At 51.2% G+C, this 52,065-nt stretch overlaps 1 protein-coding gene across 1 annotated transcript; it reads right to left on the bottom strand.

Moving 5' to 3' along the window:
* Positions 1–8,482: 8,482 nt before the first annotated feature.
* GPD1L (glycerol-3-phosphate dehydrogenase 1 like) lies at positions 8,483–37,382 on the bottom strand. The gene is made up of 8 exons (XM_004588255.4): positions 37,110–37,382; positions 23,109–23,286; positions 22,711–22,851; positions 21,306–21,444; positions 17,718–17,830; positions 13,461–13,694; positions 13,154–13,260; positions 8,483–9,483 (listed from the first exon to the last, which is right to left on the bottom strand). The coding sequence occupies exons 1-8, from the start codon at positions 37,154–37,156 to the stop codon at positions 9,387–9,389; spliced, it is 1,056 nt and encodes a 351-aa protein (XP_004588312.2). The 5' UTR covers positions 37,157–37,382; the 3' UTR covers positions 8,483–9,386.
* Positions 37,383–52,065: the final 14,683 nt, after the last annotated feature.

Here is a 52,065-nt window from a genome sequence, read left to right as displayed (position 1 = left end):
GGAACCTCGGAGTCTTTGATTCCGGAGGTTGCTGGAAACACCATGGCCACAAAGCCCCTCAGGGGACCACAAAGCCCCTCAGGGGACCACAAAGCCCCTCAGGGGACCACATGTGCACCTCGGTGAGCTGGACAGCAGCAGGATGCATGGGCAGGCACATCCCACTTCCTCTTCCTGTTTCCTTTAACTCCAAGAGGTGGCCTCCATCATGGTTGCCAGGGCTCGTGCCCTCCGTGACCTCTCTGGGACAGATGTAGGGCAGGATTGCAAGGAACAGAGGGTCTCAGACTATGCCACGCCCTCACTCCCGCCTGGCGTCCAATGTTATGTCCACTGCCCCATGGTGACTGCAGTTGCTCTGGTCCTACCCCAAGGACAGAGCAGGACACTAGGAAGTCACTGCAGGGCAGGAAATCTTTGGAGAGAGAAGAGGGGGCGGGGCAGGGGGCAGGCAGACATCTGAGTAGCAGCCTGCTCCTGGCCCAGCTTTCTCAACAAAGACAAGGCCCAGGGTTGGCGTCTATTGAAAAAGAGACAAATCCTGACACTGTTGGTTCTTGCTAAGTTCAATCTGTGGACTTCAGGGAGGTCAGTGCTACAAAGCCCGTGCGTGAGCTGCACGCTCAAAGGGAACCGCACTCCGGCTCAGCCGAACATGGGCAATCTGCCCTGCCCAGGGCTTCCCCTGCCTTTCCTGAGGAACACAGCCTTTCAAATGTGCAGACAATTCCTAACTTAGAAAGGCTTACAGCAGAAATTGCTCCTAAAAAAAAATGGGCCCAGCATAATGGCTATATTGAATCTTCCCTTCAAGTGCCAGGATCCCGTGTGAGTACCGGTTTGTGCCCCGGCTGTTCCACTACCCATCAAGCTTCCAGCCTGTGGCCTGGAAAAGCAGAGGAGGATGGCCCAAAGCCTCAGGACTCTGCACCCATGTGGCAGATCTGGAAGAGGCTCCTGGCTTCAAATCAATTCAGCTTTGGGCCATTGTAGCCATTTGGAGAGTGAATCAGCAGATGGAAGATCTTTCTCTCTGTCTCACCTTCTCTCTGCAGATCAGCCTTTCTAATGAAAATAAATAAACCTTTAAAAACAGACAGACACACACACACAAACACACACACACACAAAGCAAGCAAAACATTGCAGTAAGGGTTCCTGGCCATGCAGTGGAATCTTTTGGGGACTCCCTCTCGGCCAGCCAGTGTATCCAGGAACTCTGCAGTGTGAGGCTCACCAGCTCTGGGGTCTGCAGAAGGCTCAGGCTCAGGTAGGCAGATGTGTGGATGGGAAGAATCTCAACAAAAATGTACAGTTTTTGGATGTCTGGGTCAAAAGCAAGAGTCCCCAGCTGGTGCTGTGGCATAGCAAGTCAAGCTGTTGCCTACAGTGTTAGCATCCCATATGGGTGCTGGTTCTAGCTGAGGCTGTTCCACTTCCGATCCAGCTCCCTTGGGTGAAAGATGGCCCAAGTTCTTGGGCCCCTGTACCCACATGGGAGACCCAGAACAAGCTCCTGGCTTCAACCTGGCCCAGCTTCAGCCATTTGGGAAGTGAATCAGTTGAATCTCTCTCTCTCTCTCTCTTTTTTGCAGAAAAATAAATTTGTGTTTTAATTCCATTTTCCATGAACTTTCTTAGATCCCTTCCTCAACCCACACAGCTGAATCCTATGAGATATGAACTGCTTCTCACTAATGGTGTTGAAAGGTCATTAGGAGGAGAGTGCAGGCACCTGTCTGGGCCAGCAGGTGTAGCCTACAGTGCTGGGTGGAGCTGCAGAGCAGGCAGGGCAGGCGGTGGCTCTGGCAGGTGGCTCTGCAACACGCTGCTGGCCTCAGGAAACAACCTTTCTTCCAGGGCCTTGGGCTGCAGCATACCCCCTTCCGGACATACAGGGGAATCCTGGGAATGCCTTCCAAGCCAGGGTGGTGCCAGGGCCTTGAGAACTCTTTCTCCAGCGAAGTAACTTTGCTTTGTTGCCCTCCTCCCTGGAAGCCCCCTACTCCCAGTCCCCACATCATCCCAGAATTATTGGATTTCTATAATTCTATATTGGATTTCTATTTTAGGGAGCTGAGCAAACCAGGTAGGGCTTTAAATCGCAACAGCTTGGTTGTTTTGGTGAAGTACATATAAAATGATGACAAAATTATCTCTGAATACACCCTAAGAGTCCTCCCCATCCGAATGACAGGTGTCACCATCCTGCAGTGCCATGGATATGCTGGGCACAGAATATTTGTGTTATTGCAAGGGAAACATTACTGTTGCTAAAACAAACATACTGTTTGCAATTTTTGATTCATTTTCTTTGCAATTTGTCTTAAGATTTTTTAAAATCTAGACTTTTTTTTTTAAGTTGACTTATTTATTTGCAAGGCAGAGTGAGATACACACTCACACTCCCCCCCCACACACACACATCTATTCTGTGGCTTGCTCCTGAAATGGCTGTGTGGTGCCCAGATTTTGTGATCCCCAGAAAATCCTCAGGAGTCTGAAGTCAATGCAAATGCATAAGGGTGGTTTATTCAGGCTAGCTAGGCTCCCAGGCGCCAGCCCAGCAGGACAGTAACAGCCAAATCAGCACCAGCAGCTAAAAGGGCAGAAGAAAAAAAAAGGTGATAAGGTTGAACAGCACAGGGTCTTTCTACACTTCAGACCAATTCCATACAATTATATAGTCATGATTGGTCAGTTTATGTGATAACTTTTAAAAAGAGCAAGTTGGCAGGCTTCTGTTGGGTTTGAAGCAAGCAACTTTCAAATAGTACAAACTGGTGGGCCATAGGGCAGTGAGGAGACTTATCTAACACCAAGGGCCTCTTTGAGGAGTGCTCTGCCTGTGTGACCTGCCAGGTGTCACGTAGACTGTCAGACCTGGAGTTCACACAGCCCCCAGCCAAGCATGCAAGGCAGAAATCACAACAGCAGAAAACACGGAGGTTCTTCAGGTACAACAGCGGGGTCAAGAACCAGGAACTCCACCCAGGTGCCCCCATGGGTACAGAGGCCTAGATAGATAGATCATCCCATACTGCTTTCCCAGGGCCATTAGCAAGGAGCTGGATGGGAAGCAGGGCAGCCAGGACTTGAAGCAGTGCCCTTAAGACATACACATGAGGACCTGGAGCAGTAACCTAGCTAAAGTCCTTGCGTTGCACCATCTGGGATCCCATATGGGCGCCAGTTCTAATCCCGGCAGCCTCGCTTCCCATCCAGCTCCCTGCTTGTGGCCTAGGAAAGCAGTCGAGGACGGCCAAAGCCTTGGGACCCTGCACCTGCAATGGGAGACCCAGAAGCTCCTGGCTCCTGGCTTCAGATTGGCTCAGCTCTGGCTGTTATGGCCACTTGGGGAGTGAACCAGCGGATGGAAGATCGTTCTGTCTCTGCTTCTCTCTGTAAACCTGGCTTTCCAATAAATATAAGTAAATCTAAAAAATAGTAGGCTTACTTTGATGCAAAAAAGATTGAAAATCACGTAGTTGGTTTTTTTTAAATCTATTTATCTTTTTGTTGTTGTTGTTTATTGGAAAAACAGATTTACAGTGAGTACAGAGATATCTTTCATCCACTGATTCACTCCCCAAGCGGCCACAACGGCCCGAGCTATGCTGATCCGAAGCCAGGAGCCAGGAGCTTCTTCTGGGTCTCCCACGCAGGTGCAGGGTGCCAAGGCTTTGGGCCTTCTTCTGCTGCTTTCCCAGGCCACAAGCAGGGAGCTGGATGGGAAGTGGAGCAGCCAGGACACAAGCTAGCACCCATACGAAATCCTGGCAGATGCGAGGACTTTAACCACTAGGTTATTGTGCTGTACCCTCACTTATTCTTAAGATTTTTTTTTATTTGAAAGGCAGAGTTACAGAGAGAGGAAAGACAAAGCAATCTTCTATCCACTGTTTTATTCCCCAGATGGTTTCAAGGAGTAGAGCTGGGCTGGTCTGAAAGCTAGGAGCCTGGAGTTTCTTCTATTTCTCTGTTTTGGGTTTAAGGGCCCAAGAACTTGGGTGAAAATCCACTGCTTTTCTAGACACATTAGCAGGGAGCTGGATCAGGAGTGGAACATCTGGGACTTGAATCAAGATGACAGCCCTGCAGTGAGAGGTTTAACTTGCTATGCCATAGCACCAGCCGCACTATTTGTTATTTTTTTGACAGGAGTCCATTACCCAGGGTTGGGAAAGCTTTTTTCTGCGAAGGGCCATGTGAATATTTAAAGCAACAATCAAGGGCCACACAACATGATCAACTGTAGCCTGGTGAGGATTTACTGAACTTCCAGTCCTGCCTGCAGTTGCTTGGTCAGGGCCAAACCTAATGGTTTCCCAGAGGGTCTGCACCCTAGGCAGGAAGGGACATCGTAGACAGTGACCCCTAGCGGACATGAGGGTCCTGCCTTGTTGGCGCTTGAACTCAGAGATGCCACTCGCTGCCATTCAGCTGGTTTCTAGGGGTTTTGCCTACATACTAAATCCACAGGGTTCGTGTTTCTTATCCCAACACTCCTTGCAAATAGCCCTCTTGTTGAGCCATTCTCTGACCACATATAACCTTGACCACAACCAACTGTTACAACTATCAATAAGGTGGGGTCCAGTGCAGTAGCCTAATGCAAAGTTCCTTCTTGCATGTGCTGGGATCCCATACGGGCACTGGTTTGTGCTCGGCTTCCCATCCAGCTCCCTGCCTGTGGCCTGGGAAAGCAGTGGTGGACGGCCCAAAGCATTGGGTTCCTGTACCTGCGTGGGAGACCTGGAAGAAGTTCCTGGCTCCTGGCTTCGGATCGGCACAGCTTGGGCCATTGTGGCTGCTTGGGGAGTGAATCAGTGGATGGAAGATCATTCCCTCTTTAAATCTGCCTTTCCAATAAAAAGAAATAAACCTTTTAAATTTTTAAAAATTTATTTACTTGAGAGAGAGAGAGATCCCATGCACTGGTTTATTCCCATGATGATTGCAATTATCAGGGCAGGACCAGGTGGAACTCAGTAGCCAGGAACTCCATTTTGGACTCCAGCATGGGCAGCAGGGGCCAAGTATTTGGACTGTCTTCCATTGTTTTCCAGCGTGCATCAGCAGGGAGCTGGATGGGAAGTGCAGTAGCCGGAACAGGAATTGGCACCACATACGATACTTTAGGTTTTACCCACTACATTACACCTCCAGTCCCACACTACAGCTTTAAATAAGATTTTACTTATGAACTGGAGCTGGTAGGCGAGACCTCTACATTCTTGGTAGAGACAGAGCTGCCCCTCTCTGGGATTGGTCCCAGATCAAGGAAGGAATCGCTAGCCAAAGTTATGGTGGTAATTAGGCAAAAAGAACTGGCAGTTTCTATTACCACAGGAAACACATAGGTATCTGAGCCAGCGATCCCACTTACAGGATTGAGTCTGGAGATCTAGTTATAGGAGTGGGTGGAGATACAAAGGCTAAAATGGGGACTGCAGGAATTAGAGAAGACACGTGCACCCTTACCTGCAATAAAGATAATGTGATGCAGACATTTAGAAAGGAATGATTTGTTCATTCATTTAACACAGGAAGGCAGAGAGAGAAAGGGAATGGGACAGAGATGTTCCATACGCTGGTTCACTCAAGCAGCCAGGGCTCGGCCGGGCAGATGCCAGGGGCTTGCTGGAGCTCCACTCTACAGTCTCCCACATGGATGGCATGAAGGCAAGGACATGTGCCATCCTTGTTGCCTTCCCAGGAACATTAATTGGGAGCTGGGTTGGAAGTAGAGCAGCTGGGACTGGAGTACACATGGAGGAGTAGCCCGCTATGCCATTGTGCCTGCCCCTACATTCTTGATTTGTAGTTAGTTGGTTAAATCCATGGCTATGGACACAGAACATCCATGGTGCATGAGAATGGAAACATGAAATTTACAGGACATTAAAGACTAGGAACAGTGGCTCTGTGAGAAAGATGCTTCACTTCCAGGCCATGTGACTATGCTCCCTAGTCAAACGTCTTTGTAAGAAAGGAGAGGTGGGCATTTGGCCTCACAGTGAACATGTGTCTGGGTTGGATTCCTGACTCAAGCTGCCTGTTAACGCAGTGTCTGGGAGGTACAGGGATGGCTCAGGGATGTGCAGCTCTTAGTCCTGCTTCCTCATAAGGATGCTGAACTGACCACATGCCATGAATATTCCAAGGCAAGGCAGACGCTAATGCTTAAGATATAAAAAGGTCACCATTCCCTTAGTTTATAGGTAGTCATAACAAGTCCTAAAGACCATGTGATAAAATCTTCATGAAAACACCTTACGGAAAATAATGTAGAACTGAACGCATACCATGAAGTCGGGCCAATTTCAGCCTTCGGTTAGCACAAAAATGGTCTCTCCTTTTCTCTCCTGCCTCGCCTAGCAGATGTGTGTTGAATCTTACCCCTCTCTCTACTTACCTCTCTCACTTCGTTCCTTGGCTGTTTGTTAAATTCACATGATTAGTTTCATTTCTGGATTTCTTCTTCAAAAATCATGTATTTGAAAGGAAGAGTGATAGCCCTAGCTTTCCTTTCCTTTCAAAAGCTACCTTTCATGTTGGTGTTGCCACACGGCCCAACACAGTTCAGGAAAACTGTTCACTGAGCTAAGAGAAGGCACACTGGGACTCAGCGGGCAGGTGTCGAGGCTTCCAAGTTTATTAAGTCAAGCTGTTAAAATGATGCACTCACCCACAGTCTGTCAACACATACAGTACATATGTAATTGAAAGGCTCCCAAACGCTACCAGTAGGATGGCCACAGTGCCTTTGCACACGCACCCCCCCAACACACACACCCTCCTCCGGAAGACACCATGAGGCCCCAGCAGAGCTGGTGGGTGGATGAATGCATCACAGGCAGGGTAGCTGGAGCCCTGCTCTCCGGGGCGGCGAGGCCAGGCCAGGCCTTGGTTCCGTAGCAGCAGAGTGGGGCGGATTCAGCAAGGCAGTGGTGGAATGCTTACATTCACAGGTTGGCTGAAGTAGTCCACACGAAGGTCCTGCCCGAGGCCTGTCCCTCCCGGTTACACATGATTAGTAGGGCATGGCAATGGAAGGAAACAGACCATGGGGCATTACAAAAATAGATAACTCGCGGTAATCGTAGCCACAGTTAACGGAGCATAAACTCATATAAAGTTTCACCTTTTCCTATACTGTGCAGGCGCATTTTAAATGTGTCCAGGAGGTACAGTCAAGCAGAGTTCAGGGTAACAAAAACCAACGAACCAAATAAAACCTACTGGAGGAGGAGGATGCTGGGGGCAGGGGAAACGTACGAAACCCATGAAGCCCTAGTCCCTCCCCTCATGCCGTGTTCTCCATCTGACACTACACCTGGCTTGCAACCCTTTAGCACTGGAAAAGAGTTCACTGACAATGTACAAACTTTAAAAAGAAGATTCCTGGTGAGAGAAGCGAGATTCCAGAGTTAGCCATGGTACCAAAACTGCTGGTTCTTGGAGCATTTGGTGTGTGCTTCTATCAACGCCTGTGGACCAGCGCTGTAGAATGCCCCAAATGCTTTATTTACAGTATTTAAAAGTTCCCACAGAAATCTCTAATTGTTTTAGGTACAGAAGGAGCGGAGGGCTGGAATTGAACTTGAAGCCAATTCCAAACCAGGTTGTAGGGGAGGAGCAGGCTGAAATCTTTACCAAGTCAGGAAGTGAGAAGCCACACGTGAGCGAGTGACCATCAACCATTCCCTCCTGCAAGTCTCACACACCAAGGAAGGCAATGCTATTCTGAAACCAGATCTGGCTTAAAAAGACACGGACAGTGCTATTCAACATCTGGAAAAAAACAAGCACTGATTCCACAGGATGTGCGTTTCAGCGAGGTGGACACCTGCCTGGTGTGGGCCAGGGTGCCACCCAATTGACAGACAAGGCTGAGCTGAGCCTTTAGGGCAGAACTGGCCCAGGCCCACAGGACCCCCAGGCAGTCGGTCACAAGGACTCCTCTCAGGCAGTGACCCACCCTAACCAGGGTCCTCTGAGCTGTGAATGGGAGCCCCTGGAAACCTGTCACCCACACAGCTCCGCCCTGGATGCATATACGACTTGCTGGGTTAAGCAAGTTTCATTGGTTTCTCCAATGAACTCACATGCCCTGCACCTCGGACAGGGTGCAGACACGCCGCTTCTCCCACACCCTCCTGTCCTTTTCTAGCACGCACCTGGGACAACCATGGGATGCCCTGCGCACTCCCTAAGGGAAAGGAGTTTTGGGCAATTCCTGGTGATTACCTGAAGTGGTGAGTGGCAGGCGCAGATGGAGATGCGTGTGCATGATGGGGGGCTCAGACATTGCACTGCTTTGCGGTGCTAGGTGGAACCTGGGAACCTGAATTCCTGAGTGCCCACTGGAGGCAGGTGATGCTGGACCTGCAGGTCACGCGTGGGAGGGGGCCTGTCTACCAGTACAAGGACTCACGCAGCCCTCAGACGCAGGACACTCTCCCTTGTGGGTGGCGCTCTGGAACATTTGCATGTGGTTCTACTTAGCTGGAGGCTGGTCAGCCCGTGGCTCCCCAGAGGGCCCCTGCCCATCACTTTCCTGGCCACCAGACACCTTCACAGGAGGGGTACCAGCAGTCCCTGCTTGGGAGACCTGCCAGGACTAAGAGAAATGTTGGCAAACACGACAGAAGTGAAGCCAAGCCATCACACACGTGTCCCATGTGAACTGCAGGAACTGGGGCCCAGCAGGCAAATCGCAGCTGATATTCCCGTCTTTCCACCACTGCCAAGCCTGGACAAAGCGCAGTGCCAGCATGCCAGGGAGACAGATGCCAACAACGCACGGGACCCCATTGGCAGGAGTGAGTAGGGACGTGGGGGCTCTGATTAAAAACAGCTCAATGTTTAAAAAAAGATTAATCAATCCCCAATCAAAGGAGTTAATTCTGCTGGCTTGCAGAGTGATCACAAGTTAAATACGTTGATTTCCTGAACACACTTCACCACTCTATCAGCTTGATGCTGATTAAACGCATCATGAAAATACATACAAACGGTATCTAAAAAACAAAATAAAACTCAGCTGAGATAGTCCCCATCTCCTAGGCTGCCACGGTGGGGGAAAATTCCCAAGTCATTTTTTAAAAGGACATTTCATTTGCTTCAGAGGAGCAGCCTCAGATTGGGAAATGCGCCCACCTACCCACCCACCTCAATGCAGGTGTCGAGTGGTCCCCAGCCTGTCTCAGCCGGCAAAATGCATGTGTCACAATTAAAAAATGAACCTGTAAGAATTCATACGCATCCACGGTGGGTTGACAGTCAGATAAGCGTCCTGATACCAAGTCCTGGGTGTCCTGGGGGTCTCACTGCGCCGATGAGAAAGGCAGCGCTTGCCCGGCCCTGCTGCGCCACCCGTTTTAGATATGTTCTGGATGGCTCTGAAGACAGGACAGCATCTCCTGGACCGGTCTGCCTTCGTAGCAGATCTGATAGACTGCGGTGAACAATGGAAACCTGGTCAGGGGAAATGAGAACAGAAAAAGATGGGGTGAGGCCAACATTCCTTTACCATCGGCTACACTGAATCTCCACACTGACGCTGTAGTGCCCCACCAGGACCGGATCTGGAGAGCGCCACTGACCCCCGAGGCCCAGGGTCACCCCTCCAGGGTGAACGGGGTGCATTTCCCAAGGAGCCGTGGCTCAGAAAGGGTCTGAGTTCCTGTTGCCATCTAAATATCGCAAAGCAGAACAGCATTCTCTCTTTATCACAAAGACCCGTCCCAGGACAGTGACACGGCCTTCTATGCTACTACGCGACGAGCCATTCAGGCCTCAGCACACGTCTAGGAGGCTCACCGTGGTGAGCAAGGCTCTGACCTCGCGTGCCTGCTTAATGCAAATGTGCCTTTTACTTCTGAGATGTGAACAGGGATGTACATGAGGACCAGGCCTGGAAGAGGGTCCAAAGCAGGGGGTTGGGCAGAATGTGCCGCTGCAGTGCACGGGCGCGCGGGGAGCAGCTGGCTCAGCAAATTTGCTTGTTTTGGGTGACAGCAATGGCTTAGGAAAAATTCCTTTAAGGCATCTAAGCACAAACGCACAGCCCAAAGCGAGCCTGACAGAATCAATAGTGTCTTCTAGTCCATTCTGCAGATGAGCTGGCGACAATCCTGCAATGACAGTTTGATTCAGCAAGAGCAAATAATGCTGACAGATCACATCTCTGTGAGAGTCTATCATTGGGTGGTTTTCTTTTTTCTGTTTTCTTTTTCCCTCTCTTTTTTCTTTTCATTGAAGATTTAAGGAGTGGAATGCTGTGTGATTTTTTTATTCTGAAATGGGAACAAAGCATCGCAGCGGGTGACAGCTGCGCTCCCAAAGCCTTCCCCAGCCCTCCACCCCTCGCCTCCTTGAGAGGCACTGGGGGAGGAACCTGCTGGCCCCGCCTGTCCTTGCTCCTTCCTGTCCAGCTGTGTATGTGACAGTGAGAGCTGCTGCAGCCATCCTGAGGTTGAGAGGAAAGCCAGTGAACCAGCACCAACTATGTCCACTCCTCATCAAACTGTCCCTGCAGCTGGAGGCACTGCCAGCTTTTACAATCAGCATTTCCAACCTATACCTCTAAGAACGGAGGCGCAAGGGGGTAATTCTACCGACAAGCCGCTCGGGTGGCCATCACAGCCACCCCACAAGCTGGGAAATGATATCACCACCATTCTAGAGATGAGAAGACCAAGGCACGGCTTCTGACCCAAGCACCAGGCCATGCCTCCCATCCGGATGTTTTTCTGTTATCCAAAAGTGCATGAAGCCCCAGAGACCAGTCTGGGGAGCTTTCACTAAGAAGAATGAAAGAAGAAAAGATGGCATTTCAGAGGATACGCAACTGACATAAGCCAGTGCATCCACCGTCCTGGTAATGGATGGCGAGAGCTGACGACGAGCGGTGGGCGCACGTAGGCTGGGATCGAGGCCCAGCCATCAGCCTCCCGGAGCTGGCAGCTCTGTGAAGACCTGCAGTGCACACCCTGTGCCCTCTGCTGAAGCCCTCGCCCCCGGCACCTCAGGACGGGGCTGTGGCTGAAGGCAGGGCCTTTAGTGGGGTACAGCTGAAGGCATCCAGGAGGGCCCTAAGAGGGCACAGTTGTGGATGGAAGCAAGAGGAAGATGCAGACAGGAGGTGGCCATAGCCATGCCCAGCAGAAGGGGCAGGGCACCCAAACATGCATGCCTGCCAGAGACTTCTCCACCCCCAAGCCTGAGACTTCGCCAAGGAGTGGTATTGCTGGAGGGAAAGTCAGTGAAAGTGTCTCCTAACAGCTGAAGCCCCACCCAGCTTCAGTCTCCATGGGCCCAAGAGTGGCTTTGCGGTCCTACAGGGATGTGGAACCCTCTTCAGAGAGCTGAATCTAACCTCGCGTGGCTCAGGCGCCCCCTGCAGGCTAAGAACGGTTTTTAACACTTGCTGTATGGTTTTTTGTTTTGTTTTGTTTGTAGCACGGGTCTAAACAGGAAGCACAAGGCAGGGAAGTTTGTTTTGAGAATGGGAGATATAGGAGGTGGCACTGAGGACGGGCCTTGGCCTCCTTCAAGGCTTGTGAGGTTGCAATGCACATAAAGGCAGATGTCTTGTCAGGTGCAAGTCTTCAGAGGTGTCGGGACAAAGAGAAGTGCCCAGCTCAAGCAGGCACAGCACGACATACTGTCAGAAATTTAGCTGGTGCCAAACCTGAGGCCTTGCTTGTACAGGGGCGCGGCGGGGCGATCATCTAGTCTACCATGTTCATTGTCTGCACAAAGACAGTGGGGCAGAGAAGAGCTAAAAAATGGGTACCTGCTGCCCTCTTACTAACTGCTCTTTCTAGAGCAACACAGAAGGGACTGTGGGAGCAGGGAAATGGAATACCCCAGGGACGAGGATTTCCAGGGAGAAGACAGGCTGGCTTTGGCCTTGGCCAAATGAGCACTTAGTACAGGATCCCAGCATGCAGTCCACGCCTCCTGGATGAGGGTTGAACACAGCCTCCCCATCCAGCCAGCCCTGCCTCCCGTGGCTTCTTGGGAAGGGCCCAGGATGGAGGCACGCGGGGGCTGCTAGAACATCACCAGGCCCCCATGTATTTGTTTCTCATATTAAACAAAGAAAATGCTCCAGTGGTTACTTTGGTCATTATGGTAACTCAGCCGCTCACACCTGCATCAGTGTTGGCTGCTAGGGAGGAAAGGAGAGCCACACGTCTGGGGCTCTTCTCGCTCAGGGGGGAAGATGAGCGTCCCATGCAGCCTCATTTTCAACTGTCCACAGCGACTGCTCCGGCTAACTCACCAGCACTGGGCTAGGAGGGGGCAGCAGCGCCAGGAGTAGGGTAAGGTCAAGGTCAAGATGTGGGTAGGACCTGGAGAGAAGCAGCCAGACAGAACGAGGAAGAGGAAGACACATCCAGAGACACCCTCCACAGTCGGTGGCATCAACAGGAGCCGCCTGGCTCTCTCCTGACCTCGGCAGCCCAGGAGCACTGAGCAGAGCGGAGCACAAGTATCACCAAGCACTGGGCAAGACTGCCAGGCTGTGGGGTGGTATCCCGATCATGTGGAAGGTGCAGGCCCTTGGCAAGATACAGGGCTGGGAGCTGGGCAGCTTTTGTTGTGCCCTATAGGGGCACTCCCATAGTCAGGGGCAAATCCAGCTGACTGCAGCAGCCCACCTGCTAACATGTGGCCGAGCTGGAGAGGTGCAGGGGTAGGTGAGGCGGCCAACCCTGCAGGTGGCAGGGGACTACACGTTGGACTTAAAAACAGGTCCAGGCTAGTGGCCCCCCAGCCCCCGTTTGGCTGAGCCGCCAGGCCAGGCCAGGCCTTCTAAGAATACAACTATCATCTTTTTGTAAAACCAAAAGGCAGCACTGATTTTGAAAAATGTCAAACTTGTGGCATGGAGGCCTCACCCAACACCTTCCACCCGCTCTCCTCATTGAAGCAAATGGGGGTTTGAGGCTCTGCCCAGTGTGGCAGGCCTCCCAGGCTGGGTGGGCCTGGGTATAGACGCTCATATCCTGAGGCCGGCTGATGCCCACCCCTTTTGAAGGACTGAGCCAATCCAGTATAGACACAGGTGCATTCGTCAAACCCCAGCGCCCAGGCCTGGCAGCCCCGAGACATGGGATCATGTAAGCAGGCCTACCTGTCGGTGAGTCCCTTCTGTTGGAGAATGCGGTACACTTCGGCAGACGTCTGAGGCCCCTGGAGTTTCTGCCCATTCAGCATCTCCTTCTCCAATTCCTCCAGGGTCTTAAACACAAAGGAGGAAAAACAGCCAAACCTCACTCATGGTTCAGGTCAGAGGAGCACTTGTCTCAAGAGGCTAGTGGGAAAATGGGGCAGTAATGCCTCTGCTGACAGCTGGGTGGCAGCAGCCAGCGCTAAAGGGATGCTGGTGGGATCTATGGAACGGGGAGGGAGGATAAGCCAGTGAACATGCCGGAGACTACCTTCCCAGTCCTGGCGAAGGCCTCGGCCACCCTGCGGTTCCTCCCTCCATAGCAGGTGGTGATGAGGTCGGCCACCCCGCAGCTCTCCAGGAAGGTGGCGGTGGCCACAGGGCCCCTGCAGAAGAGCTTGGCGAAGGCGATCATCTCCATGAGGCCCAGGCGGATGACGGCGGCTTTGGTATTGTCGCCACAGCGCAGGCCGTCGCAGAAGCCGGCTCCCACGGCCACAATGTTCTGTGGGGGAGAGGACAGAGATGGGAGGTGGCCTTCAGCACCTGCTGCAGTTGGGGGTGCGGGAAGAAAAGGGGGTTGAAGGCGAGGGGCACAGGCTCCAGCCCCGGATACTCCGCTCAACAGTCAACGTGTTGGTGCAGACACCTGTGCTGGTCCGGTTTCCACTCCCAGTTCCGGCACTCTACTCCAGCATCCTGCTAATGCAGACCCTGGGGAGCAGCAAGGATGACCTGGGCTGAGTTCCTGGCTCCTAGCGTGAGCCCTGGGCATCAGGAGAGTGAACTAGAGAGGCAGAAGTCTCTCTGTTTCTACTTCCCAAGTAAATATTCAAAGAATGTTCTGAGGGTCGGCGCCCTGGCCTAGCCAGTTAAGCCTCTGCCTACTCTACTTCTGGCGTCCAGCTCCACGCTAATACACCTGGGAAAGCAGATGATGGCTCAAGTGTTTGGGGATTCGCCCAAGAAGAAGACGACGACATGCCAGAAGTGCCTGGCTCCTGGCTTTAGATCAACTCAGCTCTAGCTAGTGTGGCCATTTGGGGAGTGAACCACCACATGGATGATCTCTCTCTCTCTACTCCTGACTTCAAATAAACAAAATATTCTTGTACCTATAGGTGAATGATGCTCACAGACTGACATGTGATTCGTTCCCATTGAAAGGATCCTGCCTTTGGGGTCAGCGGGGGGTAGTGGTTTTTGGCATGGGCCAATAGCAATCTTTGGTTAAACACTGTGTGGACCGATTACCTTTTGGATTTTTTTAATTGGATGCTGCATTCAACTATAATATGCATATAGATGGTATGCAGATGCGAAGCGCACGGCTTGATGAACATTTGTCACCTGAGCGCACCCATGGGGCCAGGACCTTGACTGACAGAGCATGGCCAGGGCTCCAGAGAGCCCCCAGGACCCTTCTCTGGCCACCACCCCACCTGTCACCTCTTTGCACAGACTCAGTTCCAGACTTAGGTTAAGCCTTTATGCTTTGCACAGACTTCCAAAGGACACAACCTGGTGTGCCCAGCTCCTTCGTCTCCATTCGATACATGCTGTGAGATGGAGCCATATTTCCACAGGTGGCAGATGTCTTTTGACAAAAACCAAAATCACTACTTGTGCCCAGCGGGCAGCACGCAGCCAGCCACTGGTCCCTGTGCTGCGTGTCTGACACTTGTGTCCCTTTGGCGCCAGGGCCACATGCAAACCAGGAGAGCCCAGGAAACACAGCCACCAAGGAACACGGGATATGAGCAGGTAGAAGGTGATTTCCTGCCTGTGGCCACCATCTGCTGACTTCAGTCAGCGACTGTACCTGCGTGGGGCTCTCCTGGTCTGGCCGGTGCCACAGCCAGACTGTGGCCCTGCCACCACTGGGCCTGCTTCCGTGTGTTCAGGGCCCTCGGAGATCACGGCTAATGGGGTAGGGGAGCCACGTGACCCTCCGCCGGGAACCACACTCCCCAAGTCAGCAGGCTTACACCCACCGACCAACCTGGTGATCCACCCCACCCACCAAAGGGCTCCCGTGAGCTCAGGCTCTCCAAGGTTCTCTAAACGACCACAGTCACTGGAGTGGAGCTGAGTCAATCCGAAGCCAGGAGCCGGGAGCTTCTTCCGGGTCTCCTACATGGTACAGGGTCTCAGGTACTTGGGTCATCCTCCGTTGCCTTCCCAGACACATGAGCAGGAAGCTAGACTGGAAGAAGAACATCTGAGACTTGAATTGGTGCCTCTATGGGATGCCAGCATCACAGGCAGAGGCATAGCCTGCTACGCCACAGCGCCAGACCCGACTCCAACTTTCTAGATGCTTGCTGTCCATCATGATCACACATAGACATACAGAATCTTAACTTCAGCGTGTGGTCTCAAACTGTGCCTCACATGAAAGCGATACAGCTCGTGAGAAGGATTCACAATGCCGAGTAAACGCAGGCCACCTATCTTGTCGCAAAGGAGCTCAACTTCTTTCGGCTGCAAAGGATGACTCAGAAGTGATTTGAAGCAGCTGTTCTCACTGACAGCTCTTTCTTTTAGACTTATTTTTGTTTTTATTGTAAAGTCAGATATACAGAGAGGAAGAAAGGCAGAGGAAAGACCTTCCATCTGATTCACCCCCGAGCAGCCACAATGGCTGGAGCTGTGCTGATCCAGCAGCCAGAAACTTCTTCCAGGTCTCCCAGGTGGGTGCAGGGTTCCAAGGCTTTGGACCATCCTCGACTGCTTTCCAGCGGGGCTGCTGGGGTTAGAACTGGCGCCCATATGGGATCCGAGTGTGTGTAAGGTGAGGACTTTAGCCGCTAGACTACTGTGCCGGGCCATACCCCCTTTTTTGAGATGGCACCTAAAGCTACTTGGAGTCCCAAAGGAGAGGAGCTGCAGGCAGCTGTCTCCCACAGCGTGGGTAGCAAAAGGGGCCCAGACCAGGCTCTCAGGGCATCAGGGGCAAGGTTGGAGCTCGGTTGTGGAGGCCTTGCCCTTCTTCCTCCTGCTACACTCAGTGTTTGGGCTCCTGCCACCTTCATGGGAGGCTCACTTGGAGTTTCTGGCTCCTGGCTTCAGCCTGGTCCAGCCCTGGCCACTGGGGTCATGTGAGGAGTGAACCAGTAGATGGCCTATTCTTCTGTCTTTCAAATCAGTAGACACCTTTAAATGAATTTACAGGAGGCCCCCTAGTGGATGAGACAAACCACACAGGCAAACCTGGGCTGCCAAGCATCCCTCCTGGAGAGCCTCACTTTGAATCCCCAGCTCTGCTCCAGTTTCTAGCTTCCTGCTGATGGGGACCCTAGGGGGCAGCAAGTAGGGGCTCAGATAACCAGGTCTCTATCACACACCTGACTCTTGACTTCAACCTGGCCCCCTCCTGCCTCCTTCCTCTTATAAGCACTTAGGGTTTCAATGAGCAGAGTTCTCTGTCTCTTGGCCTTTCAAATGAGCCTGGCACAAGGGTTTAGTGGCTAAATCCTCACCTTGCAACCGCTCAGGTCCTATACGGGCGCCAGTTCTAATCCTGACTGCTCCACTTCTCATCCAGCTCCCTGTTTGTGCCCTGGGAAAGCAGTAGAGGATAGACCAAAGCCTTGGGACCCTGCACCCGTGTGGGAGACCTGGAAGAGGTTCCTGGCCCCTGGCTTCGGATCAATCACTTGGGGAGTGAACCAGCAGGTGGAAGATCTTTCTGTTTCTCCTTTCTCTTTGTAAATCTGCCTTTCCAATAAAAATAAATAAAATCTTTAAAACCAAAAAACTAACCCAATGATGGTAGGCTAACACAGAAAAGGCTGCCTTGTGCCCACCTTAAGAGGTCCACTCTATGATCATTATTCTACCTGCGACTGACTTCGGTATAACGGCTGCCTGCTCCATTCAAGAGCCACAGAGAAAAGCCCAAGCCCTCTGCAACCTCATGGTAAAAGGAGCATCTCTGAGGGTCCCAAGCCCCCAGCCAACAGCCTTAATCCGATCTTGTTCTTCCCAAGGGCAAAGATAAACCTATTTCTAGAACAATCTCTCAGCAGGCCCACAACTTCTTCCTTGAAAAAGAACAAGCAAGCAACTGCCAAGCCAGTAGCATAAGCATGAAAATGGGAACAAGTTCAGGGCTCCCTGCTCGAGACGACAGGCAGTAGAAACCCATGAATGTGCGGGGTCATGGGCCCCGAGGTAAACCTCTAGGAAAACCCAAAGACGAGAGCTGTCCCGGAGACCAAGCCAAAGCAAGGGCCCCAGCCATCCAGGGAAAAGCTGCAACCAGACAGGAAGTGACCAACAAAGCTTGCGATTCACTATTCTTCCCTGAACACAACAGTCCCTTCTGCAGGGTTAGGTTCATCAATGTTGGCGCCGGCCCAGCAGGATTAACCCCCAACGCTGGTGCTGGCCTGGCCCGATCAACTGCCCCCAACACGGGCACTGGCACAGCCGAATCAACCCCCAACGCTGGCAGCCTCCCAGTGCTGGCGCTGGCCTGGCAGGAATGACCACCGTCCGGGCGAGCAGGGATCACAGGGCTGACCTTCAGAGCTCCGCAGAGTTCCACAGTGTCTGCGTCGTCCACCACGGTGATTCGAAAATTTGGGGTCTGTAGGAGTTCTTTGAAGAGAAGACCGTTCTCCATGACTTTGCTGCCTACACAAAGGTCAGAGACAAGGGTTTTAATTATCACCTCTTGTGGAAGTGTTCACACCTAATACAATGGGGAACTCAACCTGGGTCTGTCAGTAGGAGAGGCAGTGAATGCGCAGTAGCAGACACAGGGGAAAACGACCTTGCACTTGGACCAGGGAACAGGACGCGCATCTCATCCACGGAGAGTCTAGTTGTTTTTTTTTATCCGCTCAGAACTGGAAAAGTAAGGAATTTGTAGTTTAACCCTGTTTTCTCCCAATTTTAGAAGAGGGGGCTTGTTGGGGGCTGGAATCTGGCCAAGTGGCTCTCTCTCTCTCTCTCTCTCCCCCCCTCTCTGTGGCTCTACCTTTCAAATAAACAAATCCTAAAACAACAACAACAAAGGAAGGAAGAGGGTGGTTTGCTCAGACAGACGCATGCTCCGTGAGACAATGGTCGTGCCGTGAGACAGGAGCTGTGCGTCTGAGTAGGGAGTGGGCAAGCTTCAGGTTGTTTTTCCGTGGAATGTTTCAAATATCAAGAGCAGAACGAGGTCAGATGCCCAAGTGTCCAGCTCCCAGTGTGAGAAACGATTGGCTTGGGCCTGGCGCAATAGCCTAGTGGTTAAATCCTTGCCTTGCATGCAGTGGAATTCCATATAGGCTCCAGTTCATTTCCCAGCTGCTCCTACTTCCCATCCATCTCCCTGCTTGTGGCCACCACATAGCAGGAACTCGGGCAACCTCTGTAGAACCAGCAATGTCCAACAGCAACATGGGAGACTCCTCAAAACTCATTCTGATAGAGACAGGAAAATTCCCCCTCTTCCTAGCTTTTAAAGACAACTGACATATTTGGGGCCAGTACAGTGGCTCAACCGACTAATCTTCCACCCGCAAGTGTAAGAATCCCATATGGGTGCTAGTTCATGTCCCGGCTGTTCCACCTTCTATTTAGCTCCCTGCTGGTGGCCTGGGAAAGCAGCAGAGAATGGCCCAAAGCCTTGGGATTCTGCACCCGTGTGGGAGATCTGGAAGAAAACCTGGCTCCTGGGTTCAGATTGGCTCAGCTCCTGCTGTTGCAGCCATTTGGGAGGTGAATCAGTGGGTGGAAGATCTCTGTCTCTCTTCTCTGTACATCAGTCTTCCCAAGATGACTAACCCACTCAACAAGGTTGCTCCTCCACTTCTCTGATTGTGTTTGTCAGATGTTTTCAAGGAGACACCGGTGAAGCCCCAGGGTGAAGGACACACTCTCACCACAAGGGGGAGCTGTAGATGGACACTGCTGCATTTGGAAAAACCAGGGATTCTTTGCCATTGCTTCTGCATTCTCCATATACGACTTCACTGGGCCATCGTTCATGGCTTTCCCAGGCCACAAGCAGGGAGAGGGATGACACACAAAGCAGACAGACAGGAACCGGTGCCCCAAGTAGATGTCGGTAATGGGTGTGGAAGTTCTGCCTGCAATGCCATAACACTGACCCCTTCCCTGAACTTCTGCTGCCCCCCCGAAACACTGCTTCTCAAAAGAAGCATGAAGTGTTCCGACATATTGCTGATGCAATACTGTGCAGACATAGCACACAGTACGTAGAACATGGAAGGTTGTTGCATAGTAATTACAGAAACAGCATATGAATTTTGGCACATTTAATAGCTTTCATAAATAGGAAGACTAAGGGGCCAGCATTGTGACAGGGTGGGCACTGCCACCGCCCGTGACGCCAGCATCCCACTGGGTACTGGTTCCTTGTGCTGGCTGCACCGTTTCTCATCAAGCTCCTTGATAATGGCCTGGAAAGGCGGCAGCAGGGCGTAGCTGAAATGTGTGTCCCTGCCTCCTGCGTGGGGGACCCGGATGAGTGCCTGGCTCTGACCTGACCCAGCCATCTGGGGAATGATTCAATTGATGCAGGATCTGACTCCGGTCCACTACCCACTTTTCTCTGTAACTCTGATTTTTAAAAATGAAATAAATGCATCTTAAAAAGTAGGATAAACAGGAAAATAATAAAAATAGAAAGGTTTTCTTTTGATGATCCACGTTTTCAGGCCCGGCGCAGTAGCCTAGTGGCTGAGGGCCTGGCCTTGCCATGCCGGGATCCCATATGGGCGCCAGTTCCAATCCAGGTGGCCCCACTTCTTATCCTGATCCCCGTTTGTGGCCTGGGAAGGCAGTCAAAGACGGCCCAAGGCTTTGGGACCCTGCACCCTCACGGGAGGCCCGGAAAAGACTCGGGCTCCTGGCTTCAGATTTGCTCAGTTCCGGCTGTTGCAGCTGCTTGGGGAGTGAGTCAGTGGATAGAAGATCTACTCTGTCTCTCCTCCCCTCTGTATATCTGCCTTTCCAATTAAAGTAATAATAATAATGCTCTACATTTTCCCCTGACAATGAGATAAGATCCCTGTGTGTTTTATTTGAAAGGCAAAGTTACAGAAAAAGATCTTCCATCCACTGATTCACCCCTGAAATGCCAGGCCTGGGCCAGGCAAAAGCCAGGAGCCTGGATTTTCTCTTTAATCTCCCATGTGGGTGGAGGGGCTCAAGCCCTCGGGCCGCCTTCTGTTGCTTTCCCAGGCACATTAAGCAAGGAGATAAGACAAAAACCAGTGCCTATATGGAATGCCAGCATTGCAGGCAGCGGCTTAACCCACAACACAACGCTGGCCCAAATCTCTGTCGTTTTAAAATAAAAATAAGAACGGGGAAAGAAGTGTAAAAGGCTAAAAATCTGCAGCAACAATTTCCCACATGTCAGAGGGTGGCCCTCTCCCAGAGCTATGATTTCTGAAGCCACAAAGGAGAAACGATTGACGTTTGTTTTACAATGATAGACGCAAGTTTCACAGTGCTAGCTAAACCCAGCTTTCCCAGAACATCCACAAATGCCATAAGCTTACTGTTACATCAACGCATCCTGTAATACGGCACGTGGGCGTTCAGAATTCTCTAGGTCCTTCTTGGCAAAAATGAAACTTTCACATCCCCAGGGGCAGAATGGTTCCACTGTATAGGAGTGGAGAGAGCTAACTATTCCAGCCTATGGGAGACTCACACAGGGGCGTGGGTTCTCCACCGATGCCTGGCCTTGGGGCTGGGGAGGAGGCTGGAACTTACTCTCTAAGCTTTCGTCACTCACCTAAAGATGGGCATTGTTCTCAGCAGCTCGAGTCCTTGCTGCCATCCTGAGGGTACAGCTACAGTCATTTGTGAGGGAGAGCCCTCACCCCGGGGTACAACCACCTGCTTCCAGCTGCAAACATCCCTGCATGTTTGGGTTGATTACGGGCCATTCATTTCTGGTCCACAGTGGTCAGACAGGCTCCATGGCCTTCCGCTCATGCTGGGGGCCGCTGACATGCTCCAATGCCATGGGATGACCACGGGAACCCCCACCCCACGAAGGTCCATCCTGGGGATAGTCCAGAGAGGCAGGGATGAGCCTGCCATGGAGAACGGCAGAAGTGGGCACACACACACGCACGCTCACCGATGGTGGTCTCGCAGAACTTCTCGGCGGCCACCTCGCTGGCGATGTTGGCGCCCATCAGCACGCTGATATCAATGCCCATCTTCTCGCGGATGATGTCAGAAATGAGCTTCAGCCCCTCGGGGCCCTCGTCGATGCCCTGCAGGGATGGGAGACGTGACAGGGGACACTGCACATCCCAGAAGCCTGTCATAGCTGCTCTACAAGGGATCTGGACCCAGACAGACGATGGCACGGGTGACGCTTTGCTCCGACACTGCACACAGAACCTGTGTCTATACTCCCTAAAGAACAATAAAACGGGCTCGTGCTGTGGCTCAACAGGCTAATCCTCCACCTGTCGACGCCAGCATCCCTTACAGGTGCTGGTTAATATTCCACCTGCTCTGCTTCTGATCCAGCTCCCTGTTAGTGGCCTGAGAACACAGCAAGATGGCTCAAAGCCTTGGGACCCTGCACTCACCTGGGAGAGCAGAAAGAAGCTCTGGCCATTGTGGCCATTTGGGGAGATAACTGGTATATGGAAGATCTCTCCGTCTCTCCTTCTCTTGGTAAATCTGTCTTTCAAATAAATAAGTAGGGCCCAGTGGCGTGGCCTAGCAGCTAAAGTCCTCACCTTGAACACTCCGGGATCCCATATAGGCACCGGTTCTAGTCCCGGCGGCTCCACTTCCCATCCAGCTCCCTGCTTGTGGCCTGGGAAAGCAGTCGAGGACAGCCTAAAGCCTTGGGACCCTGCACCCATGTGGGAGACCTGGAGGAGGTTCCTGGCTCCTGGCTTTGGATCGGCATAGCACCGGCTGTTGCGGCTCACTTGGGGAGTGAATCATTGGACGGAAGATCTTCCTCTCTGTCTCTCCTCCTCTCTATATATCTGACTTTGTAATAAAAATAAATAAATCTTAAAAAAAAACTAATAAATAAGTAAATAGATAATAACAATAAAACAAATAGAATAAAATGAACCTATATCTGGCGCTCAGACCAGGAAATGGAACACAGGGTTGGGCATCGTAGCACAGCACACTAAGCTTCCAATTGGGATGCCTGTATCCCAGCTGAGTGGGATGGAAGATCTTCCTCTCCTCTTCTCTGTATATCTGACTTTCCAATAAATATAAGTAAATCTTTTAAGGAAAGAAAGAAGAAAGAAAGAGAGAGAAAGCAAATTCTCGCTTTAGGGAACCCCCGGCTATAGTCAGCCCTGGGGCCTGCCAGACAGCAGGGTGGCCCTAGCCCTAGTCGCTGCCAAGTTCACCTGCTGTCACTCCCACATGGCGCTCCACTAGGCTTGTGCTGTGCAAGGTTTCATTACCTGAACGCAGCCGTGACTTGCTCCTCACCGGGAGCAGATGGCCGCGGCCCCCAGGATTCCAGTCCAGCGTGGAGCCGGTGCCCAACTCACCTTGATGAGCGTGATCCCCAGCGCCTGCTTGGGCACCTGGCCGGTGATCTCGTCACAGATCCTGTGGATGAACTGATGCGGGATGACGAACACCAGCAGGTCTGCGTCCTGCACAGCCTCGCTGAGGTTGGAGACGGCGACCTGCAACGCACAGCGCACCGTGACTCCAGAATGTAACAAAAATTCATTTCTGCTGCTTAACCCACCAAACCTTGGGCCCTTTGCCATGGTAACTGACAGAAGTCCCATGGTTAGAGTCAGGGGGAAAAAAGCCACCCCACAAGGCAACAAGGGGCGGGGCCGGGACATGGGAAAGAACTGCCGAGCCTCGGTGCTGCTCAGCTGAAAATCACCCGTGGAAGGAACCCGGCGTGCTTTCAGAACCCCCAGGGTCTTACCACGTTTTCTGGCAGCTTGTGTCCGGGGAGATATTTGACATTTTCATGGTCGTGATTTATGATGTCTGTCAGTTTCCTCCCATTCACCGTTTCTTCAAAGACCCACATCTTGACCGTGGAGGCAAACTTCTGGAGCTTCTGGACATTGTTGCCAATGATTTTTGCAACCGCGGAACCCCTACAAAAACAATCGGGGGACAAGCAAGACATTCAGCCGGCTGGAAGGAAGAGCAACCAAGCCCTCCAGGAAGATGTACGAGGCATGCTGTGATTCAATTCCAAGCAGGAAGCTGCACTCAGAGGGGAGGTCAGTCACCCTCTGGCCATCTGGACATGACGCCTGCTTTCGGCAGGAGAGCCCAGGACATGGCACAAGGTCTATATGCCCCCTACCTTGACAACATCAGTTTGAACATCTCCCCCTCCGAAAACCCCACAGCTAAAATGCTCCCCAATTCAGACTTTTCTGAGCACCAGCCTGACTCCACAGGTGGGAAAATTTCACATTAGGAAATTCGGTTTCAGGCACAAAACTATAAAGAGCAGACTGGCGATGTGGCATGGTGGGTTAAGCTACCGCCTGTGATGCCAGCATACCATATCTGAACGCCAGTTGCAGACCAACTGCTCCACATCTGATCCAGCTGCCCACAAATGTGCTTGAGAAAGTAGTGGAAAGTGACCCAAGTACTTGGGCCCCTGCCACCTGCATGGGAAACCTGGATGGAGTTCCAGCTCCTGGCTTTGGTTTGGACCAGCCCTAACTACTGTGGCCATTTGATGAGTGAACCAGCAGATGGAAGGTCTCTCACTGACTCTCCTGGCATTCTGTCTTTTAAATAAACCTCTTAAAAATTATAAAAACTATGGGCCCGGTGCGGTGGCCTGGTGGCTGAAGTCCTCGCCTTGAATGCACAGGGATCCCATATGGGTGCCGGTTCTAGTCCCGGCAGCTCCACTTCCCATCCAGTTCTCTGCTTGTGGCCTGGGAAAGCAGTCGAGGCCATCCCAAAGCCTTGGGATCCTGGACCCGTGCGGGAGACCCAGAGGAGCTCCTGGCTCCTGGCTTTGGATAGGCTTACCTCCGACCATTGCGGTCACTTGGGGAGTGAACCATCTGATGGAAGATCTTCCTCTGCCTTTCCGATAGAACATAAATAAATCTTTTTTTAAAAAGATTTATTTATTTGATTACAAAGTCAGATATACAGAGAGGAGGAGAGACAGAGAGGAAAATCTTCTGTCCAATGATTCACTCCCCAAGTGAGCCACAACAGCCGGTGCTATGCCGATCCGATTCCGGGAACCAGGAACCTCTTCCAGGTCTCCCACGCGGGTGCAGGGTCCCAAAGCTTTGGGCCGTCCTCAACTGCTTTCCCAGGCTACAAGCGGGAGCTGGATGGGAAGTGGAGCCTCCGGGATTAGAACCGGCGCCCAAATGGGATCCTGGGGCATTCAAGGCGAGGGCTTTCGCCGCTAGGCCACACTGCCGGGCCCCTTAAATAAATAAATCTTTAAAAAAAAATCACTGAATCTTCACAGCAGGCCACAAGGTCCCTGATCCTACGGGTAAACAGAGGCTGGAACCCACACAGGTCACCCGAGGTCATGCTGCCCTTCCTGCGCCAAAGGTCAAACCCACATCTGAGGGCTAGACCATGGACTGAAAGCACATACCACAAAGGTCGGCCGTGGCACTGCGTGGGGCGCTCAGTCACTTGGTCTGCCCCTGCCGAGGAAGCTGCTGGCGGGACTCAAAATTCAATAAATTCATGGCCGGAGGATGTTTCAGTTGATCATTTAGCATGGCCAAGGAATGATGCTAAAAATACCCAATGGCCCTTGGCAAACCAGGAGGCTGCCCAGCCCTGGCACGGGCCCCAGAGATAACGAGGAGTAAGAGAATGGAAAGGTCACTGGGTTCCCAGAGCCTGGGAAACATGAGTCCACGCTGTTCCAGGAGATCCCCAAACCAATGGCACTGCACCACGGTGGCCAGGCTGGCCCGAGCTGCAGATGTCCGGGCGCTCATTGTAGGGCCAGCCGTAGGATGGCACGAGCTGGGGAGAGGATGAGGGAAGGTCATTGGCACCAAGGTCACCAGTGTGGAGTCTGTCCTGCTGCCACAGACTTGTAGAGAGGGGCAGAGCGAAGAAGCAGAGAAATGAAAGAAGATGATGGAGTTGTATGGGAGAAGGGTGACCCTGGGATTAGAACTGGCGCCCATATGGGACCCTGGGTGTGCAAGGTGAGGACTTTCACTGCTAGGCTACCGTGCCAGGCAAGATTTTCACTAGGCTGGTGATGTGGCACACCAGCCAAACACGATGCCAGAAAGGAACGTGCAGCCCCTCCGTCTTTTTGCCCAGCAGGACCCTGAGGTCTGGGAAGGAGTAGCCAGGGCTCGGCCAGGTTCCCCACCTTCCCTACCCGACCACCCCTCCAGAAGTGGCCAGTCCAGTGATGGGGTGGGCGTTTGCCTGGCAGTTCAAGGTGGCTCCCACATCCCAGGGCTCCAGCTCTGGCCCCATGCCCTTCTCCCCCCACCACCCAAGGCCGTTTAGGAAGTAAACCTTCAGAAGGGAGAGCTCTTTCTTTGGCTTCTCCTCCCACAGACGTTCATAGGGGATTTTTGTTGCTGTTGTTTTAAACTAAAAAAAAAAAAAATGTTGGCTTCAGTAACATCTGACACTCACAAAAGCAACCCAGGAAAGAAGAAGAAAAATATTATGAACCACCCAGGGAGAACCCACATTTTCAAAGAGCTTTTAAAGTGCAATCAAATGCCAGCACATCTGATGCAAATATTAAAAAAGGGAGTCTTTTAAAGATAGATTGAACTTGGAGAACGTCGATTTGACCTCCTGGCCTGGGAGCTCTCTAAGCCTCCAATCAAAGAGAGAAGGCACAGAGTTGGGAAAAGATCAATGTGAACAACTTCACTCAAAGACAGGCTTGGAAGGGTGGGGACCTCCAAAAAGGCTTCCCAGTGGTCCAAGTTCAAGCTGCAGAGGAAGCAAGATCGGCCCTCTCTTGGGGGTCATGATAATCAACGCAGAAGTGCATACGTGACAGCCATGCCCACTCGGACAGCCGCCATCCAAAACAGGTGGTAAGACCTACTGGTGAGGATGTGGAGAAACCAGAACGCTGTGCGCCGCCACCATGACGGTGTGACACTGTGCGGCCACTGTGAAAAGGGGCTCTCACCTCGCCACCTGCACGTCGGTGTTCACAGCAGCAGTTAGTAACCGCGGCTACCCCCAGGTACCCCTGCACCCACAAAAGGAAATACCTCCATGTGCTACAAGGTGGATGCACTTGGATCTACAAGTTCGACCCAGACAAACACTGCACAACTGCCCTGCCATAAAGTATCAGGAGACCTCAAGTTCATGAACAGATCAAATCAAAGGGTGGCTACCAGGGGAATGCAGGTACAACTTAATCAGGACTAAAATTCTGTTTTTCAAGATGAAGAATTCTGGAGGTTGGTTATACAACACGAATTCTTGATTCTGAACTGCATACTAAAATAACAGGATTGACAGGAAGCACACCAGTACTACACAGGACCAGCCACGAGTCAGGTCCTACTCAAAGCAAGGAGCCAGGACTGATGTAATGGGTAGAGCCGTCATTGGCAACACTAGCACCCCAAAGGGGTGTTGGGCAGGAGGAGGAGGGCAGGCAGCCCGCAGGGTCAGGTTGTAGCATCCACTGAGCAGTGAGAACTGGAGCTGGGGGCAGGCTGGGGAGGTGACCTGGTCAGGAGCGGGCCCCCTGAATGGCCTGAGCACCTGAGACTGACAAGATCCTCAGTCTCAGAGAACATTCCATGGCCGTGTGGTGTGATCACAGAGCACGTGTTGTGGGATGGGGCTACCGCTGCTGACTCCAGAGAATGCACGGCAGAAGAACATAGCCATCGTATGTGAAGGACAAGACAACCGGATCCTCTAATCCCACGCAAAACCTCGACTTCCTTTTCCAAGGGAGGAAAGAAGAGCAAGTGGCACAATACTTCACGCCAAGTTCCCTTTTTGTCTTTTAAGATTTATTTTTATTAGATAGGCAGCTTTAGGGAGAGGATGTCGCTGTCCTGCCAATAATAACATGCATGGACTAATGACTGATGATCAATATGCGAAATTTATTAGGGGCAACAGACTTTATACACTGAAGGTCATATAGGATTAGGGTAGAGGTATTTAGCTCATCAACAAACCCATCCACTGTTTCTATGCAGAAAGAGAAATCTTCTGGTTCACAAGCTGGGCCATTCAGAAGCCTGGAGCCAGGCATATGTCACCTCTTACAGAGTGACCATTCAACACCCCAAGGACACTCCTGCCTCCATGAGGTCCCTGCGGTGGCCTCAAGAGCTCATCTCCAGGGTTGGCACAAATGCAGTCTGAGGACGAGTGGCAGTACACCTCGGCCTCACCCTCCTTACACATCTCCTTCACCCCTCCTCCTCCAATCCCGACTCTCTCCATCCGTGCCAGAGGCCTATGTGGGTCTGCAATCTCCATCCCCTCACCTCTGGAGTAAACATTTAAAAGTTAATGATTCTGTTATGAAAAACATAAAGGCAAAAAACGAAAAAAGCATGGCTCATACTTGTAGTGTCTTGGCACAGCAATTAAGATACGGCTTGGGGCCTTGAGGGAGTGGTTCTTGCTTGTACTGTGCGTCAAAGAACAAGTGGGTGTGAGTGGGCTTGTTGTAGGTGACTTACTCCCATGCCCCTTGCATGGCTGCTGCAGTGGCTACTCATGAACCATAGGAAATGGGCCGTAATGATGACATCCATGGCCTGGCACCATGGCTCAGTTGGTTAATCCTCTCTTTACAAAGCACTGGCATCCCATAAAAGCACTAGCTCATGTCCTGCTTGCTCCATTTCCCATCCAGCTCCCTGCTTGTATCAAAGCCAAGGAGGATGGACCAAAGCCTTAGGACCCTGAACATGCATGGGAGACCCAGAAAAGGCTCCTGGCTCCTAGCTTAGGATCAGCTCAGCTCTGGCCATTGCTGCCACTTGGGGAGTTAACCAGTGGATAGAAGATATCTCTCTCTCTCTCTGTCTGTCTTTCCTAATCCCTGCAAATCTGCCTTTCTAGTAAAAATAGATAAATCTTAAAGAAAAAAATGATGGGCCCAGCGCAATAGCCTAGAAGCTTAAGCCCTCACCTTACATGCACTGGGATCCCAAATGGACGCTGGCTCTCATCCCATCCAGCTCTCTACTTGGCCTGGGAAAGCAGTCAAGGATGGCCCATAGCCTTGAGACTCTGCACCCACATGGGAGACCCAGATGAGGCTTTAGGCTCTGGGCTCCTGGCTTCGGATCAGCTCAGCTCCGGCCGCTGTGGCTACTTGGGGAGTGAATCAAAGATTTTCCTCTCTGTATATCTGACTTTCCAATAAAAATTAAAAAAAAAAATGATGATGACATCCGGTTGGAGAGCCACACTGGCAGACTGGCTCACCGTAATGCACTGGAAGCACACAGGACAGCCTGCTGTGTGGGGTCTTTGGCCATCACTCCTAGGAGAGGAGGCACCCGGGGGCCAAATCCAAGACAAAGCCACATGGCACATGCAGTGTAGGTGAAGCAAAAACCACGCACACCAGCGAGACATGGACACAAGGCAAATAGGCTCTTCAGGAGCAGCTGCGTGGGAGAAGGTGGGGTCAAGGGCCCACTGGCAGATGAGCTGCACCTGCTCAGACAACAGCCTCCTCCTCAATACCAACAGTGCCACCAGCTCTGCCTTGGAGGGGTTCCTGCCCTGCTGCCACAACAGCCCAAAGAAGGAAGGGGCTCCCGGGACAGGCCGGCAATAAAAGGCCATCTCAAGCTGCCTTCTGTTCAAAGCTGGAAACCTTGGAACCATTTAGGACTCTCTTTTCCTCTTTTTTTTCCCTTAATTTTTATTTTTACATAGAAGCTTTTAAATTTACTCCCACCATGAGTTTATAAACCCAAATCCCCCAACTTGGCTGTTTTTCCTGTGGGGGATGTCCACGCCACATGGCCTTGCCTCAGGCCTCCTTCACCTGCCTTTGCAGACTTGGTAACTCTGTGAATTGCTTTACATCAAAATAACCAAATGGGTGTAGCATGCTAAGACCCTTCCTGCAGCGCCATCATCCCATGTGGGTTGCTAGTTTGAATTCCAGTTGCTCCACACTTCTGATCCGGCTCCCTTGCTAATATGCTTGAGAACGCGGCAGAAAAAGGTTCAGATACATGGCTACCTACACTCATGTGGGAGACCTCGAAGACCCAGAGGAAGGGGTCTTTGCGTGTAGCTGTCACGGCTTTGTCTTGTCCCTACTCTGTTCCCCGCCAGTGCCGACCTCCAGTGTAAACTCTGTGGTCTCAGTCTGTGTTTGATTCCAGTCCATGGGTGAAAAAAAGTATACGGTACAGACTGCCTAGCAAGGTTTCTCCCTTTACCAGAAGACTATAAATAAAAATGTATTTTATCCAAAAAAGAAAGAAACTGCTTGGGACACCGGGAGTTCCATATTGGAATGCTGCTGTAGGCAGCTTCCTGCAGGGCATACCCTGGAAGACAGCAATGCATGCCCAGCTCGGGCACTGGTATCCCCTGCAACCCATGCGCGAGACCTGCATTGAGTTACCAGCTCCCAGCTTCTAGATGGACTAACCCGAGCTGGTGTGGCCATGCGGGGGAGTGAAACAGGAGATGGGAGCTCTACCCGGCTCCAACTCAATGGGTTCAGGTCAACTTACTGTGTCAGTAAGGGCACACATCAACTGTCCCCCAAATTCTCAGCTGCAGGGAGCAATCCAGGGATGCCCAAGAATGTCTATGCCATGGTCTCACCCCCAGCCTTTGCAGACTACCTTTCTTAAACAAGGATGGGAGCGAATCAACCTGTTTCAAACACAACTTCAATCCAGCCCAAGTCTTTAGATGAATGTAGCCTACAGGCCCCTGTGCTTCTGGGCTCTTGTAGGACATTGTGACCCTAGAAGGTCAATGAGCACAGGATTACAATTGATACCTTTGCATAATTGATTGGATTTCATTTGCATGAGAACTGAAGGTGTACCATTGTATAATTAAATGGATATCGGGGCTCGGCGGCGTGGCCTAGTGGCTGAGGTCCTCGCCTTGATCCCATATGGCCGCTGGTTCTGATCCTGGCAGCTCCACTTCCTCTCTATCTCTCCTCCTCTCAGTTTATCTGACTTTGTAATAAAAATAAAAATAAAATCTTAAAAAAAAAAATTAAATGGATATCATTTGCATGAGAACAGTTGAGTGGATAGCATGTGAATGGGAACACTTGGCGAAATATACAAAACAAAAGTTGCTGTTGTTGAAGTTGTGTAGTGACATCTCATTGGAGGAGATGATATTCTACCAGCTCTACTTTCAGACCAAGGATGGTATCCCAATGAAACTGTTGAATATATCTGGACAAGGAGATGCTGGAATCTTCGCATGGTCCATGCCCACAATGAAGGAATCATGAGACTGGCTCTGATCTGTACTACTGTGACAATATGGAGGAATTCAATATGGGGGGAGGGTTTGGGGAGGGGCTGGGCTGGGAGAATGCCAGAGCTTATGAAACTATGTCATAAAATGATATAAAAAAAAGTACAGAAAGTTTATGGGTTTTGTTGTAAGCTCATTACCTCCTCCCTTATCCTATATGACCTATTTGTATAAAGTCTGATGCCCCTAATAAACTTCGGCTTTTCGACCATCTGTCAGAGTCTTTGCATGTTATTATCGGCCCCGTGCACCAAGTCCATCACTACAGGACAGCGACAGGCTCCCTGAAGCCACTTGGGGAGTGAACAAGCAGATGGAAGATCTTCCTGTCTCTCCTACTCTGAAAATCTTGCTTTCCAAGAAAAATTTAAAAACAAACGGGGCCCAGCGGCGTGGCCTAGCGGCTAAAGTCCTCGCCTTGAACGCCCCGGGATCCCATGTGGGCACCGGTTCTAATCCCGGCAGCTCCACTTCCCATCCAGCTCCCTGCTTGTGGCCTGGAAAGCAGTTGAGCTCGGCCCAAAGCCTTGGGACCCTGCACCCGCGTGGGAGACCCGGAAGAGGTTCCTGGTTCCCGGCATCGGATCGGCATAGCACCAGCCATTGTGGCTCACTTGGGGAGTGAATCATTGGATGGAAGATCTTCCTCTCTGTCTCTCCTCCTCTCTGTATATCTGACTTTGTAATAAAATAAATAAATCTTTCAAACAAAATCTCCTATGGGTGTTGGGTCTCCACTCTGCTTTTGATTTCAGCTTCCTGCTAACGCAGCCTTGGAGGCAACAGGTCCCTGCCACACCCTTGGCAGGCCCAGATTGAGTGCCTGGGTCCTGGCTCAGAGCTGGCCCTGCCCTGGCTGTGGCAGGGATATAGGAGTGAACCAGCAAGTGGAAGATTTCAGTTTGTCTTTCAGATAATAATAATAAAAAAGGCAGCAATGGACAAGAACCACATAGTGCCAATTCTAACAACCACTGGCACCTGCTATCTGTTGACACAATGACTGATAAAACCATTCAAACCCTGCCCCGGCAGCAGTGCTGCAAACTCACTCCAGTGTCATGCAAAACCGGAACTTTTAAACCTGAGCTGCCCCTGGAGGAGCTGGCTCTTTCCTGCTCATACGCCTGTGTCCTCTGTGGCTGGGATGCCACCCTCCTTCTTCCTAATACTTGCTCATTACAAAGAGAGACATAAAATAAGCAAGTACAGATAACTGGCTTCCCATATGCTATTGAGCGCTCTGGCGTTACAGACACATTCATCAATGGGTGAGTTGTGCATAATGGTGCAGAGACAGCAAACATTAGAGAGCCCATCTGGAGGGGACTGATCAGACAGGGGAACATGCATACCTGGGAATATGACACAACCACAAAAAAAGAACCAAGTTTTCCACGGATATGGAAAGATCTGTTTACAGTTAAACAGAAAAAGGACGAAAACATGGGACTGGCACAATGGATTAACTGGCTAATCCTCCACCTGCAAGCACTGTATACCATATGGACACCGGTTCATGTCAAGTGGTTGTTCCACTTCCAATCCGGCTCCTTGCTTACAACCTGGGAAAGCAGAAGAAGAAGGCTCAGATCCTGAGGTCTCTGCACCCGTGTGGGAGACCTGGAGGAAGCTCCTGGCTCTTGCTTTTGGATCAGCCCAGTTTGGGCTGTTGTCAGTGATGGAAGCCCGTCTCTCTAGCTCTTCTTCTTTCTGTAAATCTGCCTTTTCAGTAAAAATACGCAAATCTTAAAAAAAGACAAAAGCAGCAAGTTGAATACAACAGCCAGATGGTATGCATATTTTGTTTAAATCCCAGCCAAGTTCCCTTAGGAGGCAAGAGAAAAGCAGAGGCATTCCAGCCACTCCATCACTTAATAGCTACATAACTTGGAGCATGTTACGCAATTTTCTGTATGCTTCAGCTTCCTGTCCTATAACATAGGGTGGAGACAATCCCTGGTACTGCAAGGATGAACTGAGATAAGACTTCAACCTTTTAGGACGCCTGGCCTGAAGTGAAGACTCGGAAGTGTGAGTCCTCATTATTTAATCCAACACTTGCACAGTGGGAACCGGAAGTGCCAGCTAGGGCCTCAGATCTGGGTTTCTGTGTCATCTGATCAGCTAACGATAAGCACATCTTCCCTAAATCCCAGTTACATTACACAGGGATAATAATATACCACATAGGGTTATTAAGAAGTTTAAACAGATACACAGACAATGATACCTAACTGGTAGCCATTCTCATCTCTCTAAGGAAGAAGAGACGGAAGAGAAACGAAATAGGTGAGGTTTAAGATACAAAATGCTGTGCTGGACATTGTAGCACTGTGGGTTAAGCTACCATTCAGGCCAGCAGTTCCCATATCAGAACACAGGTTCAAATCCTGGCTGCGCCACTTCCAATCCAGGTGCCTGCTAGTGCACCTGAGAGCAACAGGTGGTGGCTCGAACACGTGGGGTCCCCGCTACTGACATGCGAGACCCAGTGCAGCTCCTGGCTCCAGCTGCCATTTGGGGACTCAACCGGCAGATGCAAAACCATTCTAGCTTTCAAAGAAATAATAAATCTTGCAAGAAACAAAAAACAAGAAATGTAAGGTTAAGATTGGAAAGCTGAGCACCTAGAACAGCACTTGTGGTTTTTATACTAAGGGGTGTGTGTGTGTGAAACTGCTGATTAAGTATCCTTTTTCCTTTCTAATTGCACAAATGTTTTCACTGCTGCACATCAGGGAACAGTGAACCCTCCCCCAGCCCAGCTCCGGAAGGACAGAGGTGTGGTTGGTGCCACCTGTGCATAGGGACAGACCTGCACCTGGCCACGGAGTAGCCAGAGCGGGGTTTGCATGTGAACGGTCGACAAGCCTCCACCTTGGGTTTTGTGCCAAGCCAGGCCTTAGCACTCCCTGGGCTGCAGCCTCAGAGAACACATCCGGCTCAGGGGTGACAGGAAGCCGAGTGCCAGAGGCTGGCGCCTCCCTAGAAAGTCCTGTGGTTAGGCAGCAGTTTACCCCAAGCCACTTCTACGTCCTCTCCCATCCTTCCCTGGATTGGCCAAACTCCAGGCTGGTCTGTTCTGTGCCTTAATAAGGCTGATGAAACTAATCGTGATAACAGCGACTGACACTGGTCACCACACACACTCCCCCCACCCCCGGGTCATCTCATGTAATCTTTAATGTAATCCCACACAGCAGGGACTAATGTGGTCAGCGAGCATTCACATCGCTGGAGGAGCCGCCTGCCTACGGCCTCAGAGCTGCACGGGCAGTCGGACTTCCAAGCCGCCCTCCTGCAACTCGGTTATCTGCCTCTACAGGTGGTGGTGGGGGGGGTGTGTGTGTTTCTGGACGAAAGTTCTACAGATTGGGCCCAGTGTCTTAGCTCCTGAACTAGATTTTCCCCTGTGTGAGGATTAAGCTGGTCAAGAAATTTGGTTTCACCTTTGCATGCACCTGAAAAGCTTCTGTTGTTTTTTTTTTCCAAATCATAAGCGACAGACAAGTCACACAGGTTAGGAAATGCGCCCACCCCTCCCAGTCCCGCAGCCCAGCAACAGGCAGCTCGGCAGCGCTGGTGTTTGCAAAGGACACCTCCCCTGACCTCTCTCTGGCCTCTAAAGAACATTTGCCAAGGGACAGGACAACAAGGGCACGTTACACGACCTGCTTTCCTTTCCTGCAAGGTCTCTGGCAAGCCAGCCAGTTTCACGACAACTGATGACAGGTGAGCTAGGTAACACGGGGAACACGCCGCGGGTGGGACGGCATTCATTGAGGGCTGCAGCCACCTTTTACCTCTGCGCTTAAAAATGACAACACCTTTATTTTCATAAGCACCTGGAGCTGCCTCCAAGTCCCAAGTGTAAATACTGCTCAAAGCCAACTTTACATTCTTGAGGGGAGGCCCCGATCAGGAAGGGCCAGTCTGAGTCCTTTCACAGCCAGCCAAAAGGCTCCAAGATTCTAAGGAAGGGAAGTCTGTCCTAGCCAGATTGTAATTCACCAAGTGTACCTTCCAGGGTAACTCAGGCTTTAAGGGGCAGGAATTAAAATGTAACAGCCCGGGACAGAAGCTCCACTATGTATTTCTTTTGATCTTCCAAGCCCTTCTACATCTCCTACCTGCAGGTGTGTTGCTTAGGGCAGGACTGTAGCCAGTTATGGCGGGAGCCCAGGCAAGACCTCAGGACCTACCTGGGGTATCCCTGAAATGCCTACTGAACCAGAACTGCTCCCCTACAAGCACCTCCCTGTTGTTCGTGGTTTCCTAAGCTTCCCAAGATCTCTGGGGGAGGCTGTGATTTGCTCTCTAGGACTGGAGTGTCTTTGCCCGCACAGCAGTGACAGAAAAATCAGCAATCGTTCCCATCTGATGCCATAATTAGCAGAGCCAGGCAGCCAGCCCAAACCACCCGCACATTTCTCAATTGCTCTGCCTCAGCCTCACAGGCCAAGTTCTACTCCATTTCCCTGGGGCTGATGGAGTACAGCGGCATGAAGAAGCTGTGGGCGGGCAGCCAAATCCCCGTGGAAAGGAAGGCTGGGGCTTCGCTCCACTACTCCTGCTCCAGGCCCAGACATGGCATGGCAAGACCACTGCACCTTGCACACCCGCAGAGGGTGTCATCTGCTGAATTCTATGCATCAGGAAGCTAAAGTTAGAAGAACAAGTGCTTTTCCAGTGGCATGGCCAAGAGGGCAGCTGACATCTCACTCAAATGACCTTGGGGTCCACGCTGGCAAAGCCACACTGTAAGAGCAAATCAAGATCTCCAGCAGATGGGACCAAGTCCATCAACTGGGTGTGCAAAACATTCTTTTGTGGGTTGGAAGGGGTGGGGGTGGGGGGAGGGAAGCAGCTTTCAGAAAAGTGCATAACCCCCTAGTGTCTGAACTAGTTGTTTAGAGGAATTCAGTCAACGTTTGCTTGTGTCTGATGAAATTCCTCCAGCGAGAACAGACATGATGAACCCCGGCTTTCCTCCAGGTGTTACTTAGGGGACAAATGCAGGCGGAAGGTGTTGCATCCTTTGGCACTAAAACATTACTGAATGTATAATCTAATCAAATATGACTTTAGGGCCTGGCGGCATGGCCTACGCCTTGAACCCGCCAAGATCCCATATGGGCACTGGTTCTAATCCCGGCTGCTCCACTTCCCATCCAGCTCCCTGCTTGTGGCCTGAGAAAGCAGTCGAGGACGGCCCGATGCATTGGGACCCTGCACCCGCGTGGGAGACCTGGAGGAAGTTCCTGGTTCCCGGCTTTGGATCGGCAAGCGCTGGCTATTGCGGCTCACTTGGGGAGTGAATCATTGGATGGAAGATCTTCCTCTCTGTCTCTCCTCCTCTCTGTATATCTGACTTTGTAATTAAAAAAAAAAATCTACTTAACCCATGCCAGGCACCAGGGTAGGAGGCAGGAAGGAGGCGAGACAATCAAGACAAATCATTAGAGTGCAGTGAGAGCTCAGGGAGCAGCACTCAGGGTGAAGACACTGACCTAAGACAGAACCAGATAAGGTCTGTTCCAACAAGTACTTCCTGGGCACGAAGCACCCATAGTACCTGCAACAGGACTCCTGGAAGATGTAAGAGTGATGTGTGTCAGATCACCGCCAAGCACAGGTGAACAGGGGCGATTAAAGGGCATCCGCATGCCCTTCTGTGCCAGACCTTCGGGGGTGTGAAAGCTTGAATGATACTACATTCTACTTTCCTCTGCCACCCACGCTCCTCCAACACCCATTTAAACACACCGGGGCCTCCCACTGTGTAAGTGTGCCAAAGGGCACCGACGCGGCTGACATCTGCAAAGTACTTGCAAGAGCTCCGAACACAAAGCATTTTACTAGAACCGGTCAAGTTCAACGCAGCCAGGCACAGAGGCAAAGCTCCCCCCTCAACCCGCAAACATCTCCCCAGGATACCAGCAACGCTTCCCAGAGCTGCGGCCTGCTGAACTTGGCATTCCCTCCTGAGAGCACGTTCCTAGGTACCAAGAATCTGTATGGATTCCGAAGAAGACGAACGCCTGCCCCGCGTGGGACTCAGAGAGCAAGAGCCCCTTCTGCTCACCCTGGCTCGATTTCCCCCAACGCCAAACCGCTCATGTCTCCCTCAGATCCCCCACCCGCGAGATCGGCGGCGACGAGGGGAGAAATCTTCCCCAAGCGTGGCGAGCAGGTGCCCGGGTTGCAGACAGGTGCCCACCCGCGCACGGCGCCCTCCCGGTGCGGTCCCCGCCGCGGGCACGCGGGCCCACCAGTCCCTCCCGCGCCGATGCCCAGTGCGGCCTCCCTCCAGGCTCACGGTGCCCATCTTAGCCTCGAGGTAGCCCGCCCTGCCTCTCTGCGCGTGGTGCCCGCTGCCCACGCCGCCCAGTGCGCCCCGGACACGGGGGCTTCCTGGAGGCGGAGCTCGCGCCGCGCGACCACGTCTGCTCACCAGTTTCCCGAGCCCACGATGCACACTTTCAGGGGTGCCGCTGCCATGGCCAGGCCGAATGCAGCAGCCCGAGACGTGCCCGACTGTCCGAACGCCTGCCTGCTTCGCCTGCCTCTCCGCTCGTTCCGCTCGGCCCGAAGCGGCTCGCCGCCGCCCGGCCCGCCCGCCTGTCTTTCCGCCAATGGCCGCAGCCACCCCCGGGTGCCTGAGGCCACAGCTGACAGCCGGGAGGACCCGCCCTGTCCTTCCCTGGACCCAGTGCGCACGCCTAGCCCCTGCGGGCCGCCCCGCCCTCCAGCCCGACGCGTGTCGGGACTTGTAGTCTCTACCCCTTGGCCCGGGCGTGCAAGGGCGGTCGCTTGCACCGCACCACGTGCACGCAGGCCCCGGTCCGCAGCGCCGCCTGTGCGCCCCGGGCGCGCTGGCTGCGCTCCGCTCCTCAGGACGCCTCAGGCTTGCGCCCGCCCCCAGCGTGTCCCCAGCGCGGGAATCTCACCGCACTGCTCTGTGGAACCCAGTGAGGCCGCAGGGTTGCCTGTCAAGTCGAGCAGACCTGAGACAGAGGGGTAAGTGCACACTCCGAGCTTCACAGCCTCGGGCTCGCTGTGGGAAGTAGACGCACAGCCAGGCGGCCCTGCCCCTTGGTCGTGAACTCGGACGTTGGTCTGTACAGTATCAGCCAACTCCAGGGTTGGAGTCCTATTTCTAAACTAGAAACAGGTGGAGCGGAGGCAGTCTAGCCCTCGCCATCTACCTCGCAGGACGCTGCCACTCTCCGCTGTCTCCTGCTGCTGCTGCGTTGGGAAACCACACTTCCCCCTTCGCGACAGGTGGAGTTTTATTAAAACTTCTGCGGTGTCTCTGCGCGCGACGCTGGCTCCAGAGGAGAGGGAAGTTTTTTTTTACCAGCTGCTGCCTGCCCTCCAGCAGCTCCTGTCAGTGACATCAAAAGCCCAAGAGGAGCGTCAGGCAGAATACAGCTCCTGGCTGTCAAAGTAACTGGCCTTTTTTGTTTGGCCCAGTCTCAGTGGAGACTGGGCCAAAAAAAAAAAGGCAAGTTACTTTGCTGCAGGGCCTGTTCGCCTGACGTCCTTTGGGTTAACTCTGAGTTTTGTTTTCTTCTGTGTTACCTAAGGAAATAGGTAGTGGACAAGGCACACTTTCTCCCCATTCCCTCTCTCGCTTTTGTTCTGTTATTTTCCCGCATGCAATGACGCAGGTGGAGGTAAGGGGAACAGAGTGAAGCTTGATGAATGCTTTCTTCCTTGGGATGACAAGATGGATTTGTCAAATTACGGGATGAAGTATATGGGCACCGCGGAGGTCTACGCCACAGATGTACCTGCATCCTTCATCTAAAAGTTGTATACCTCATCTGAGAACTGTTATTCCTGAATGCTCCAATTCCAGCCACCTAAAGAGGGTTGCCCGGCCATGCTGTGGACACACCCTGGTCTGCTGTCCATTCCTCCTATGCACACCTTGCTAGAACAGACATTAGTTTATAAGACTAGTTAGCGAGATTAAAAATAAAACTTGGTCCCAGCACAGTAGCCTAATAACTAAAGTCCTCCCCTTGATTGTGGCCAGATCCCATATGGGTGGCAGTTTGTCTATCCTGGCGGCCCCACTTCCCATCCAGCTCCCTACTTGTGGCCTGGGAAAGGAGCAGCCTGATTTTCTTGCAGATCAAACAGCTCAGCGTGGGAGGTTTGCAGGGAGCTCAGCACGAGGGTGGCCTTTCAGATCTTGGCTCAAGTTTGGATCAGGAGCCACTCCCAGCTGCATCCCAGCTGCCAGGCGGCCTCACCCCGTGGAAAGCATCTTCAGAGGCTAGGCAGCTTCTCCTGGGAGGAGGAGGAGGAGCCGCTCTTCACCTCAGAGTCCTCTCCCAGGGCGACGTGGTCAAACAGATGGAAGAATTCCTGTGTCTGCTTGTCTTGTCTCCAAGGACGCCGACCCAGAGCTGGTGGCAGCTGCGGAGGGAGTGCTATGCCTTTGCAGGGGGTGGTTCAGTGCTGCAACCCCAGGCCTGCCTGGGCGGCTGGAGCTGCAGAGCATCAAAACAAAACAAAACCCTGTTTTTAAAAAAGGTTTCATTTGAAAGGCAGATTTAAAAGATTTATGTATTATGCCATCATTGTAATATTCTGTGAGGCCTTTATTCTTTCCTTTTTAAAATGGATTTATTTATTTGAGTTACAAAGAGAGATGGGCGAAGGGACAGAGGGACAGGTCTTCCAGCACTGGTTCACTGCCCAAATGGACACAACTGCTGGGGTTGGGCCATGCTGAAGGCAGGAACCAGGAGCTAGGAGCTTCTCCTGGGTCCCCCAGATGGGTGTGTCGTGCCGGATTTTGATATCCCCAGAAAATCATCAAGTCTGGAGTCGGTGCTAAGGCATAAAGGTGGTTTATTCAGGTTAACCTAGGTCTCCCAGCCACCTCCCCCAGCACAGGGCTGGGCAGGGGAGGGGCAGCCGCAGCCCAGGCTGCTGCAGGATCCGCAGGCAGGACCAAAAAGGAAGGAGAGAGAGCCAGAGTCCCCGGTTGAACAACCCAACGGTTCTTATACATTTCAGGCTATTGATTATACAGTCATGATTTAGCAGGCTTCTATTGGTGGGTTTAAACCAAGCAACTTTCAAAAAGTATAAATCGATGAGCTATAGGGCGGTGGATCTTATCAAGCACCAGGGACCTCCTTCCTGAGGAGTGGTCTGCCTATGTGACCTGCCAGGCCTGGAGTTCACACAGCCCCCAGCCAAGCCATTAAGGCAGGAATTACAAAAGGCAGAAAACACTTAGGTTCTTCAGGTACAGGGCCCAAGCATGCGGGCCATCTTCCACTGCTTTCCCAGGCACATCAGCAAGGAGCTAGATTGGAAGTGGAGCTGCTGGGTCGCAAACCAGTGCCTATATGGGATGCTGGTGTGGCAGGCAGTGCTTCGCACACTATGTCACAGTGCCAACCCTGATACTTAGGAGTTGGACCTACTTACTTTTATTTTTCTTAAAATTTATTTATTTGTTTATTGGAAAGTCAGATATACAGAGAGAAGGAGGAAGATCTTCACTCCCCAAGCAGCCACATCGGACCTCTGCAGCCTGAAATGAGGTCAGCAGGACATATGGGGCATTCCAGACACTCCTGATGAGCTAAAGCCAGTAGGATCTCTTGCAGCGAATTCCTGACGTTCCTGGATGGGAGTGACAGCTTGAAAAAGCTGGCCATGATGGAGTCACTTCTGCTCTGCCCAGCCTACCATCCTGGAGGAAGGGAAACACACTCCAACAACAAAGACGTCGGTGACGGGTGGCTGAGCTGTGGCCACTATGCCAGTTAAGAAACCCACAGTCTACATCAGAGCACCCTGGTTTCTGGGCACCTGACTCCAACTTCCCATTGAGGCAAGCCCTGTGAGGAAGTGGTCAGGCCCTAGGAAGTTGGGTCCCTGCCACTTACCTGGGAGTCCCAGACTGAGTTCCCAGCCAGGGCTTCACTCTGCCCTACCTTCAGCTCCATCAGGTATTTGGAGAGTGAGCTGGGTATGAAAAGCTCAGTAACCTTACTGGCCTCCAAGTCAGTCGGAAAGCGTTGAGCAGCTTGATGGAGGCTCACAGTAGCAAAAGGTGCAGTGTGGTGATTGGCAAAGTGACAAGCATCGCTGGTCACCAGCGAGACGTTCCTTCTGTTTCTTCTGGTACTGGACCTTCTTAGGTGCAGTGTGGTGATTGGCAAAGGGAGTCATGGTGCTGTAGGTCAGCTCAGGTCAGCCCGGGCCGGGTGTGTCAGCGTTGATGACATGTGTTGATGACATGCGTAAAGCTGGCAGGGCAGGCTGGATCCCTCAGGGCTTTGCCGTGGATTTCAATGGACTTGTGCCTTCAGGCCCTGTATGTCATCTGCTGGCAGGGCACACATGGCTCTTCCTTAGGAAAACAATGACAGGAAATATTCTCTCAGTGCTTGGGGACTGTGGGTGGATCGGGGTGAAGCTCACCAGTTCTCCTTTTCAGCACCTTGGGGTTGGCCCTCCTGTCACCTGCTTCTCCGCATCATGACCCCACCTGTGGCTCTGCTGGACATAAAAAGGTCCCTGAGTCCTGCTTCCATGTCAAGAAACCAGGTTTTCACTTTCCTTTGTTGTCTCACTGTAACGTCTTTCTGTTTTGGAGCCAACACTGAGGGTCTGTTGTGCCCCCAGTGCAAGTTAATTTTTCAAGAAGTGGATTCCGGGGTTTTTGTCCCATCCTGAATGAGAGCAAGGGGGAGAGGACAGTGTCCTACCCCAGTAGCTTTCACATAGGAAGATGGGACAGATTCCCTACAGGGAACCAAGCCTTCCTGAAGCATCTCCTCCAGCAGATTGTATACTTGTATACTTGCCTAACGGATATTTACGCAGAGTTACTGTATGAGTGGTCTGTTGTGTCCATGTGTTTTGATACTGGAAATGCAACATCAAGAAAAGCCAATTTTTGCTGGCCTCATAGAGGCCATGGTGCATGGCCGGGTTGTCAGTGTTATCATTGGGGTGTGCAGGAACCCCGAGTGAGAACTGACCTGTGCTCCCCTGGAGGGTACAGGGATGGGGGCGGGATGCCATTATTTCACAGGTGCAGAGTTTCCCTTGCTGCCTGCTTCCCTCCCCCCACAAAAAAAACCCCTGTCTATCCATTAGAGTGTATGTGTGTGGAGTCATTTCCAGGCCAACAGCCCTGAGAAAGGGAAAGCCTACCAGTCATGTGTGTCTGGGAGTCAGTTAAGCTTACCAGATTATCACCTGTACCAAGTGGGGGGGAAACATACCATGGCTGGGCAGCCTGAGACAAAGCTGGATGGGTTTGCTGGCATGGCACTGGGGAGCTGTGTCCTCCATGACTGGGCACGAGGAGGTCGCCAGGCACAAGCCCAGAGTGGGGCTGGACTCACAGAGGCAGAAAGGAGTAAGCCACGCACCAGGCAGTAACTGTGGGTCCCTGGGTGCTGTGCAGGGAAGCAAATGGGATTGCGAATTCCCTGCAAGGCCACATCATCAGATCTCAGACACCTGCATGCCAGCCAGTCTGGGAGAAGCTCTGTGAGGTTCAGGTAGAACCAGGCAGGGCAGTAGTCCTGGACCGCAGACGGGATTGTCTGAAGCTGGTCCCAGACAAGGTTCTTGGAGCTTTGTTTTACCAAACATCATGACCATGATGGAGTGTAGTGTGGGTGAGGCAGTGTCCAGGAGGCTGGAAGGGCTTCCGGGTGGGGCACTCCTGTGCCAGCCGGGCACAGAGTCCACAGGAGGAGGCTCAGACAGTGTTGAGGACGTAAAGACAGATGTTCACCTGTTGGGAAGGGGTGAATATTTCCTCCAGGGTCTTAAAGCACTCTATCCCCACTGCATTCTGAATGCCAGTTCGCAGTGGTCTTAGCTTCCCTCCTTGCAAGAGCAGGTGGATGGGAAAGTTGATTCTACCCATACACCGATGTTGGCAAATCAAACGCAGCCCCTCTTGGTCCCTTTGGACAGCCTCTTGCTTTTTGCTGCTCTCTCGACCTTGGGCCTTCCTCTTTTTCTTCTCTGATAAAGATCCCTCCCTGCTTCCCTACGCTGCACAGGATCCGCTCCTCACCTCTGCTGCCTGTTCACTTCAGGGAATGTACAATAGACCCACAACGAATGCCCTACAAATGAAGAGCTCTTATAGCTTGGTGGCAAGAAAACCGGGCATCTACTAGGAAAAGGGACAGAGGGCGTGAAATGATTATTGCAGCATAGGTAGCACAAATTCCCAATAAAAACATGGAAGTCTTCAGGGTCCAGGGCGGTAGCTTAGCGGCTGAGGTCCTTGCCTTGCTCACGCCAGGATCTCATATGGGTGCCAGGTCTAATCCCGGCTGCCCCGCTTCCCATCCAGCTTCCTGTTTGTGACCTGGGAAGGCAGTTGAGGACGGCCCAAAGCCTTGGGACCTTGCACCCGCATGGGAGACCCAGAAGAGTTCCTGGCTCCTGCCTTTGGATCAATGCAGCATCGACCATTGCGGTCACTTGGGGAGTAAACAATTGTATGGAAGATATTTCTCTCTGTCTCTCCTCTCTATATGTATCTGACTTTGCAATAAAAATAAATAAATCTTAAAAAAAAAAAAAAAAAGAAGAAGAAGACGTTGAGTAGCCGGGACAGAAACTGGTGCCCATATGGAACTGCCCGGCGGTGGCTTGCTGACCGGTCACCTGCTGACACCATAGCACTAGCCTCAAGATGATTCCGCTTCTTAAACTGCTCTCTCTACTATTTTCTGAAATGAGTTTGTGTTGCTTCTGTAACAAAAGAACAGCAAAAGAACAGCAAACCAAAGGGCTTGTGTCCTGCTTGGTCCACCTGGAGCAGAGAACGGACAGTACCCTTTGAGGACCCTGATTTTAGAGTGGAGAGGCAGTGTACCTAGCCTGCATTCTAAAGCCATCCCCATCTGAAGAAGGTCCCTCCCCAACCCCATACCCCAGACCTTCCTACAAAGCAGAGTTGAGACCCGGGATCTTTTCTCTAGCTGCATAAACACAGCGCCACCAGGCTCAGCTCAGAGCAGACACAATCAGCGATGGGTTGGGCTTTCCTGGATGCCTTAAGGCACCGACACTTTCCCGGGTGGATAGTGGACGCTGAATCACCATTCCCCATAGGTGGTGGGAAGGCCTGTCTGAGGGTTGGAGTTTCCAGGCAGGCCCTGCCTTGGGTTTCTGGATGGTTCTTTGTGAGCTGCTGCCCGCAGGGAGGGTGGATGAAGGACACAGGGCTCCCAAGCTTTTTTTTCCTTGCCAAGCTTCCTCTGGCTCCTGGTTCGCCTCGCCCAGCCCTGAGCATTGTAGCCATATGGGGAGTGAATCCAGAATGAATGATCTCTCCCTCTCTCTCTCTCTTCCTCTCTCTCTCTCCAACTCTTCCTTGCAAATAAACAAACAAACAAAAAAAAATCTTAGAAGAAAAAGATGTAGCTGCAAAAAATAAATATCCCATGGGCTTTTATCAGCCAGTCATGGTAGAAGAACGTCTTATCTAAGGATTTTACAAAGGTTGTGGTCTCAGAGCAGAACAGGTTTTTTTGTTTTGCTTTTTTTTTTAATGTGCGGTTTGGACAGGAATGAGGAAACAGAGTCACCAAGATAGCAGATCCGGGACTTTCCTTGCAAAGGTTAGAGCAGAACTTCCTTATCAGACTGTCTGAAACGGGCCGTTGGGGGTGTGGCTGCTGCCTCCTGCACCCACCTCTTTGGAGGTCAAAGAGGCAACTCAGCCTTGGTTTGGAGCAGGACAGCTTCAGTAAAAGCTACTCCATCTCGGCTTGATCCGCTAGAACCTTGCCTAGGGGCTCAGTGCGAGCTAATGGCCTCCTTGGAAGGGAAAGAAATGGAGACCACAGTTTATATTTTAAAAGGTAACTTCACCAGGGAGCAGAGACCCTAACTGCCTACTGTCCCGTCTGACTCCCCACACTAGGTGTCATTTAACGGGAGTTTGGTATTTTGTTTTGTTTTTCAGAGATCTAAATTATAGCTCATACTTTGCTAACAAGTAAGATGCCTGATAGGGTTTTTTTTTTTTTTTTTTAAGATTTATTTTGTTTTTATGGGAGAGTTAGATATACAGAGAGGAGGAGAGACAGAGAGGAAGATCTTTGGTCCATTGATTCACTCCCCAAGCAGCCACAATGGCCAGAGCTGAGCTGATCCGAAGCCAGGGACCAGAATCCAGGAGCCTCTTTCAAGTCTCCCACGCAGGTGCAGGGTCCCAATGCATTGGGCCATCCTCGACTGCTTTCCCAGGCCACAAACAGGAAGCTGGAAAGGAAGTGGAGCAGCCAAGATTAGAATCAGTGCCCATGTGGGACCCTGGCACTTGCAAGGCGAGGAGGATTTAGTCACTAGGCTATTGCACCGGGCCCAATAAATAGATCTTTTAAAAATCAGAAAATGAGAAAATGAGAAGGCAGTTTAAAAGTTCATGATTGTATTATGTATAGATGACTTATTTTTACCTATAAGATTAGTTTTTAGTGGGCTAGCCTGAGTTAATAGTCACAATTAAAATAAATTATTTTATTTGAAAAGCAGAGTGATAGGAAGAGAAGTGGGATAAAGAGAGAACTATTATCCATTCTCTGATTCACTCCCCCTCAAAACCACAGTGGCTGGGAATGTGGGATGCTGGCACCGTAGGCTGCAGCTTAGCCTACTCTGCTACCAATCCGCATTAGTGTTGTTGGGTGGATACTGGTGTGATCAAGATGCAAACTGAATGGCAGGTCAAGCTCTCCTGTGGCGGGCAGCCTAACCCTCCGCTGGGCAGAGTCTGTGTGCTCTTGAAGGCAGCGCTAGCCTGAAGACTGCAAAGGCCGTTTCCGTCCTCCTGAGCTATGTGTGGAAGGAAATAGCTTTAGTTCTCATGCTCAGAAGTGCTCATTCTTTTTCAAATCTTTAAGAAACTGTTTTTAATAAGCCTTCTCTATGTATTTGGAAGGCAAAGTACCAGAGAGAGACAAAGTAGGAGAAAGACGATTCATCTGCAGGTGTACCACCCCCAGTAGCTTCCACAGTTGGCCTTGGGTCAGGCCAAAAGGCCTGGAACTCCATCCATGTCTACCTCGTAGTGGCAGGGGTCCCAGGACCCGAGCCATCTTCTGGTGCTTTCCCAGGTACACGAGTAGGGAACTGGATTGGGAATGGAGTAGCTGGGACACACACTGGTCCCTGTCTGGAATTTAGCACTCACTGCAGGCAGCTCAATTCTACGTCACATGGCAGCAGGAGTGTTCATTTGTGTCCCCCTGTGACTGTCCTGCTCTCCCAGATTAGTCAGTTTGCTGGGAGTGGAATACACGGACTGCCGATCAATCCACCTGCCATTTGAATTTTTATCTTGTACAGATCAATCCTGCGTTGTTATGTTCACTGCTATGAATCCCAAACCTTCCATAAACACATTTTCACTAAGTGCTTACAGTGAGTCAGGCTTTGTGCTAAGTATGTCACACCCCCATTCAAATATTCAATAAAGTCTCAATGATATGCTCTTTGGTATTCAGAGAGCTGGGGGCTGGATCAGCAATTGTAATGGGACTGAATTCCTGCTGTCAGTATAGCTTATGCACTAGAAATCTGGTTTTCCAAGGAAAAGGAATGATTTCTCGATTTTGGTATTTGCCAGCAGCCACTGAGAAGGGATTGGTACCAAACCCAGCATCCTGTGGAGAGAGCATAACGTTGTGTGATTCCAGTTGTAAAATGGGCCCCATTCGGTTCCACACATAGGGACCAAAGGAACCCAGAAATGATTCAGGGATACAGCTCAAGTTTTTTCCCATCCTGCAGAGACGTTTTTGAAAAATTGCTGTTGTGCACCTGGCAGACCAGGGAATGCATAAATATTTTTAATACACAAACTGCCGTGGATTGAGGTGACTCAAGATTCACTAATAATATCAGGATTTCTGCTGTAGCAGTAAAAAAAAAAAAAAAAGACGTTTTGGAAAAAGGCAGACTTTCTACTTCAAAGGATTGATTATTTTGCATGCTTCTGCAACAGCATAAAAATAGCACAACCTTTGTTTTCCGATTTCAAAGATTTGCAAAACATGTCAGAGAGCAAAGGCAGGAGATTAAGGATGTGCAAATGGACAAATGCTGCTGTCCTTTCCACCTGGAGGTCCAGAACACCCTCACATGACCTTGACCGGAAGTCCAGGATGCCAGTGTTAATGCCAGGCTGGGTTGGGCCCCGGAGAGCTTGATCCAGGCCCATGCCACACCCCGCACTCTCAGCCCAACCCCTCTCCTGAGTGCTGTGTCCTTTGGCAAGTTTCCATATTTGTACTCAGAGTGCAAAGCACTTTTCAATCCCAAAGATCCCTTGTGCAAACACTCTTGTGATGGAAGCATGACCCAAGTGCTCCAGGAAACTTGGTGCCAGGTAAAAACACATCTCAGACGTGAGAACCGTGAGAAACCAACCATCTACCCAACTGAAGATGGTTAAATGCCTTGCAGAGATCATGAACAATAGAGAGCTTAACCTTTCCTGGCTATTCTTTCCTTTGCTCTGTTTAGACAAAGCATTAGTATAACACAAAAGAAGATTCTGAACTGACAGTAAACTCAGTTTGCATAAAGCCCTTCATCCCATAAATGCAGAACAAACAGAGAGGCCCAGGGACACTCAATGATTTCATGATGTTAGTCACGTGGCTTAGTCAGGAATCCAACCTCCCCTGCTGGAGACAATGGCCTAAGTTGCCTGGTACCTAGGCAAGTGGTACACTGCTTGCTGGGAGGAAAGCAGCCAATAGCTGGCGGGCATTCTGCACTTGGTTAACGCCAAATCTGTGTTAATCATACCAGTGTACCAGCATAGTTGCCTATTCTGTTTTTTCTTTAAAGATATGTGTGGAACACCAGGCCTGGACATGACTCCCTAGCCCTCAGGCACTCTGCCAGGCAGTAGGGAGTGCTGGGGTCGCCTGTCTTGGCCCAACATTCCTCACCTTCTTCACATATCTTTAATAATAATACAGTAGGCACTTATGTTGGCTGCTGGCACACTGGTATAGTTAACCAATTTGGCATTAAGCAGGCCCAGAGTGCTTGCCAGCTATTGGCTGCTTTTTTCCAAGAAGTAACGTTTGCCGAGGTGCCAGGCAACCTAGACAGTGGCCCGTAGCAGGAGTGCGCACGTGTATTCTTAGATTTCATCTGCTTACACTTGACACACACCTTTATAAACCCCTTCCTGCCATCTTCTTTGCCATCAGGCCCTTGGGGTAAGCAGAAACTGTAGGAATCTCACCCAACTTGGCTTTCCTGAGCTCCGCATGGGTCACTTGCAGGCAAATTTTGTGGGAAATCTGAATGTGTTCACAGTTTCGAGTTGGGGACAGTTGCTCAGCTCTGCCTGCAGCTGAGTGTGGTTGCTGGGAAGCTCTGCAGGTGGACAGCCACGTGACGGCCAGCCCAGAGTTGATCTTGGCTTCATTTCCTGGCGGCTTCCACTGTGTACCCAAAACTTCACCTGCTCTTGCCTTTCCCACATTCTTCCAAAACAGTCTCTGCTGGCATTTTGCAAATCAGTGTGTTAGTGTGAACTCAATTATCATTTAGTCTTATTGTAATCAACTTAAGAGCTGATATTAAAATTTCCTCTCTGGGCTGTTGTGTAACACAGCAGTTAAGACACTGCTTGGGAAGGGTGCATCGCACGCTGGAATGCCGGGGTTTGAGTCCCAGCCACTCCACTTCCAATTCAGCTTCCTGCTAAAGTGCAGCCTGGGAACAGTTGATGAAAAACAATAGATTTTTTTTTAAATTAGAAATAATGTTTAAAATTTGCTCTTGGGCATGGCGCAATAGCCTAGCAACTAAAGTCCTCATTTTACATGAGCTGGGGTCCCATATGGGCACTGGTTCTAATCCCAGCAGCCCTGCCTGCTTCCCATCTAGTTCCCTGCTTGTGGCCTGGGAAAGCAGTTGAGGATGGCCCAAAGCCTTGGGACTCTGCACCTGCGTGGGAGACCCGGAAGAAGCTCCTGGCTCCTGACTCCTGGCTTCAGATCAGCTTAGTTCCGACCATTGTGGTCTCTTGGAGAGTAAATCAATGGATGGAAGATCTTCTCCTCTCCGTATATCTGACTTTCCAATAAAAATCAATAAATCTTTATAAAAAATTTGCTGTCATTATAGACCTTTGTGTAACCTAGCTCCTAATGAGTCACAAGTGTTATCTTACGTGGAAAGAAGCAAAGTTGAAGTCATGTGCCAAAAGAAGTGGCCTGGGAAAGCAGTAGAAGACAGCCCAAGTCCTTAGGACCCTACGTCCAAGTAGGAAGCCCAGAAGAAGCTCCTGGCTTCTGACTTCAGATTGGCTCAGCTCTGTTTTGTACATGGAGAGAGAGAGAGAGAGAGAGAAAGAGAGAAAGAAAGAGAGAAAGAAAGAAAGAAAGAAAGAAAGAAAGAAAGAAAGAAAGAAAGAAAGAAAGAAAGAAAGAGAGAGAGGACACTTCCATATGCTGATTCACTCCCGAATGGCCACAACAGCCACAGCTGGGCCAGGCCAAAGCCAGGAGTCAGGAACTCCATCTTGCTCTCCCATGGGATGGCAAGAACCCAAGTGTTTGGACCGCTGTCTACTGCCTTCCCAAGCCCTTTAGCAAGATGAGAATCAAAAACAGCAGTAGGGTTTGAATCAGCACTCTGCCGATACAATGTAACGAGCTGTACCCCAGTGCTGGCCCCAAATTAGACTGTCTGCCAGGCTTTGGTAAAAGGATTAGCCAGCTTCGGGAACTGCATTGTTCCGTCTTCTGTGCTCTGAAAGATTCTATATCATGGAAATGATTCATGTCTCTGAAATTGAAAATGCATATTACTGGTATTTAAAATGACAAAGCTTGAATTAAAAACCTTTTAATGATTTTTGGCTGCTTTTCTTAATAAGATAATCTACTTCTTTTCTTTAAAAGGCAGAGTGACATGGCGAGGAAAAGACAGATTTATTTCATCTACTCACTGTCCAAATACTGTGTCAACCAGGGCTGGGTACGCCAGGGACCAGGAGTTCCAGCCAGGTTTCCCTAGACTGTAGCAGGGACCCCGATACTTCAGCCATCTTCTGGATCAGAAGCCGAGCTGCTAAGGAGGCGCTCCAATATGGATGTATCCCAGTTTAACCATAGCACCCCAAAACCCACCCCTAGGTTTCCATTCCATTGAGCTTCACCACTCCGGGAAGGGCACGGGTTGTGCCACACGGTGTCAGCACAGCCCCCAAGGCGGGGAGCCCCCTTCCTCCAGGCTGCTGTCAGTCTTCAGCCCTGTCCCCCAGGGGCAGCTGCTTTTCCCCAACATTTCCTGGAGCTTGCCTTGGCACCTGCCCTTTTCACTGATGCCCAAGATGTTGTGGCTCACCATGTCATGGTGTGTCTTCCATGTAGCATGGAGCAAGTCTGGGCTGTGCGATCATGCTCTTCCATTCTTCACTGGCAACTCTTCTCCAGGGATCCAGGGAGCTGCCTGATAGGTGAGTGCCAACCAGACCTTTGCAGCTTTGTGACGCAACTCCCCGTTCTCTTAATCCTAGCTCCTAAATGTTAAGATGTTTTCAAGCAGTGTTCTCTGCTCTGATACAGAAACATTTAACAGGGATGGATGTTTGACCTACGGATGGAGATGCCTTTGCTCCATGCCAGAGTGCCTGGGTTAGATACCCATGTCTGTTCTTCCTGCCAATGGGCGCCTTGGGAGGCAGCAGTGAAGGCCTGGCTGTCTGCCCGCCCCCCATGTGGGAATTCTGAATTGAGCTCCATGCCCCTGGCTTTCATCGCCACACTGCTGGCCTTTGGGGTGAGCCTTTGGGGAATGAACCAGTGAACAGGAGCTCTCTCCCCACTCCATCCCTTCTCCCTCTGTGCTGCTGCTTTTATTTTGTTTGTTTAATTTATTTATGGGCCTGGCGTGATAGCATAGTGGTTAAAGTCCTCGTCTTGAGCGTGCAGGGATCCCATATGGTCACCAGTTCTAATCCCGGCGGCTCTGCTTCCCATCCAGCTCCCTGTTTGAGGCCTGGGAAAGCAGTCAAGGACAGCCCAAAGCTTGGGACCCTGCACCCGCGTGGGAGACCCGGAAGAGCTCGTGGCTCCTGGCTTTGGATTTGCTCAGCTCCAGCCATTGTGATCAGTTGTGGAGTGAACCATTGGACAGAAGATCTTCCTCTCTGTCTCTCCTCCTCTCTGTATATCTGACTTTGCAATAAAAATAAGTAAATCCTTTTAAAAATGATTTATTTATTTTTAGTTGAAAGGCAGATTTTTACAAGGAGAAAAGAAAAGACAGAGAAAGAAGTCTTCCATCCGCTGGTTCTCTCCCCGCATGGTTATGATGCCTGATGGCCAGAACTGAGCTAATCCAAAGCTGGGAGCCAGGAAGAACCTCTTCCGAGTCTCCCATGTAGGTGCCCAAGGCCTTGAGCCATCCTCCATTGCTTTCCCAGGCGGTAAGTAGAGAGCTGCTTTGCTAGTGGAGCCGCTGGTGAACTGGTGCCCACAGAGAATGCCAATGTGGGTGAAGGATTAGCTGGCTCCTTGGAGCTTTCTTAAATAAAGCAAAACATTCCATAGCCGCGTTCCTCCAGGCTCTCAGGGCACGGCCTCCTTACCCTGAAGCTGCAGCCACGCCCTAGGACATCTGTGGGGATTGTACTTGTGCTTGCGTCTGGGGATGGCGCAGGGGGCAGGTGAAAAAATGGTTCTCCTTGGAGAATGAATGAATGGGCAGTGCATCTGCACTCTCCCCAAAGTCATCTCTGGGTGCCCGACACTGTCCCTGCTCTTGTTCTAGGTGTTTCCTACCGCAGAGCCAACCCTGCACCTGCCTGGGGCAGCGGAAGCTCCAACAGAGGGCAGTGGAGCCTGAAGACCGTGTGGGCGGCTGGGGTGGCTGCAGCTTGTTCAGCCAACCCTCTGAGGCTCGGGCAGCTCATGTTCTAAATCTTTCTTTGTGCAGATTCCTTTAGTGTAGCAAAGTCCTTCAGAGTCGGTCATTGAAGACAACTGTAAACCTTTTTTTTTTTCTTTTTTTTTTTTTTCAAAAAACAGGCCCCGTGGAGTTGTATCATGGAATGATTATTTTTTTTTTTTATAAAAGTAGGCCTCTGATGCCTTAAGTCTCATCTCTAAGAACAATTATGTTCAGTGCTGGGCATTTTGTGGAGTGGGTAAGATGCAATACCTTGTCCCCCACATCAGCGTGCCTGAGTTTGAGTCCCGGCTCCATTTTGTTTTTTTTTTTTTTTTTTTTTTAAAGATTTATTTTTATTACAAAGTCAGATATACAGAGAGGAGGAGAGACAGAGAGGAAGATCTTCCGTCCGATGATTCACTCCCCAAGTGAGCCGCAACGGGCCGATGCGCGCCGATCCGATG

The sequence above is a fragment of the Ochotona princeps genome, chromosome 30 (assembly GCF_030435755.1).
Source record: "Ochotona princeps isolate mOchPri1 chromosome 30, mOchPri1.hap1, whole genome shotgun sequence".
Lineage (NCBI taxonomy): Eukaryota > Metazoa > Chordata > Mammalia > Lagomorpha > Ochotonidae > Ochotona > Ochotona princeps.
This window is presented reverse-complemented; position numbering and strand designations above follow the sequence as displayed.

Excerpts from the sequence above, each read along its gene's own strand:
- GPD1L (XM_004588255.4), bottom strand. The coding sequence starts at position 37,156 with ATGGCAGCGGCACCCCTGAAAGTGTGCATCGTGGGCTCGGGAAACTG. Across the intron at positions 23,287-37,109 it reads ATCGTGGGCTCGGGAAACTG|GGGTTCCGCGGTTGCAAAAA; the intron begins GTGAGCAGACGT and ends TTGTTTTTGTAG. Across the intron at positions 21,445-22,710 it reads TGGGGATCACGCTCATCAAG|GGCATCGACGAGGGCCCCGA; the intron begins GTGAGTTGGGCA and ends CCATCCCTGCAG.